This window comes from Meleagris gallopavo, chromosome 11 (genome assembly GCF_000146605.3).
Source record: "Meleagris gallopavo isolate NT-WF06-2002-E0010 breed Aviagen turkey brand Nicholas breeding stock chromosome 11, Turkey_5.1, whole genome shotgun sequence".
NCBI lineage: Eukaryota > Metazoa > Chordata > Aves > Galliformes > Phasianidae > Meleagris > Meleagris gallopavo.
In genome coordinates, this window is record NC_015021.2 from 6895808 (window position 1) to 6967896 (window position 72089).

The 72089-nt window shown below is 36.5% G+C and overlaps 1 long non-coding RNA gene across 1 annotated transcript; it reads left to right on the forward strand.

The window, feature by feature from the left end:
* The first annotated feature begins 16786 nt into the window (after nt 1–16786).
* LOC104912578 lies at nt 16787–27363 on the forward strand. The gene is made up of 3 exons (XR_002118522.1): nt 16787–16848; nt 17781–17861; nt 26365–27363. It is a non-coding gene; the product is annotated as an uncharacterized LOC104912578 (long non-coding RNA).
* The last annotated feature ends 44726 nt before the right edge of the window (nt 27364–72089 follow it).

Genomic DNA, 72089 nt, shown 5'->3' on the forward strand with positions numbered 1-72089 from the left:
TAGTGAATTAAATTTAGGAAATTTAGTAAACCAGAAATCTGTGCATGGCTAAAGACACAGTGAACTGACACTGGTAACCTGCCTGCCTTTCAAACACTACATGCAACTGCATATTTTGAAGGGAAGTTTGGCCAAATGACATTAAATAAGGTAAAATGGTGCTTTCTAATGCCTCAGAATTTCTATTTCTTCATAATCTTAAGTGAAAAGCCATGAATAGGAAACATGGATAAAAGCACGATATACTTGAATATTTTCTTACAAACACTGCAGTTAGTGAACTTGACCCATTTTAAGCTATATATTTAAACTATTGCAATTTTTCAGCAATAATACTGAATCCTAAGCTATTTGATCCCTCGATTTCAGGTCTTCAGGAGAATCATGGGACCTTATTTCCTAATGCCTATGACAGTGTTTGGTCATTCCTACCTTAATTCCAAAGAAATTGTTGCCCTCAACCATTTCTCTCACAGAGATTTGGTGACGATGTAAAAGATCATCATTATTAAACTTCTTAGAATAAAAGTAGCAGTGATACAAAACTATTAAGGAAATCATTGAGAAATTTTAAACAATCAGGAAGAGAAAAGATAAAAACATCGGCAATTGCATATAATAGACCAATATTTTCCTGAATTTTAGGTCAAGGTACAGAATGTTGGAATGTCAATTAGGTATTCTGTATGCTTTCACTTAAAGTTAATACACCTTGGTAAATAAGGATTTGATTGAGAACTTCCTTGACATGACCTTTGTGATATACCCACACTAATAAATCTCTGTTGTTTAGTGCTGTGTGTTTCCCTTTCAAAGCTTTTATTCTCTCTCTCATCCTCAGCATATTAAAGTTACATCTTTACTTAGCGTAGATTAGCTGGGGAAGGGGCAGAGCCAGAGGTTTGTTGTTTTTTTTTTTAAACCAGTCACCAAAGGCTACTTACTGCATAGCTGGCACATGCTGCACGTTTTCCTGTGTTGGCAATTAAATAATTAGTTATCAGTGACTGAGTCAAACAGTACAATATATTTCATAAATAATGGGTTATGCATTTCCAAAGAAAAGAAATAGATGAGATTTTTCTGATATCACAGCTAGAAAAATATTCCGTGTATTTCACCTAATTTAATCAACTTGATTTCTGAGAAACCATATGACTTTCTTAATGGGAATTTAAAAAAGAAAGGATGGTTCAGTAGCCAACATACTAATACGTCAGTTGGGAATAGGAATTACTTTATTGTACAATATTCCATCTAGATTTGCTGTGGGTTAAAGCAGTTCTTTAAAGACTTTGAGGTAGGGATACTATAAAACGCGTGTCTCTGTGATAGAAAAAGTTATTCCTAGAAATGTGTTGAGATCCTCTTGTGTTGCTGGCAATGGTAACTTTGAAACATTTCAGGGATCTGCAGAGATTTTCCAAGGCAGTGGGTAATGAGGCTACAGTAGGTGGTCCTGCAGGAGCTGGAAGTAAGTTGTCCTTCAGCTCAGGGAAGAAGGAGCCTATGGGTAGGCAGAGAAGATGGTTTCTTGAAACACAGAAGAGCAGTGGAAGAAAACTGTAATCATTTTATATAAATTCCAGCGGACAGAATCTATGGAATACCATGGATGCTGGTGGAAAAGAGGTTCCTAGGAAGAGGGAGGTCCACTGCTATGTGTAAGAAAATGATTTCTGCAAGAGTGTTCCAGGCCACAGGAGGGCATTACTGGAAGAAAAAGGCCTGATGAAGAGCTTCATACATGAGGAAGATAAACAGAATTTATCTCTCAAGTTTCTTCTTTGTGAGATCAAGGTAGCAATCTTTTCTTATTCATTATATCAAGCAATCATTTTTTCTAGAGATTTTGATTCTATGACTTTTTGTTCTGCAAGTGACCTTGCCATTTTGGATGCTATTTCCAAAGCTTGATATTAATGAAGATAGAACAGGGAAAAGAGGCTTATTGGAGCATACAAGATCCCGCTGTTTGTCACAGCATTCAGAGGTTTGATAGAGTCTGTGAGATGTTCTGCGTTTAAGAATAGGGGGTAAAGATAAATGAAAAACTGGGCTATACAGCTTAAATCTTCTGAAGACGTTGTGTTGCTTATTATTGTTCCTGAAGAAACTCACAATTTTCTGTATTTCATGGTCTTAAATTTTTGGCTGCTTCCTAAGCCATTGTATAGCTGCACAGCTCATTAAAAATGTTCCCAAGAACTGCTTAGTACTGAAGAGACTCTGAGATAAGCACATAGATGGCCTCTTATGGGCTTTACAGGAGCAGTCAAGCTACATCTGGTCAGCAATTAGTATCTCAAGAGACGAAGACCTGGTACATGATTTTAACTGAAGCTTTTACCATCCTGTGTAGAAAGATATCCTATCGGTTACTTTGTGCAGCTTAGTACGTAAATTGTCCGTATTTTCTCCAGGCTCTTGTTCCTGAAACCAGCTCACCAGGGTCTCATCCTTCTTAAACATTCATTTTGAGTCATTTTGAGAGAACATGAGTGTAAAATACTTAGGAAATCCCAGGGCCTTATCTTCGTAGAACTATTTTATTTTTTTTTTTGCTTTTTGCCTATGCTTACAGAGAGTCTGTTATTGACTTCTTCAACAAGCCTTATAAAGAGCTATCTACAGGGAGCTGAATGTTTGGCTTCTGGAGTGGCCCTTAGTAGCAGAATACACACCTTCAGCACTGATGCCAAGGTGACACTAGTCACTCGTAGCTGGGAGAACTATGAGAGCTAAAGGGGTCTTCTTAGAGGTATTCAGGAGCTGTAGTGACCTAAGCCTGTCATGAAAATGGTCTGGAATAAACAGGCCATTTTGGCTACTAGCTGCAGTCAACTTCTTAACATATGCCACAGAACAAGCTAATGTGATTGCTGAAGTGGGATCATAGCATTTTTAACTTCTTTTACAAATGCTATGTATGGCTCACCTATTAATTCTAATGGCACTTCTTAGCTCAGTTAAATGCAATGGGTCCTAGCAGAATGAACCAAGTAACTGTTTCATTAACAGAATAGCATGTAGCTGGGCTCTCGATAGCAGAATTATATTCATGTTGTTTAATATTGGTCTACGTAGCATTTATTGTTTTGGACTAAACTGTAGATTTCACGTGGTGTTTGTACAATTATTCCATCACTAACTTAGTTATCACTATAACTGATATTATATCTAACAATTATATTGTCTGCTCAGGTAAATATGAATACAGGGATAAGAAATGTCTTTGACTATAGTGTCCAACAGCCCATCTATTATTTCTATGGGGAACATCAATAAAAATAATTTGCCACTCCAAATGTCTTGAAAATGAGCATATGCTAACACACTCTGATCTCTTTGGAGACTTTGTAAACAATCATGATTTGTTTTCTGTCTCCAATTTCACCAATGCAAGTTGTATTTATGTTCTGTTTTCTATTTTGAGTCAATTGAATTAAAACTCACTTTATTTCATAATTACAAACATTCATTTTGACTAACTGACAAATCTTGCTGGAATTTTATTCCCAGAGCTATCACTCTGAAATGATATTGATGCTGCCTAGTTTCTTTGAATTTTCTTCTTTGGAATTGCATAACAAATATGAATTTACATTCACTTGTCTCCCTGTGTTCTTGTGTGATTTGCTTATTGATTATTTTTATAATTCTTTTCTACTGGAGCACACTGGGAAGCTAGAGAAACATCTTTTGCTTATTACTAAATATACAGAAGCCTTCTCTCATGTAAAATGACCTTCATTGTAGATGGCAGGAGTCTTTTCAGGTTTCTACTAAACCTCACCCTAGAATAAGAGTTGTGTGATAAGGGACAGAATCTCATACCCTCTGGAGTGGAATTAATTTCAAGTGATGTAGATAGAAACAAGATAATTTTCACAATAAGTAGCTACATAGCATTTTCACAATAAGTAGCTACATAGCCAAGCTGTCACAGGCTGGGTCACGGTCTCTAATTTGGTTCCACTGACTAGTTAAGTGTGAGCAAGGAGATCAAAGGTATTATGTAAAAAGATTCTCACTCTCAGACTGTGAGGAAAATAATAATGAAGAGAAAATGGTTCTTTGTACCAGCAGTTGGAGGTGATCATATTTCTGCCCTTTCTAACATGCTGAACAGCTACGTACCATGTGGTAAAAGCTAATGCTCCATTTCTAAGACAGCAGCTCCTGAATGTCCTCCATCCCTTGCTTCTTCATTTCTATCAAGAATGACATCAGCTTGAATGGACATTGTCAGGTGCTGCTGTTTACAGGCTTGCCTCTCCTTTTTGTCCTGATAGGTGCTTCAAATTTCACGAACTCTTCTGATCTCTTTGAAAAGCTCAAGAGAAAAAGAGTATATTTTAATCAGGAAGAGTACAATAGAAACAGCACGAACAGAGGATGTTTGAAAGGAAATGTGTTTAGCTAACATTTTGAAGTATTGTTTTAATATTCTTACTTTTGTATACAGAGTACGGATCTGAAATATGCAAGCCTGGCATTTAGGATGCAAAAACAGAGGAATTAGAAGAATGTAGAAAAAACTCAGATTTTAAAGTAAGGACAAATAAAAACAACATGTAGAAAGTCAAGTGAAGAGAAAGAATGCTGTAGGGACCTATAAGCCAACTCTGTAGCATCTGTTATAATATGCATATTCATTCATTGTCTTTTTAGCTCTTGTGCGTAGCAGTGGAGTCTAAAACAGTTGTATGTCAAAGCAATTCTTATTTATTATGACCTAGGAACCATCTCAAATGGACTTTCTTGAATGAAAGATTCAAAAGCCTTTGGAATGGAGAATTAAGTTCAAGACATAGATGAACTTGATCATGATGTAAATCTTAAACAGTCCTGATGGTTTAGAACAGCACAGGCCATGCTGTTCCCTTGTGTGAATGAATTAAGAATTGATCCTTTTCTGAAACTGGGCAAATAAAATTCTTGGAAGATGAAGAGCTATATATTCTTAGGATACATTAACTTGGTGGGGAATATTTTTCTTTAATTAATCAACTTTCCTTCTCTTTTTTCAAGTTTGGTGAGGCAGGTTACTGTTTTTTCTTTGTCTCTTTTGCACAAAGGATATAAATGACAATCTACAAGCTAACATTATTAAAAGAATACCTTCAGAAATGTTTACTTACTGGAATGTCATTTCAGCTGCAGAATCTGAAGAGCTCTGGCAAAAGCTATATTCTTGAGAGGTCTTGTAAGACAGATAGAAATATGTGCTTATCATATTCAACTACTGAAAAGTATACAAAAGAAAAAACTCCACATTTAACCAACAAAGCAGATCTGTGTTTCCAAATACTAACTTCTGAGGCTTTCCTTAGCTTCAGTATTTCCTCTTCTCTCAACATAGTGGCTACCTACTCTGTTTTTCTTGTTGGTTTGCTCTACTTGCTTGTGAATGTTCAATATTGATTAGCTCTGCCCTTCACTCTGGGATGTCTGCCAAACACCATGCTAGCTATTACTGGATTAAATATATTTTGTCTATCTGGAAGAAGATTTTTCAGTTTCTGCTGTTCTCTGGCATCCAGCTTACAAGGGTTGCTTTAAAATTCCTTGCCTGGGGCCAAATCACTCCTGCTAACAACAAAACCTACAAGAAGGCCACCAGCAGGGCAGGAATTTTCATGTGGCTTAGAGGTCTGAATGTTTTAAACATCATCTTCTCAAGAAACAGACAGTAGAACTGTAGGCTGCTAGCCTTACAGTGCCATGGAATAGACAGCATCCTGTTAAAACTCACTCTAGTTACACTGCTGCCACACCATTTACCTTTCTTGTGCTATGCTGAAAAATGCAACAATTGCTCAGCTTTTCAGTTACATTCCTGTATTTTTCCTGGAAAGATGGTACATAAAGATATGTCATGGTTTTTGCTAGGATAGTTTACTTTCTTCATGGCTCTCATATGATGTTGTGTTTTGGATTTGGGATGAAAATAATGATGATAATACACTAATGTTTTAGTTGTGGCAGAGCAGTGTACACAGAACCAGCGGATTTTCAGCTTCTTGTGCTGCACTACCAGTTAGGGGCTCAGGTTCACAAGGAGCTGGGAGGGGACACAGCCAGCACAAGTGACCTAGATTTGCCAAAGGGATACCCATGCTGTGTGGCATCATGCTCAGCAATAATACTATGCCAACACTGTGTTTGAACTAGTAAGAAGTCTAGCAAAGAAGGCAGGAGATCTGCATGGATGAGCAAGAAGATCATGAGAAAAATTGGACAGAAGAAAGAAATGTACAGAATGTGAAAAAGGAGACTGGCCACTTGGGAGACATATAGAAATGTTGTCAAACTATACAGGGATGCAGAAAGAAAGGTTAAGGCCTATTTAGAATTTTATCTAGTAAAGGGTATAACACACAAGAACAGCTTCTTCAAATGTATCAGGAGCAAAAGGAAGACTAGCAAAAATCTGAACCCGCTACTGAATGGAGTAGGGGCCCTGCTGACAAAAGATTCAGAAAAGGCAGAGTCGGAAGCCTTCTTTGCTTAAGTATTCACTTGAGATTGGCTCTCTGGCACTCCAGACGCAGAACACCAGGGAGGAAGTCCAGAAAAAGAAAGACCTTCTCTGGGTGGAAGAGGCTTGCATTAGAAATCATCTGGACAAAGTTAACTCCCACAAGTCCTTGGGCATTGATGGAATGCAGAGGTTAAACCACAGCAAGATACTATACTACCATTAGCTCAGCTATCCTGCTGTTTCTCAGCGATGCCTCAAATAGTACTAAAGCCAGGGCATATTATGTCTGCTTCAAACCCCTATAGAGGGCCTCTGATCTGAACTATTCTGGTCTTTTTTGGTCTCTTCATGCTGGCTGAAGAAGCATGGCAAGCATATTATTCTATTTCTTCAGTCTGATAAGAGTTTTATATAAAATTCCATTTTCACTGGAGAGTAGCCACGTAACTAGTCTATTGGAGTTAGATCTGGATCTTCCAGTTTAGGTCAATAGGTGGAATTACACTGCATTACTGCTGTCTGCCATAAGAGCACTGGCTCTCAGCCAGTGTCTAGAAGACAGCACTGCAGACTAGCTTATGCACTTAGCTGCTGCTTTGGTCCATAAATGTTGAGGTATTTAAAGCATGGACAGTTCTCATTACAATTAAAGGCCTTAATTGTGACAATTGTCTGCTATACAGGGTATCTTGTGTCCTAAATGCAATAAGCTCTATTTATGTATGCTGGAAAAGAGCAGTCAGAAATACTACTTTTATTTATAGCCAGAAGATCATGTGCAGTGGCTTAAAGGCGTCTTTCTATCTTGTAAGTGGCTCATTGAGCACAAGGATTAAAATCCAGACATCAGAGTATTTTTAAATATTGAGCTGAGCAAATATCTTCAAAGCCTTCCTTTACTTAAGGAATTAATGTAATAGCAGCTGCCACTGAAACCATGTTGGAGATTTGGTTGCCACTCCCCCTTGCAGCCAGATAGACCTTAAGGGGTACATGATGTTCCACTCAAATTCTTGTACTGAAGAGCTGCTTAGAAACAAAAAGCAACACCGAAAGTACTGCTTACATTGTAAATGTTGCATACTTTTATTAAAAGAGCTAGTAGTGATGGAAGAGCCTGGCTTCAGTACTGAAATTGTTTAGCTTTTTAGCTACTTTTGCTTCTGCTTCCCTCTTCTATGGTCCCTGTAATAGCAATATGGAGCTCAGCATAAGCAAATCAGCTGAAAACAGGTAGATAGTTCTGCCACAGCTTTGCTGTTCTCAGCTACCATATTACCAAAGAAGACCAGCAACCATATTTGGTTGAGAAGAATGGTGTGCACAGTCACAAAGAGCTGAATATATATGTCCCGACTCCCTTTTTTTCTCCACTCCTGATCTCTTAGCTGCAATGTCACATCAGTATCCAAATATTTGTGCAACCTTTTATCAGTAAATATTCACTCATTTATTTAATAACTATGAGTGATTAGTCATTCCAATTCTTCTCTGATAAGCACATCTTTAATTTACTGGGTGTAAGGAATGCAGCACAATGTTTTGATCAGTGCTACAAAAAGTTATTTATAGAGATAAGAATTAAATCCAGACTATATGCAGATTCTAGCATATGAATAACTTTCCAGGGGATAAGATAGTGTGTGAACTTTGTCTTGACTGCATTAACTATTCAGTGCATATTCCTGTGTACATATTCCTCTGTTTCAGTACGCTATTGTAAATATTAGGGGGTTTATACTTTTTCATTTCTTTCATCATTGGCAGTTACTAAGGAATAGCAGGAATATTAGAAAGTCACTCAATAGTTTACCTCAAGGTACCAGACGTACGTATATTTAAACATGCCTTCAAATTAGCTCCACAGTGATTTCATCTTCAGAAAAGAAAGACTTCCAAAAATCTCACTTATTTAAACTCTGTTAGTAGTGAGGTCTGCAACTTACATGAGCCTTTGTGCTCTGCGCTAGTACTGAAAATGAACATTCAGAGATATTACTTCCATCTTACTAATTTATGAAATATATATATATATACTATGTATACCCTAATCTACATACTCTTCTGTATCTGTAATAAAAAGGATATGATAAGAGAATCAGGACAAAAAAATCTCCCTGTTGACAAAGGTCTGCTAAAAGTGGTTGTTGAATTCAGCTGTCTGTAGTGGTAAATGATGAAAGTGTACACTGGCAGCTATCTACATTAATGGCTTTTGCTGGGTGCCACTTGGTAACTGAGAATGTGCTTTCTATGAGAGGCTATTGTTCTTCTTAAAAACTCCTGTAGTGCCAGAAAATAAGAGAATATCAACTGTTGATGTGTAGAAAATTTGACTTTGGCTCTTATCTGCATCATTATCTTTACTGGGTACTAGTAGATACAACCTAGAATGAATTTCCTCACATTAGGTTAAAAAAAAAAACTAGAAATGCCGTGAGATTATTTTGCACTAAAACAAGCTTAAATGCTATGAAGTCTTGTGAAGCTGACACGTAAGATGGAAGGTTAAGCATTTATGAAGTTTATCTTCTTGCGTACATGCTAGACATGATGATACAAAGAGTATGGTAAATACACTCATCTCACATATATGGCAATTATAGAATTTCTAATTGTTGTAGCTCAACAATTTATTTTTCATCTTAAATTATTAAGAGAATACATTTTGTTTTAGCTTTTTTTTTTTACATACCTTAGTCTATGACAGTTATAGTCCATGTATGTATTATTAAGCAATATAGCCCAATGTGAGTGAATCTGTTGAGCAAAATAGTTTGTGCTGAGGAATGGCATCCATATTATTCAAATGTTTTTGCTTCAGTCCAATTCTAATTGTTTGAATGCCTGTTTGGAATTGAAGCACAGTAGAGGAACTTTGAGTGCCACCCAAACAGAGTCTAGTTTGTGCTCCTGAAGCCGTGACGAAATAAGAAGCAAAGTGCAGTATGCGAGTCTGGCTTCAAAACCAAAATCCTGATCCAAACTAAAAAGATAATGTAGACTTCTAGAGGTTTCCTGTCCTTTTTGACTAGTGGAGACCTAAATAAGATCTGACTCAAATGGCAGAAAGATGCAGCATGAGCTTGTCAGAGGATCACTTATTGAACCTGCTCAGCTTTCAGAGACAAGCTCCGTTTAGGGCAGCCCAAGCACCTTACACTGCACCTGGGAAAGTGGTCTGGATGGTGGTATTTGCTGTCTGCACAGAGGCTCATGGGCAGCCTGCAGGCCACATGGCTAAGCCTGCTGCGTGCTATGTACCCAAAGTAGGCATATAGACACCCAAGGGAGTACTTGGGTGCAAGGGGTTCTGATGAGCAGTCCAACATCTAAATCTGCTGTCTGCATGTTGGAACACCAGTGAGTGCCCCAAGCACACTCCGAATACACCCAAAAGCAATTTGTCTAAGTTTGTTTAAGACTTGAATCTAAAGAATACCTAGAGGTACAGTATGATATATGCACATGGCTTTCTCAATTATGTGATTATGTATTCAAAGGCAATATAATCCTAGAAATTGTAGAGAAGGCTAGCGTTTTTTGACAGATGTAGAAAGTAAAGTCATCTTACCTCTGTCAGACTTGCTTTACCCACAGGCTGGCCACTTCTCTTGCCTAAGCATACGAGCTGAAATTGAGCATTTAATAAAACACTAATTAGAGTAAATACTGTAAAAGCATTAACCTCCATAAGGTGTTTAAATTGAATTCCTGGGTACTTTGGCTCAGTTCCAGTTTTCAATAAGTTCTGATCTAACAGTATCAGATCACCGACTCAAAGGCTCTGATTTTAGTTTATGGAATATTCCCGTTAATAATGATACCTTAGACATCCATTAAGTCTGGAACATTAATTTTATGGAAAACTTCCAATACAACTCCATTAGATTTTTTTTTTAGCTAAATTAGCAGCATAGGCTTTTAACAAATGTCATAAATAGCTATATTTAAAAGGAAAGATTGTCCAAATTAAAGCCAGACCAGAATAGAAAATATAGCTCGCTCTGTTTAAGTTGTGACCTTCAGAATCTGTTTAAAAGTTACAAACTAAATGAATCCCTAAGTGCTTCAAATACTTTGTTGTTTGATTGTTGTGCGGACTAAGAAAATAGAGGAGGACTTATGAACCACTGATGTTTGTGGGTGTTTTTTCTTGTTTTCTTCTGGTAGGTGAAATCCCATCGTTTACACAGGGTGATACAATACTTTTGAATGTTTAGTTTTCATATAAGTGCAGTGTATTACACTATACATTTAAAATACCATAAGAAGCACACAAAAATCCTATAGGGTATTCAGAAGCTTTATTTTCCATCTCCAGTTTTCATATTTGATCCTGTATGACATGTATGAGCTTGCCTGCTTTCTCCACCAACTTCTTAGCTGCAAGTTACCTTCAGCTAGCTGCAGCAGAGTAGGAGAAGGATAATCACACCTTCACATTCTATGAAAATCAGCTACTGGGGAAAAGGATTCAGATCAGTGCTCATAAAGGAAAGCACAAGGGAAGCTTAGACATCATATGCTCTGCCTGGTGAAAGTTTGCTCACCTAGCAGCTGGCAGATAACCATCAGTCAGCTGGCTGCACAGCTTCAGGCTGCATGAGTTCCTGTTCACTTTCAGTACTATGGGAAGTGGAGGACAGAGTTAACACAGTGCTGGAGTTACAAAAGAACATAAATCTGAAGGGAATCAAGTTCCAATTACTTCTTTGCTCTCATGTTCACTTATCCCATCTGAGCCAGCTGCCATTTTTTCTGTTAAAGGCTCATCCAGAATGAAGGCATTCAAAACAAACTGAAATATGTTAATATTGTCAGGGTCAGCCAGCGTTAAGTTTCCACCAGCTAACGTCAAACATAGACAGAACTAATGTTATTAAGTCAAATTCCTTCAAACTGGACTTCTTTATTAGATCTCGGCGAGACTGAAACTTTAAGCCAAAAATAGAGTACATTGCATTCATTTTGTATGCATGTGTGTCAGACTGTGAGACATTCTAGTTAGAATCTTCCATATAACCTGAATAAATCAAGAAATGTAAAATTACTAAAATCATATGACATATTTTAATGTATAAAGTAGGTGAGACAAAATTAACATTGATCTTTTGGCTGTAACTCTGCATTTACTAGCTTCCAAGAACTAGTTTTTAGCAATGATATGTTCTCAGCTGTTACATGTTCATGTTAAATCATAAACTAATAATAATGTTAATCACATATATAATTTTTCTTTTTGCATAACAAAATGTTTTTGTGTATGTCACATCATGTTTTTGTTCTTTTATTATTATTTCCTTCTCTCTCTCTTCTGATAAAACCCAATCTCATTACCCCAGTCACTGTCCCTTTCCTGTTGTCAGTACTTTGATGTGCAGAGTGGCTGAAGCCCCTGCATTTCTGTACTTCTGGAGATATTCTCCCATTCTTCGTATAACGAGGAGCAACTAGAGACACTAATGGTGAGTCCCAAAGGAAATATATCAGTAATATTCACTGGATTACAGTTCTTGCTTATGCTAGTGACAAAGCCCCGTGGGTATTTTTGTGTTGAATCTTAATAGTCTTTTATTAGTTTAACTATATACATACTGGCATCAATAACACTACGTAACAAAAAATTATCAGTAGAAATAAATCCTGCTTACTTTGAAATAAAGAATTGTTTTGTTTTCTCTGAAGTATGGATTCCTTAAAGTGGCATTTGCTTCCACCTTGTAAAGATTTTTATTAATGTAAGCCATTGAAACGATCTGCTTAAAATTATAAGCCACACACTCTGAAGATAGGCAATCAAAGCTAGTGAAAATTATGAGTAAGAAATTGTTTTGTTCTGTCTAGAAATCCACAATCATAGCTATACTTTGTGCTCTGCATTACTGGACAATCAAGATAGCCAACTTCAGCAACAAGCTCTGTCAAGAACTTACAGTATCTAGAGCTTTTTCTCCCCTTCTATATAATAAATATAATATACTTTCATATATAATATATTTTTGCCATAATACAGGTCATTTCCTCCACTCAGATGATAAACAGAAATTAATTCTTACACTCTATCATTCCTGAGATTACAAAAGTGTTGAGGATGCTGCTTCTCCCTCATTCGAGTGCACACTGAGCAGAAAGCTCTTTACAGAATTTGAGTTATTGAATGTGGTCACTCAGGTTTTTGCAGGAAATGTGAGTTAACATTAAATACCATATATAACAATTTGAAATCCTTAAGCAAGATTTGTAAACATGCAGTGAGTGTATTATTTATGTTACTATAAAAAGCTGCAAGGGATAAATGTTAATTTGGAAAATTGGTGTAGAAAAATTACATTCCTACAAAGTAGTGATACAATAGTGTGACTCTGCTCCCATGTACAGTAGCTTAAGTTAAGCCTTCCATACTTCAAACGAACAGTTTAGTAATGTAGCAGTACAGTCTATACCTATGAAATTCACTAGAATAGTAAAGAGATTTCTCATAGACAAGTTAGAATAGTCACTTTACAGATGTAGTCCTAAGAGGTTATCCCATGTTATCAGAGTAGGTGAATCTTCCTAATCTGCCCAGGACTATCAAATGCTCTCTATATATGTTATTGCATACATGAAGTCACAGATTTAATTTGCATTTAAAAATAGTTATAAAATGTCTTATTGCAGTTAACCAAGATTCCAGTGTCTTTTTGGATGCACAACAAGGTTTTCTTGTTGATAAAGAAAACAACCTGGAGACACCAATTCTTTGATATTAGAATGTCCTTTTTTATGTCAGCAATCCTAGTGTTGCCTGAAATTTTTCTAACCTACAGTTTTCAATTTTGCTTCAACAAGAGGCTTGATCCAGGTCTCAGTGAAATCAATAGGAGTATTTCTGTTAACTTAAACAGGAGCAGAGTCAGGGCCAAGGTCAACAATATTAATTTGCTATAGCTTCAGGCAGACATCCTCCTTTTTTTTTTTAAAGCAAATCTTCACTTCACCTTGCATGTAATTTAATAACTGTGTATAAAGCTTGAAAAGTTTCAGTTTCTCCTAAGGATCTGAGAGGATCTAGTTCGGGTGAAGTGCACATCCTGTCTTCAGAGAGCATACAAGATTAGCTTGGATAGCCTTTTATTTCTCTCTAGGTGGGATTGGTCATTTCTTTGAGCTAGGACTTGCAGTGTTTTTTCACTGTCTTTTCCTTTAAGGATTAAAGTTTTTAATCCTGTCTACACAGACCTTCAGTAGTTGGTTGGCATTTTTCTTAATGCAATTGCCTAGATAATCCATAGTCCTGAAGAGAAATTAGAAAATCATTTTCTGTTTAAGCTTCCAAGGTTCTGTCTGTCTGTCTGCCTCAAACTCTTTTTATTTTTTTCCTCCAGCTTTCCTTCAAAGACTGTCTGTCTTTTGGCAGACTCAGGGATTCATAAAATGTTACCTTCAGCACATCAATACAAAAGTGTTGGCAAGCTGGTGACAGCTATTATTTCCCAGTGCCTCAAATTTCAAAGTTCTGATTTGCTACAGTGTCCTTCTTTTTTCTTGTACTTCATGTGTCTCCTGGGTCCCTACTAAAGAAAATTAGCAGTAGTTTAGCTTTTTGATGTTTAGCAGAACTCCTAGGAATAAAATAAGGCGGGACTTACCAGTCTAAGATACATGTAATCACGTTATATAAATGGGAATGAAAGCAAAAATTATTCAGTAAGTTCGATAAAGAGAAGGAACATATTATAAAGCTGTGGAAGGTTCCCAAAGATAATAGGCTACAAAACAGTAGAGAGAACTCTTCTCAGTTTCAGAAGTAGTAAGTGGTTTATCTTGTTATGATGACATATTTTATGTCAAATGTAAGCACCATCACTTCTTTTCACTTTCGTTGTGTTTTAAAGCTAAACTTTTATCAATTGAAATACAAGTGTGCCTTGATTTTGCATTTGTGTAGAGTGTACCCATAATGTGGTATGCATTATTTTATAAATATAATTACATGGGTCTGATCCAGTAAAAACAGTCAAATGCTCACTATTTGATGGAGGAAAGATAAGACCTTACATCAGTGCCTTGCTAAAAGTGCAGGGTGCTCTTTTCCTACAAATTCCTCAAAGGTGCTGAATGCCCTTGATCTGAAAAACTGAAAGTTCCCTGTACTCTCAGCATTTATGTCTTTATTTATATCGGTCTTATTTTATTAATTATAACTATTAAATTTTTTAAGCCAGACCTTCTGACCGAGAACGCATAACTGTCAACTGGTTACCTCTAGTGCAACATTATGGAAAAGATTGAGGATTCCTGTTGGAAATGTGGACATTATTCTACTCTTTTTGCCACAACATACGTGCAAACTGTGGCAAGAATGCTCAATCTGATTTAATCTGCAGAGTAATAGGTATAGAGAACTGTACCCACTTTGCATATAAATATAAAATGGTGATGTGTATCATTCAGATCTGTCTTTATGAAAAGTAAATCCGAATAAGTCTCTTTTTGAATACTTATACTGAAGTCTCTACTAAAAGAAGACTATATGCAATACAAATAAAGAAGGAAGTTCTTACATTTTACAGGAAGTGATTGAGGAAGTGTAGGGGGAAAAGATTTAAAACCTAGATTTTTAGTTTCATTGCCTCTGCATAAGCGTAATGATACCTGAAGTAGTTACGAAAAAAAAAAGGCCAAGAAGTCAGAAGGGGAAAAAAAAATACAAGAAGACCAATAGGGAGAAAAATTTAGATATTGAACAAAATGTCTGGCTGCACGCCCAGGCAAAATTTTCCAGACTTTTCAAGGTCAGGCATCACAAGATTTTCCAAGGATAAAAACTGTATACGAAATACTAGATATCTAAACAAGGCACAGCAGACACTTGCTCTCTCTTTTCTGAGAGAGCAAAAGTGAGTGCTAATTAGAACATTTGAACACTGACTGAAGCAACATGTGCCAATTAGGCAGTTGTGGACAGTAAGTAACACTAGGATCATCAAGCCTGAGTTGCAGTTGGCAGACTCACAGCATCTTGGATGATAGCAAGAGGACCCAGAACCATGAGAAGAAAAAGGGGTCCCATGACGAGAAAGTTGTTACCCTGCTGGGTAGGTTGGTCCTGGGCAAAAGCCGAATAAAAGCAAAAATAAAATTTTCATGGGGTAGGGAAATCAGATCAGCTACCTTTTGCTTTCTCCTAGATGTCTTGGCTTATACACTATTTTATTTAAAGTATTGTATACAGAGTATACTTTTCTCCTTTAGCTCATTGACGCTGTTTTGTGTTTAGGTCCACCTCTCTACCCTTTCCTCTTTTTCTCCATTCCCCCTCTCCTAGGACATAGGTCTAAGGGTCCCTGCACCCCATTTAGTCACAGAACTGGGCCGAACAGCCCATAAACCATTGACATTCATACATTTACTGATTTATGTTAAATGCAATTGTCAGTTTAAAACTTACAGAGGTGGCAGAAAAGGTGAGAAATTGAAGAGGATTTTATGAATTGGCTGTTTTTTATGAGTCATGTCCCTTTTTCATTGGTCTTGCCTGTGTTTAAAAATTTATTCTTTCTTTTTTTTTTTTTACTTGGAGTAAAAATCTAAGAGTTGATAAACTCTGTAGTATCCCTGCCTTTAAGAATTCTATTCCTTGAAAAATAGTAGGAAATTAGCCTGTGGATACATACCAGTTCATTCCACTTCATCTCCAAACTCATGGTAATACTGAGAATTTAAAACTCCTTAAAAATAGTTCTATAAAGAGTCATTTCAAATTTTGGAATCAATATAGGAATTAGAGATGGGAGAACTTGCGTGAATAAAATAGGGAACAAAACAAATCATAGCTTGTGGTGTCTGCCAGGGAGGACTAGAAAGTATTGAAGTGATAGTAAGAGTGGTTCATCTTAACAACTAGCAGCCTAGCAACTGGTTGATAGAGACCTGATTTGATTACAGTTTAGCTAAAGTAAGCAGTCATTATTGAATTAAAATACAAACTGCACTCCACTATGATCTCCTTCATTATTCCCTTGAATCCTCTATAAGTTCCCTCTGAAGTTCTCCAGCATGCTTCGCTTTTTTTATTCCTGCCCTTTTCAAGCAAAATTTAGTTCATTGGTTCAGTTCTGTTAGTAAATTGGTTCAGTTCTGACTCTCTGTATGGTAACTGGTGAGTCGTAGCCTGAAACACTGATTGAGCACCTGGGGAAAGGACCTGTCAGCCCTGGGAGCACAGGTGAAGGCAATTTAGCTGTGTGACCAGAAGGGGTGGAGCCTGGCTGCACCTTTCTTAGACCTCACTTAAGGGCTGACTGCCAGTGGGATTGGAGATCCCTCCCCTGGGGAGTTCTCCCCTCCCTGTGAGCTTAAGTCTTCAGAGGTGGGTGAGTGCTTTCTCTTTTTCTTTATAACACCTTTTCTATCGTGCTAGTCCCTTTGTCGTTACATCTCATGTAACGTCATTCCATTGTGTTGATCTGATTGTTACATTCTTTAAGCCTAAATGGTTGGAAAAATTTCTGACAGTTTAAATACTTATTTAAGTCTCCTAAAATTTTAAAGGTATCTCAGAACATTGTAGTACGATCTTTCTTGAAGATCTCAGAAGCCTGCTTGACTTCAATGATAAAATATATATGAATAAAGGCAGTCTCCCAAAGTGTTTCTCCACCTGTGATTAACTTCCCTTTTTCAAGCACAAATATAATTTGAGCATATGTTGCTAACAGCTAGGTAATAAAAGGCATGCATTGCTACATAAGGTAAGCTTTGCATAAGGCCATTGTTTCTTCTTTATCTAATAAAGAAATCAGAATTTAGATATGCTTTAACTTAGCGTATTTCTCATGAACTCTGTGAAGTGAAATGGAAGCTGAGGATTCCAGAAGTTTCTTGTTAAAATCTATTAAGGTGATGTGTTACTTCTTGCACTGCTGAGGAACTGAAGGCAAATAAAATTGATGTGAACTCTAATGGTGGCAAAGACAGAATTACTGAGTTGTGCAAATGGTCAGAGGTGGTGAAAATCTGCCTGCCCCCAGTTATTACTGGATCTGACTTTTTCCAAATAGCAGTTATCAATTTGCTGTATGCTGCTGTTTTGATAAACGCAATACTTAAAGCTTGAAGTCTTCAGTCCTTGAAGTTTCCTAAAATGTAGGAATTGACGCAGGGACATCACAAGTACTACTACAGGACCAGTCTTTTCTTTGGCTTATAAAGAGACTGATGAATAAATTGATCTATAAATTGCAATACTCGTTAGGATATTGCCCTTATTTTTCTAAACATTTTTTTTACTTCTTACTTTTTCCAGTAATGAAGGTGTTAACCCAAATTACAATTGGAGAGTGGTAGAAAATTGGCTCAGCTGTAGAAGATGAGGAATCAGGAACAGGTGAGTCAAACTTTATAGAAACATCATTGGAAAGAACTACTCTGATCTGGTTTCAGGAAAAAATAGAGAAATTTGTGGTAGCTGGAGAATGGTCATAGGCTCCAGATAAGATGGATTTTTAAGAATAAATAGTTTTCTGCTTCAGGGTAATAGTATGCGTAGTGTGGCCTTTGAGAATTTTGGCAACCGACTTGCTGGTTTGTAGCGGTTTGAGCAAGTGTTCCTTTCCAGCACAGTGTTCTACAATATTGCTCTGGTAGACTTCTAAAGTGGTGTGTATGGACTCTGTAATTATAGAGTAGTTAATTGCATGCAGAATTGAATGTTTTTCAGCATAGCAATGTTATTGGTGTGGAAGTAGAGTGTTGCTGTTATCTAAGCATGTCTGGATATTCAAAATGTGAAATAGGTAATTCAACCTATGGTATCAGTAGTCATTTGTTGTGCCAAGCATCAGGAATGAAGAGTGGGTGCTTTAGAAATGCTTAAAATCTGTAAGAGGATCCTTAATGGATTAGAAACAAAGTAAGAAATTTGAAGTGTACTGCTCTTTGCTTCCTAGATAGCCTTCTTCAAGAAGACTTAATTTTTTTGTGTGTGTGTAATTTTTAGACACTATTAACTTGCTATTGTTGTGTTTTCTAACAGTCATCCTCAGGCACTGCCCTGGTAGCACTTCTGTGGACCTATGAGCTCTTGGTTCCCCCTCCAATAATGGCTGGCTTGTAGCCTGTCCTCTGCTTTGGTGATACTTGTTTTAAAAGCTAAACGTTTGTATAAAATGCTGAAGTACAAATGGCTTTGCAGTCAAAAGCTTTCCAAGAAGCTCTGAGTGCAGCTTGCTTTCATTTTCTACACACAACGGTATTTTTGCTGTAACTCACAGCACTGATAGAATCTTTGTTACAAATGACTGAATTGTTTAAGGCTTAAATTTTCCTTTTTGAAAGTGTGCAATGGTGCAGGTTGCTCTTGTGATCATGAGTTTCATCCTTGCATATAGAGTAGCAAGTTTGTAGGATCCTGGCTCAGTAGAGATGCCAGGTGCACCTTATATCTTTCTAACTGAAGAATTGTCAGAAGCAGCTGTGTTGGCATTGTAGTGTTCTACCTTTGCTACTTAGCTGTGGATGTTTCTCTCAAGTAATAGGCTGACTAGCTTGGGTAAACTTGTGTGGTGCTGCATGGCTTCTATTATGCAGATTTTAAAACTATCTGTCCTGAATTCAACTAAATTTTCAATAAGCCTCATGACAATGGAAAGGTGTAGTAATTTATTTGAACAGCTTCTCAGTTTTCAGTGAGGTAGAAGACTAGTTATGATTTTCTACAGTGAGTAGGTTCAAAATGAAATTTCTGTCATTAATGTTGTTTGATGTAGAAGCCCTAAGGATGAGGCATTTGCATTGTTCAGAAATGCTAAATAACTGTAGCTTGTAAGAAAATCATGGAAGAGACCTCTAAGATTGTTTAGTCAAGTTGTGTACCTACCTTCAATATTGCCCACTATCCCATTTCCCTAAGTATTACATCTACCCTTTCTTTAAACACTCCCAGGGATGGTGACTTCACCAGTTCTCCGGTCAACTTGTTATCAAAACCTTATTGAACTTTCTCCTTTAAAGCTTAAAATCTAAATTCTTCTGCAGAGTATGTTTCTTTAGTACATGTTTCTTGTGTTTGTATAAAATAGAAAGGGAACAAGGAGGAGGCATAGCAGCATTATAAAGGGAACATAAATCATGGAGAAGTTCTAAGGTAAATCCAGTACCTTCAGAACCAGCTCTACATGGTTTTTATCCTCCCCGAACATCCTGTGTCTCAGATGGTAACAAAGAAACAGTCTGCATTATCACATGGGTAGGGAGATCCTGTTTCCGCAGGTATAGAGATAACTTCTTCAGGAAGTTACTTCTTACAGAGTAGCAGAGGTGCAGAGTACAAGTTCCTGTGTGTTCCTATATGTTGGCAATCATGCATACCAGTTTAAAAAAAAAAAAAAAAGTTAGGCTAGAATTGCATTTATCTCTTCTTCATCAGATTGCCATGTATGGTTCTTTACAATGGCAAAAAGGATACTCAGGAATAAAAGGATTTTATTCAAAATGTCTGGAAACTTCACAGTATTGTTTCTGCTGGCTCTTGTTCTTACAAAATTTACAGAGTACTGAGAATTTCAGTAGAAAGAGAGCTGTGATATCTGTATGAGGGCTCATCTGAAAATAATGCTTCCCATTTAGTTATGTTGTCCTATGATGTCAGGGGTAGATGTTTGGTGGTATGGCAGTACAGGTTGAACCTTTCCACCAAAATTCCATTATATTTTGCTGCTGTGCAACAGATAGCAGAAGAGGGGCAATCTGACAAAATAGCATCTGGCTTGGAAATATGTGTGAACCAAAGGTGTGTCATTGAATTCTTCCATGCAGAAAAAAATTGTACACGCTGACATTCATGGGTGCTTGCTGAGACCAAACAGTGAGCATAGTGAGGCTGTGGATGGTGTGTTTCAGCACTGATGACAGTAGCTTGAAAGACAAATTCATTTTGGATGCCATGCACAGCTGTCACCTCACAAAATCAAGTGTTTTTATTAGCTCATCCATGCAGATTAGCTAATGAAAAAATAGTATTTTGTAGCTGAGAATTTGCTCTATCAGATAGTGTTATTGTGTTCTTTGTATCTCTGTGTAGTTTCCATGGAAATAAATAGGAGGCATTACTTTCGGAGTGACCTATGTAATAATAATGTTTTATCAAAACCCTATCAGATTATACCAGCTAAGCAGCAATACCTGCATTAGTTAAAACAAAGCTTGACTTTCCACATCTAAATGCCTCAATCACTCTGATTTTTGAAGGCTGATGGAATGGAGTAGTTTTGCTTTTCACTCTTTCAGAACATGTCATAGGAAGGCATGACTGGATGTTGTGGGCTTGAAAAGCCTTACATTCCAAAAGGCCTTGCTCCAGTAATTTTACTCTTCTTGCTTTGTCTGCCTTGGAATTTAATGGAACCAATTTAAAAATCTGAATCTTTGTGCACCTTGAAAATCAAGGTGAAGCCTTCTTTCACACCGATATTTCTGGTGAGAAATACTGTCTGTTATTCCCATGTTAGCTTAGTGTATAACTCTGTGTGATAGTTTCTCAGCAGAAGTGCAGATGATGACTTCTGGCAGACAGTGTTATTGAAAGACATTATGCTGCATGTGTACATGTTGTTAAGCACAGTTTTTATGCAGCATTGACTGTTGAGACTCTAAAAGTCAGAAAACTACCAATTGCAAGTCAGAGGTCAGCTGGTTCATTAGACGGCTCAAAAATCCCAGTCTCTTAGTAGTGGTGCCATATGTTCCTCACTGCTTGTTTCCTTGAAATCATAGTAGTGAAAATCAAGACAGTTGTCTGCTGTAATCAGCTTGCAGTGAAATATAGATGCACAGCCAGTGAGGGAATTAGATATACAGGATGTAAAGCAGCATGGGAACAGTCCAGATCTTCCTTAATCAATACTGGTAAAGTCAAAGGAGCTTTTTAACCATGCATGATCTATCTTGTACCAAAAAAAAAAAGGGAATTTGATGTGTCTGTTCATAGTCCATAACTGAAAAGGATCACAGTCAGTGATGAGGTGTTCCAGAGGAGTACTGCTGTGGCTGGCGTTAAATCCATTTTTATGATTAAAAAAGACAAAGTAACCAGCATATTGATGACGCTTTCAGTTCAAGAAATAGCCAATAGCCCTTTGGACAGAGCGATCTTGCATGAAAGAATGCAGTAAAAACAAGCAAATAGCAAAATGGAACTTGTGAGAAAGAGGAATGTGGCCTCTATTTCAGAAAAAAAAAAATCTTTCATGTCGATATTGCATTGGGAGAAGGAAACTGGCTACAATTGAGGCCAAATGCTAGGGCTGCTAGTGAGTAAGTGTATGATATGTGAAATTTTGTCAGTAGCGAATACCATTGAAAATGTGAGCAATATTTCCCTGTATTTTATTTTGCAACATGGCTGAGTTCACAAAATGTGGAAGAATGTGGCATCACTGAGATTCTCCTCTTAGAGAGGAAGAATGAAGGTGGTGAATGCCATTCCTTATCCTCCTAATATCCTGGCAAACAGGAATGCTTGTCTCTTGTTCTGCTTAGACTAGGATGAAGAGTGGTGTCATAGAACACGTGATCTCCATTTGAATAGATTTGAATCAACTGGAGACAGTCACTTCTAATTATGATGATAAAGAAATTAGAACAGATTAGTTAAACCTTTTTTAAAATGTTACTTATGCTTTAGATACACGAGTGTGTGAGGTCTTTATACAGCAGCTTTTAGGGTATAAGTCTTAAAGAAGCACAGAAGGACAGAAGTCAAAGTTTATAGGAGGTCTGAAATGGATGCCAGAAGGCTAATGTGCTAAGGATTTGGATTAGCTTCAGAAACAGGAAGAACAAAAGATTTTTGAAATGAAATAACATTGACACAGAAAAGAATCTATGTAATGAGTTTGTGATGAAGGCAATAAATGGATTATAAAGCTGTGCAACTGATGATATTTAACCTCTATGGCACATGTAGTGAACTGTTATCCTGATTAAATTAATTTCAAGGTCTAATTTCAATATTTCTGACTTCACTGTAAAGATGAGGAACTATTACCTGATTATGAAAGCAGGTACTTGTCATGCAATGCAAAATTATGGATATTTTTGTTCCTCTTACTGATATATTAATTAACATGAGGTTAGAATTCAGCCATGGGTTCTTCCATCCACATATCTTTATTTGCTATATGGAAAAAAGGAAAAGATGTTTCTTTCCTGAGAGTGTATCGAATCAGCAAATTCACATATTGCTGGTGCTTTTTTAATAGACTTATGCCAAGTCTAGATGTAGAGAAAGCTAGTAGATCAAATACCTGAATGCTTGTAATTATTAATGTGATAAGATGACTGCTACTTGAAACAAGAATTAGTTACCAGTAGAGGGTGGTGTTTTTGGAAGTGATGAGTGAAAAAATCCTATATTTAGGGGATATTCTGAAGCTAATGGATAAACAAGCCTGCACTCATCTGAGGTCATGTGACAGATTAGAGTAAGACTTAGGGCTTCCAGAGTTTCCATTAAGCTTATCACTTTAGCCTTTTGAGTATGAATATGGAGAACTATTTTCTTTTTCTGAGAAAGATTTGTATTTGAAGATTTTTCTCCCCCAGTCCTTCCTGTTCTTAAATTGAATGTCTTATCGTTTCTTCTTGGTCACATCTTCTGAACCAGTGACAACTTGTGTTGCCATCTTTTGCACAACGATGCTGTTGAGCCATATCTCCCTTGACAGACAATATTCTAGCTGAGGTCTTATCAGTGCTGCAGGAAGCTAAAAGGCACCATGCATCTGGCAGTCTACACTCATGTTTATGTATCCCACTATGATGATTGCCCTTTTGGAACAGTATGACATTTTCTTATGTTCTCTGATGCAGCTATACAAATAGGCACTAAGGAAATATTTGAGTCACAGATAACACAGAAGAACAGGATTAACTGCACTCAATTTACAGTGTCCACAGACAAGGAACCTTTAGTTTTTCAGAGTTTTTTTTATGTAGTAGTTCTTTAAGTAACTTCAGGCCTTATCATTCCATCCTGCTTTTAATTCCCCCTTAATGAGCAAGTATTTTTGTTTCTCAAATGCTGTCTCTGATTTATATATTGGAAACTGATTTAAAGCTATACTAGCCTACATCATGATGCCAAATTGATACTATTCAAGGTGCATATTTTAACCACAGTAATCCAAACAGAGATCCGACATAATAGAGTAGAGGAACGAAGAGGGATAGTCCTATAATAAACTCAGGTCATTTTCTGGATGAAGGGTACATATGTTCTGTTAGGATAATGTTGCACAGCCTGGTAATTCCCTCAATGCTTCTCACTTTCATGAATGGTAGAGACTAAAAAAAAAAAGGTGACATTTTGTTATTACTGTAAAATTACTGAAAAATCCTATACTACTTTTCCTAATCTAATAGTCTGAAGCTAGTGCTCTGCTGGTAGCTGCATCTGTGGTATAATGTGGTAATAAACTAACAATTTGTCCATGGTGTGTAATGTTTATCTGAGTAGCTCAAGCATTAGTTGGTACATAGTAAAGGCTCAGTGCACTACCTATTTCTCTCCTTGTATGATTTTTTTTTTTCACTTCTTCCCCCCAGTATCTCTTATTACCTTCATCTCTCCTCCCTTCTTTTCTCCAGTATTTTGTTAATGTTAGCTTATGTTTGGATGGAATGGGAATTGAAAATTTTTGATTGGTTGTTGTAGTTGGAATTATTATTAAGCCAACTGGAAATGTGTTATCTGAATAAATGACTTCCATCTTACATTAATTCTTCTAAGTAGAAAGTTATCACTTGAAGAAAATGTGCATAATATCTGGAGGTAAATGAGGTAAACTCTATTTCTGCTGTATAGTCAAAGTACAGAAGTGAATACAGCCTGACCTTTTTCCTTGTCAGTTACTAATCTAGTTTACTCATAAGAGACCTGCTCAGCACTCAGTTTTTATATTTTTCTTTCTCCTTTGACCTTGTAATGTAATCAGATGGCAGACTGAGATTTTTAAATGGTCAAGTGATGAGCTCTTGCAGTGGAACTGAGTGCAGACTGAATTTGGTGCCTTTTTTCCTCCATAGTGTTACAGACCAGCTTCATTGAAACGTGATCAAATAAGAGTTAATAGCTTTTTCCCCACCCATTGGACAGAGAACAACCTCTGGTGCATTTAAAATATTCATTATGCAACTATTGAAGCATTCCCTGTGTCCTAAATGCTTAGAAAATTGGTTGGAAACAACCTATTTAACAAAGCTGACTCTCATTCACTATACTTCATGTAACTAAAAAAAAAAGAATAAAAAAAAAGAATAAAAATAACCCAAACCATTGCTTTTATAAACCATTTAATACAGTTTATGATAGCAATAATCCTCTTGAAATTGGTTATATTACTGTAGTTTGTTATAGTGTTAACTGCCCTTGTCTTCAGCTTGGTCCATTAACTGAAAATCCAGCCATTATCTTATAATGGGATGATTCCTCCAGGATTATTACCTTACTCTTAGTTTGTTGAGGATTAATATTCTTGTAGGATAGTGAACCCGTTATGTGTAAAATATGTAAAAAAATAAATAAAAATCCCGTTTTTACTTTTATATAAGTGATATATTTATGCAAGTTATCTCTGAGGCTTACACATGGTTTATTTCCTTGTCTGTGACACTAAAGATGAAAAGTAGCAGGGTTTTTTAATGAAAAAGAACATTTGTTGCCCCAAATAATTAGTGGCAAATGATGAGAGACAAGGAAGATAGTGTTAAATGTGACAGTCTTAATAATGAGGAATTAAAGTTTGATTCCCACTGTTCTGCTCAATGGGAATTTTGCCAGTGACTTCACTGGAAAAAGATTCAAGGCCAAGAAGACAAGGAGAGAATTATGCTGTATCTTTTCTAAAGCACTGAATTGAGGTGAGAGAAAAGAAGTCGTAAGCAAAAGACTGTTTGAGCTAGTGCCGCCTATATTTTTATAAGGAACAAAAGCTATTCAGTGAATTCACAGAACTGTTCACTTCGACTGATGGAAATCCTAAAAGGGCTCCCTGAATTATTTGTCTTTACCATACTTTCATGACCTATATTTTAAGTCCCCAAAGTCATCTTTTTTCTTTGAGTAATACAGTGCCAAATCTGAAAGAGATTAATTATTAGCTATGCAACATTTTTAATTAATCCTGCAATTCACTCTATCAATATATGCTGTCATTCATAAAATTCTGGTGTAAGCTCTACCACAGCTTCCTCCAGCTTTATCAGACTTGTTCTCATACTCTTCTTAAATGTTGTCAGCTCATCTGCTAGGAGTTGTCAACCAAAATGCAAGGAAGTTATAAAGCAGTTTAAGTACAACCTCTAAAATGTACTCATGACAGCTTTTACTAGTGATTATTTGAGACTTGCTTTGTCTGCAATGTGTTTCCTAGTGCGGGGAAGTCTCTGGAAATCCTTTTCCTGCTTTGTACAAGGTATCTTTTGATTACCTCTTCTCTGAGACTGAAGAGGGAAGCTTGACAACACAAATTTACTTGTATTTGTGCCTGGTGTGTTATCAGTCTTTTTCACAAATGATGGTACCTACATGTGACAGTACAGAATATATATTTGTACCTTCAAGAGAAAAACATTAATTTCCTTAAGGATATACCTTCAGTTTCATCAATAAATCAGCATGTCTCCTAGGAGAACTATCTACTTGTATTTCCTTTTTTACATGATAGCAACCTTTAAAAAAAAAAACCACCTGGGGGGAAAAAAACCCTTTACTACTGTTTTCTAACTTTTTGTGCTCTAAAATAAGCAAACTCTAAAGGGCATGTACTTCTTTGAATATAAAGTGATATAAATACTCGCTAAATTTGTGTTAATTGATATTTCATTTTGAGGTGTTTGGCTGCAGTCAAGGATCAGTCAGAAGGCAATGCACTTCTTAAAGTTTTTGCAGGCCACTAACTCTACAGAGTTTTTCTGTGCATCTTTACTGATGAAGCGCGTAACTGAGTTTCTTCTGAAATATTCTATTTCATCAGTAGTTGTTTCACTGACCTGACCTCAGGATCCAGTTTTGAAACTTCAACAAATGCTCAGATGAGCTATGCATATGCAATGAAGTAGATACTTGCTAGATGATTAAAGTTCTGTGACCCTAGGGGCATGGCACCAAACCTCCTGATAGTGTCCACACTAAGTGACCTAATTTAAGCCTTAGCTGAAATATCGTTTTCTGGGTGCTTGTAACTACTAATTAAACTAGTAATTCCACATAATCAAGAAATCATATTTGGAAGGCCTGTGATCTCCTGATAAACAACAGATTAAATAATGAGCACTAATAATGTTTTTGTTTTTTTTTTTATGCATACCTGCTAAGGAAAGCTGCATTATAGACTGAAGCGCTTCTATTCTTCTGGATACAGGCTTAAGGTCAAAGATAATATGATACTATTTTTGACTGGATAATGCTAAGTACTGGAAGAATGCACATATAAAACAGATTTTCAATTGTATTATAACTGAAAATTACTGCACTGTGCACTTTTTCTTTATTGATTATGTTTGTGTTATATGTGAGAGAAGACTAAGTCATGCTTTTGGAAAACATATGTTTGTCTATGCTTGCTGTGTTTTTCTCTGTATTCTGTTCTGCAACTAAAATCTAGCAGAACTCAAGTCTGAGAGAACGTGCTATTTCTTTAAACCTGCTGTATTCAAGAAGCTGTGCTTCATGTGTCACCAAATAAGAATCTCAAAGTGCATTTTCTACCTGAATTATAGTTGGTATGTTTGTGTCATCATCATGTGTTGGTTAGGAGAATCTTCCGGAGCTATATTTGTCTAATTGTCTGGAAGTAGAAGTGGAGATAGGATAACATGACTTGCTGTGGCGTATTATGCTTAGCCAGGCTAACTGAACAGGCTGCTAGGTTCAGAGATGTTTATTCAAAAATTTTCCCATTGTGTTATTTTCCTTCTTCAAAGCAATATTTGTAAATAGTTAAATTAACAAACTTTAGAACACTCTTTGTTTCTTTTCACAGAAGAGAACATCTCGATTGAGTTCTTATTTGAATTCTCATCTGTATTCAGGTGTAGCCCCTATATAATGGAAATGCAGAGCAGTATCAGGGTTAAGAGACTTAATAGGCAGTATGTATAGCGTGCTACCCCAGTTACTCATAAGGACATAACTGAAAATTTTCTAAAGTTCTACCTGACATCATCATCCAGATTGGCTGAGCATTCTCCTACTAGAATGAATCAGCCATGAACCAATATATCCACTCTCACTGTGGTGTAAGCACTTCAATCAAATTGTTATTAGGTAACAGCTCATACTAGGTTCAGTAAGCGGTTTGCAGTGGTTTATTTGATCAACTGTAGTTAGTGATGAAGATTTTCTTGTCATATGGTGTCTAGCAGTGTGATCTGCCTTGCTAACTGATACAGATGGCTTTTGTCTGTTACAAGGCACGGTAATGAAGCTGCTGTGGATCTTGCTAAAGGTCCATTAGATGTGTAGATCAAAACTCCTATCTATTAGGGGAATCAGGAAGGTTGGAAGCTATACTTTATTTGATGCTTTCAAAATATTTGACACTATGTATTTTGGGGACTGGTAAGTCCCCGTATTCATGTAGCTCAATACTACAATTTACATAACATTTTCCTTCTTATGACAGACTCCAAGATAATACATACAGGGGAAAGAACGGCACCACTTATTCTGGAGTTGAAAGTATTTATCTAATTTTATAAATAAGGTGAGCAATTAATCTTCTAAAGAACAGTGGCAATGCAGAACAGTTGCATCCAGTTCCACTTCTGTGTTGCTGTCAAGGAGGGTGCATTTGAGATGGTCATAACTGTGTATGTGCAATGTGCTAGGGAAATAAGTAAAAATACTACTTCACAATTTTCTAAAACATCTGTGATGAATAAGATGCTTGCAGAAGGACAAAACAAGTTTAAATTGAAGGGCTCCATTTGTCACTGAACAGATATGAATGGCTATGGATTTGTATCAAAGTGATCCAGAAGATTTTAATTACCTTCTGCAATTTTCAACAAAATGCACATTTCTAGTACAGATCTGTTGTATTGAATCTTAGTATGCCAGACACAGTATGTCTTCTATATAGTTCATTGACCATAATTCTATCTAGCAAAAACAAACAAAAAAAAACCCTGAAGTTGGTTATAGTTACCACCCCTGACTTTTCCACTCTTCTAATGATCGTACACTCTAAAATTAAAAATGCTGCTTATTCAACAAGATAATTGAGATTAGCATATCTGAGCATTCTGTTATATTTAGGTTAAATACTGTGTTCATAGCTTCTATGAAAACAGTTTTTTTTGCCAGAGACTGAGCTGAGCTCTGTTGGGAGTCTGTGTGTCTTCATGGTCTCTTATTAGACCATAACGACTGTGGTCAGAATTATCAAAAGTTAACTCGAGGAGATGTTCTTTAAAAGATTAATGGCATGTGCCTGGCAGAAATCAAGACAGTTGTCACTGATCATCAACAGTCTGTCAAGTTGTTTGAATGAGACATCTCATTATTTCTCTCATATATAGTAGGACTGAACGATCACACTTGACTCACAGGTGTACAGAAAGTTGTAGTGTTAAATGTCCCAGGGATAGCAAAAACATATGGATATTAAAACAAAGTTGTATTGAAGCTATTAACGACAGCAACCCCTAGTGATGTTCTGTTGCAGGCAGAAGTGGGGAGAGAAATTGGAGGAGACTTCCAGCTTTTTCACCTCCTTAGACCATCACTTAAACTACTTGGCAAAATATTTATCCTAATTTCTGATTGTTGTTACTTAACCTATACTGATACTAATCCATGAAATGTGGACATAAAATAAATAAGGGCTTAATGTGGAAAAATAACTCAGTTGGTTCATCAGCTTGTACAAAACCAGTGAGAAATAAAGATAATAAACTTTGTTTAAACAAAGATGAAATGAACTTTCTGCAAGATGAAATGAACTTTCTGCAAGATTTCTTTTTGCGTATAGGTGATGTGAATTCCAACAGAAAGCGAATATCATGACTACTTTATTTACAGTATCTCATAAATTTTTATGTAAGAAGTATGTCCTGGAATATAAAAGCTTGTCTAATGCTTTGACAAGAAGGCATTATTTTACTGATTTTAAAAAATATTCAAAAACTAATATGATATACAATTGAACAACTGTATAGAAATAACTAATTATTTTGCAGGCTCCTTTCTGTTCTTTGAGTCTAATTTGGCCTGTAGTTGTAAAATGAAATGTTTGAAAGTAATAGACTTAATAACAGATAAAAATTAATCCTGTTTTCTGTATTTTTAATGGAGACACTATAATATTTACTACATTATAGCTGCATCCTTCCTTTAGTATTGCACTTCTCCTGCAGGAAATCAGAAGTTTCCTGAATGAACACAGTAATTTGAACAAACTGATTTTTGAAATAATGTAAGGATAAATGTGCCTGTTATATTTTCGTACATTGACACCAATGGGTAATCTGAAATATATGAATATCAGAAAGGCAATGGTGTTGAGCAGTTACTTCACCCATCATACTTTCATCTTTCTGTTTCTACTATGCAAATCTACACAGAAGTCAAGATAGCAGAATTTTATTAATCTACTTCAAAATAGTTGACCGCCACAGAGTAGAAACTGTGTGCAGACAACCTGTGTATTTATATCTCATGCTGTGATGCATATACATAATGATTTTAACATTAACAGAACTAGTAATTAATATTCATGTTTATCAGTCGTGCTCTAATTAAAATTACTTAAGTATTGATGTGCAATAGGCCAAACTAGCTGCTTTTGAGCTGTTAAAAGAAATTTTTCTAATGTTCCATGTATTAAATGGGTGTCTCATGCTAAAGGTAATAACAATGATAGCACCGAAGTAAATTAATGTAATTATGTCCCAAAAGAAAAAGACTCTGTTAGAGCATTGTATGATGACGACAAGTGGTCTTCTCACAGATATGTTGTAAGAATAAATGTTTTCATGTCTGTATCACAGAGTCACTAACACAGGGGAATTAAGATCCAGATTTCAGTAATTATTTGGCTGCCAAACACTACAGTACAGTGTAGTTTCTACATACATGAAGGTATTGGATTGAATTTTTATGATGGAGAACCTTTTTGCTGTGTAGATGTTAATGAACTTTGAACTAAACTTTGAATTAATTAAAGTTGTTAAATCCTAAAGATGATAAATGCACAGCCAGTGCATGATTAGCAGAATCATCTGAAGTCAGTTTTAGCACAGATGCTGGGGATGAAGGTGCCTTAAATACCAGCCCCAGAGTACTGGAATTGCACTCCATCCACCTGCATCCCATTTATAAATATGTTACAAACAAGCTGTGTCACAGAGCAGAGAACAAGGTAGCCTGGGTTGATGCTTTCTTTATCTTAGTTTCACAGAATCACAGAATTGTAGGGGTTGGAAGGGACCTCTAGAGATCATCGAGACCAACCCCCCTGCCAAAGCAGGTTCCCTACACCAGGTCGCACAGGTAGGCGTCCAGGCGAGACTTGAATATCTCCAGAGAAGGAGACTCCACAACCTCCCTGGGCAGCCTGTTCCAGTGCTCCGTCACCCTCACCGTGAAGAAGTTCTTACGCACATTCGTGTGAAACTTCCTGTGCTGCAGCTTATGTCCGTTTCCCCTCGTCCTGTCTCCACGTACCACTGAAAAGAGACTGGCCTCACCGCTATGGCCGCCACACCTCAGATATTTATAAACCTGGATCAGGTCCCCTCTCAGTCTTCTTTTCTCAAGGCTAAACAGACCCAGTTTACTTAGCCTTTCTTCATAGGGGAGATGCTCCAGGCCCTTCACCATCTTTGTGGCCCTCCGCTGGACTCTTTCCAAGAGATCCCTGTCTTTTTTGTACTGGGGAGCCCAGAACTGGACACAGTACTCCAGATGAGGCCTTACCAGGGCAGAGTAGAGGGGGAGGATCACCTCCCTTGACCTGCTGGGCACACTCTTCTTAATGCACCCCAGAGTGCCATTGGCCTTTTTGGCCACGAGGGCACACTGCTGGCTCATGGCCAACCTGTCGTCCACCAGGATGCCCAGGTCCCTCTCTGCAGAGCTCCTCTCCAGCAGCTCATCCCCCAGCCTGTATTGGTGCATGCAATTATTCCTCCCTAGGTGTAAGACCCTACACTTGCTTGTTTCTGTCCCTCTGAGGACATGATGATCATAGTATGGAAAACACTGTAAAGTTGTCACTTTCAGCCTTAAGGACTTCTCCTAATGTTTGCGTGGTTATGGGGAACTTTGAGGGCTGTTAAGCTATTCTTCCACTTCTAGCCATCCTTTTCAACGCTATGCTTGCTAATTTGGTCTCATTTGTACCACTGAAGCATTGTACTGCTTTACTTTTGCTTATGACGTTTCCATTTTTTTCCTCTTCCAGATGAAGTGTACTTATTCTGCCAGAAGTTCAGCCTTGTCTGGGTCTTTGTCAATGTAGAGTATCTTAAAATTTCCTCTAATCATCGTTAATAGCATCTCTGCCTCTCATCCAGTTTGAAGTATAGAACTTTTATTGTTTTTCTTTTTTAATGGAAGATTGTTGTTTTTAATGTTTTAGGCATTTTCCTAAGATTCTGATTTAACTTAATATAAGCTCCAGAGCTCCTTGAGAAATAGACCATTCTCTGATTATTCTTAATAATACAGGGAGAAGAGTAGAATGACTGCTTTTCATTTTTTTCATATAGTAACTTATATAACCCTCTTCTTAAATGACAAAAAAAGTACTCAATGTGTATTTTTTCCACCAGGTTTTATATTGTTGCTTTACTGACTTGTTTCAAAATCATGGGGAATAATTAATTCAAACTAGTGTAAGTGATAGTGAAAATTATGTACCTTTTCAGAAAATACCTTTACAAGCTGATGAGCAAGAAAAAGTTACGAAGCTCTGAAACTCCTGCATAGAGACTCTCAGTTTAAGTAAGCCTAAATCATCTGCAGCCTGAAAATAGTTGTTAGTGTACCTTGACCAGGTCAGTGTAGAAGATGCTTTATTTTTCCATGGCTTGTTTAAATGGATAATAATTTCAGTTGATGTAGCTGAATCTGTGATGCATTTCTTCAAATATCTTTGATATCAAATATCAATATCTTCAACCTAGCAGAAATTATCAGAAATTCCTTTCATAATTTCTTCCTATTCTGTGCAGTAACGTTTTAGTACTACCACACTAGAAAATTTCTTCTTGTCTCACTAGAGATATGTTCTCACTGTCAGTGACAGGATACTATGTGCAAGTGAAAACTGCTATTGCAATTTTAAGATACTCACTTTCTAATGAGTCTTGTTGCTGTTTCACAACTAGAAATTACTATGTCAGTGTCTGAACTAGTGTAGCTAATGAGTGCTCTTTTATCTACCACACTGCAAAACTAGTTGTGAAGTATAAGCTTCAGCCTTCATTTGCTTTTTGAGCCTTAAAAATAGATTTGGCATATTGCCTGTCTTGTGGATTACATTGTTAACAAACTTATATTTTTATTACTGTAGTATTCTGTCATTGTGAGCGTGGGAATTTCTACTCAATTTTGATTAGTTTTTGAACGTTTAGTCTACCTGATAGACAAACTTCAGTACTTAGAATCTGTCTCTATGGTTTCAAGTATACATAGGCATTCTGTTAAACAGTCTCAAACATTTCCCTTCCTCCATTTTAAGATGTAAGTTTAGCATCCAGATACATTAAGAAATATGCATCCAAACCTAGAAGTTTTAGTTTTACCAGCAAAACATTCCTTAATCTAGTGAAAAATGAATTAATCTGTACTAAAGAGTAGATAGATCTACTTGCACTTATTTATATCGCTGAATCGGCTCAGATTATTGCTGAGTTTAGTTGCTACTATTTTTTATGATATTGTAGAAAGTCTTGGTTTGGAAGGGACCTTAAAAATAATTTCATTCCAACCCTCCTGCCTTGGGCAGGTATACCCCAGGGCTCCATCCAGCCTGATTTTTGAACGTTGCCAGAGAAGGGACATCTGCATCTTCTCTGGACAGTGCCTCACCACCATCTGAGTAAGTGAAGATCTTATTCTGCTACCTAAGTTAGAAACTGCCAGTGTAAATGTTAGTGAGTCATGTCTAAGGAAATACCACAATGAAGACATATGATTGAATGGGTGGGAATCTCTGAAAACCTGCTTCCCTAACATTGAGACACACTGACAAGAGTAAGGGGGAAAATATCCATTGCTTTCACTGTTGCTATGCAGCTCACATGGCTGAATCACAGAACTCGGTTTCTGGTGTTATTATTTCTGAACTGCTAGAAATAAAGATTACCACAATTATGAATTTACACATGGGAAATATTTTGTTATGCTTGAGTGCAGATAGATAGCTTTTTCAACCCTGACTTTATTCCACTGATTATAAAGCACATCTTTGCAGGCAGCATGAATAGAAATGATTTTACTTTCCCAAGGTCTTTCTAAAGGTGATTTTTTTTTTCCTTTTCAACATCTGTTTGATTGGAATGTGACCTCATCCTTCCAGTACCTCACACTCTCTACTAGTGTGTTTTGGTTGCATTAAGCAAAAACGATCGTGGGAGGTGTATTTCTCAGTGATGAGGTGTAGAACAGTTTCTCAGAGAAGAGTGAAAGAGCAGAAGCAGCCAATTCCTTCTGACCCTGTGACCCTTCAAGTATTCACATACGCTGGCCCCAGTCCCAGCCCTTTTGCAGCTGGAGTGCAACAGTACACAATAGGACTGGAACACCCCTGGAGAATTCCATGGAAGCATAAAGGGGTAGGAAAACAAAAAATGAAATTAATGTAAACTATGTGCTGGGGTATTGAATGAATCCTCTGAAAGGGGAACGCTGCCAGTAACAATGTTGTTCAATCAGCTTGTACAGTCTTTGTAAAGAGAGTGGTTCTTAGTTTTATGTATATTTATATCTGAGGAAATCAGGACTAGTCATAAGGTATGCATTTGTTTGACATAAGATGTGAATAGGCCAGTTTTCACATAAATATTCAGTCTCTGAGCTGGTAGGAACAGCGAAGTTATAATAAATCCCATATCTTCTGTAGGTGTTCATTTAGTAGCTTGATCAAAATGTCACTTTTTTCTGCCATTTCTTTGCTATTCTCATAAGAAATATTCAAATTAATGTTTCAAGTTCCAGTTCCAGACTGGATGTGATTTTAAAAAAAAAAGTTCCTGCTCTGTTTTCAGGAATGTATATAGTCTAGTCTCCTTAATTTTTCTTGCTGTTATCTGTTTCTCCAGTTCTGCAGACAGCTGGTTGCTTTGCTGTCAAGGTAACCTGGTCTTCAGCAAGTGAAAAGGTTGGTGCTGGCACACCCTGTCACCTCACTAGTTTAGGTAGTTGGTTTTGGATGGCAGTACACTTAAAGCAAAGTGTGCGAGGACTCCTATTCTGAGGAAATGTAGATTTGTTTCTTTTTTTTTTTTTTATGTAGAAGAATGTGGAATAATATAGAAAGTTCACCCTAGAACTTAGGTAGCCTGGAACTGAATAAATATATCCAAATATTCAGTATTTGAAAACAGTCATAGAATTGAAGTCTGCAGATGTGAATATCTTCCTTCAGTGTTGTGCGTGTCATTCATTATACGGAATAAATCTGAAAATACATCTTACTGAGGAACATAGACATAGGGTTCATATATGAGTTCTGTAATAAATTATTTGTGGAAAATATCAATGAACTGGCTTTAGAAAAAATGCTTTGTGAAACTTTACTCAGTGTAAGATGTTTGCAAGGGTTACAGTTAGCTCATTCTTTCTTTCTACTGAGTGTGAGTTTAGCTGTGCGTGGTATATACGTGTATTCCAAGAAGACATGCTCCCTGTATATGGTGTTTGTTGTTTTTTTTTTTTGTTGGATGTTCTTCTGTTCTAGCTGACCTTTGAATAGACCAGCAACTCCAGCAGTAATGTTCTCTCTCACACTATTTGGATTATCTAATTGCTCTGTTTTTCTGCTTGCTCTTCTGTTCGTAAGTATTTACATAGACTTTTGGAGGTTATGATACGTAGGAACCTGTATATGCCAGATGCTTCTGGAACTGCTCACCAGAAGCTATTGAGCTGGACAGAAATAAATTTCTCTGTTCTGTTTGATATCAAAGAAATAAAGGATTGGGATGCTCTTGGTAACTGTGCTCTTTCAGGATCTTACAAATCACTTCAGAGATGAAGTACATGAGAGACTGTTGTAGTAGAATGATGTGTCCTTGGAGTAAGCTATGTGAGAGTACTTGTTTTCTTGAAGCAGCTAATTCTTGCAGAAGAACCATCAAAGAGCTTAGCAGTCAAATTTGAGATCAGTTTGTACTCCAAGATTAAGAGGGGGTTTTTCCTTGTTTTCTTCCCATCTTTCATCTGCTGGTTTTAGGGCTGATTTAAAAAAAAAAAAAAAAAGTTCTTTAGAAGGCTGTTTATTTAGGTCCTGGTGTCTTTCAACTGGGATGGAATTGTTTTCTTCAGTGTCTGGTATAATGCTATTTTTTTGTTCTAGGAGAAAAACAATGTTGATAATGCACTGATGTTTACAGTGTGTATTGTACGGAGCCAAGACCATTCTCAGTAAAGGGAACAGAATTAGAACAGCTGACTTAAACTGGAATACCCATCCAAACCATATGACATCATGTGGAAGGAGTTTTGAAGGGAGTGAGAGTTAATCTCACTCTCTCCTGCAGTTCAAGAGACTACCTGGGCATCAGTCAGGGGGTGGTAAGCAATTGCATCACTTCATCTTGCATCTATGTTCATATGAATATGAACATATATATGTATATGTGTGTGTATATAATATATTATAACCCACCCGCTGGGTTAAACCACAACCAGACTAAAATGCTTTTGTGTGGGCCATGGTTTTTCTGCTCTGTTCCAAGAAATTGCTATTCCTTGCTTGTCATTCAGAAATTAATTATGAGCATTTCTTGAATAATCAATTGATGCAACAATATCATTTTAAAGATTTGTGGACTTGTATACTTTTAATCAAGAACCATCTGGACTTACCTGGTCCTTATTTTGCTGCCTTTTTGTACCATGTTCAAGGGCATGAATTTCTGTACATGCGATTCCTTTTGACTTGCTTTGCTTTGGATGCTTCAAACATTGAGATTCGCATAGGCATGTATCAGGGATTATAGACTGAAGATGCCTTTCTTAAGAATCATGCAAGTCATGGGGCAGCAGCACTTCAGGGAACCCACTGGTTTCCAGATGACTTCAGACCTTCCAAGCTGCTGTAGAATTTGCACTGAATAGATAAGTGGGAGATACATTGTTATTTAAATATAACTGAAATTAGGAAATAATTTGGAACTGCTGAATTAGTGTTGGACAGCAGGGGCTGGTGAAATGCACAGGATAACATTTCCTATTATAAAATAGTAATGTTGAAGGGCTATTATGGGGTCAATTCTGTTCATGCAGATTTGACATACTATTCAATTTGTTCAATGACTTCAATGTATTGCAACTTATTTTCCCACATGTAAAGTGATAAAAACTGTTTTAATCTGAGATTTTTTTTTAAAGGGCCGTGGGGAGATTCAAATCTGTTACACTTTTCCTAACAAAGTATAGCACATAGATACATATTTAGAGAACAAAATTTTAGTTAAGGGTTTGTCCAGTTTTCATAGAATCGTAGAATCACTAAGGTGAGAAAAGATCTCCAAGATCATCAGGTTAAACTTTCTACCTACCTCCAATATTTCCTCATTAAACCTTGGTCTTTACTACAATTTCTACGTATTTCTTGAACACCTTCAAGGATGGTGATTCAGTTACCTCCTGGGCAGCCCATTCCAGCACCTGACCACTCTTTTGGAGGAGAAATTTTTCCTAATATCCAACCTGAACCTCTCTTGACACAATTTGGGGGCATTCCCTCTTGTCCTATTACTGGTTTGATGGGAGAAGAGGCCAGCCTCAACCTCATCACAACATCCTTTCAGGTTGTTGTAGAGGGCAATAAGGTCTCCCTTGAGCTACCTCTTTTCCAGATTGAACAATCCCAGTTCTCTCAATTGCTCCTCATAAGGCTTGTGCTCCAGACCCCTCACCAGCATCATTCCCTGTATGTGCTCCAACAACCTCTACAGTTTCTTGTAGACTATACTTAAGGTGTGGCCTCACCAAAGCTGCATTTTGGGGAATGATTACCTCCCTGGTCTTGCTAGCTGCACTATTTCTTATATAAGTCAAGGTGCTGTTGGCCTTCTTGGCTATCAGGGCACACTGCTAGTTCAGGTTCATCCCCAGGTCCATTCCCTCCACGAGACTTTCAGCCACTTTGCCCTAAGCCTGTGGTGTTGCCTGTAGTTGTTGTGGCTGAAGTGCAGGACCCAGCACTTGGTCTTGTTGAACTTCATCCCATTGACCTCAGCCCAGTGATTCAGTCAAAAAAAAAATAATTTCTATATAGGTACTACAGATCATGACTTTGAAATGTGTTTTTGTTTACACCTATGTTTGTGAAACTTGTTTCAGAGTTTTTGGGAAAATTCTAGTAGAAACAGTGGGTCTGAGGAAAAAACATTAGCGGGAAGAAAATAATAAGTAGAATGAACAGTTTTAGGGATATGTTATAAGCATCTGGAAAAGTAAAACCTATTTGACCTGTTGGCATGGTGACTGTCCTAAATTTGATTCAAATTACTAGCATGTGCCACTCAAAACACTGCGCAGTTAATATCTTCTGATTATATCAACATTAAGAACTTGTGGTTATAGAAGATTAATTTTTTTCTTATATTTAGAATGTATTTTCTGCAAAGACCTAGGATGTTGTGGAAAGACCTTTGCATGAGAAATTTAATGCAACTGAGAGGGCTGTTCTAGAAGGCAGACTTTATAAACTGAATGGCTCCTCTCCTAAAGAAGATTACAGTGAAGAGTGAGATGGTGGATCTGTAGTCTTTCATTTGGAGTTTTAATGATTTAAGAGATCCTCTATAAAACTCATGGCTTTATTTTGTGATCTTGTGGATAAAGGTAACGTAGTTCTAATTAACAAGTCATTTAAGCCACAGTTTGAATTTCTCTAGTCTCCAAAAATTCAGCTTAAATTTCACAGAATCAGAAAATGACTGGAATAGATGACTGAATTTACGGTTTAGGATTTTTATTCTCTTAATTAGCTTACAGTATCCACACTTATTATATCCTAGAAATTCATGTTATTTTGTTATGTCTTCTCAAATGTACTTTGCAAGGTAGGAATGAATGGATTTCACAAACAGTAGCTGCTGAATACCTCAGGAAGGTATGTTTGCTTTTTATTGTTTTCATCACACCATCCCTTTGCTCTCTACAAATATTTGTTAAATTTTGTTTGCAGGAAAATTAGAGAAGGAGAGTAATGAATATTAACAGAGCCTGTATTTGTAGGAAAGCTCTGAGGGAAATATATACCCTCAGCAATTTATACAGTTTTTCTCAAAGGCATCTTGAAGTTTTTATGCTTCTACGATACACTCTAGCAGTGAAGATAGTAGTACAGAGATAAATCTTTTAGTAGCATTTTGTATCCTGACTCGTATGTACTTTTCTTTCGTGAAGTAACTTGTTTTTCTGCTATTAGTTATGAACTTTGCCACTTCCTCCTGCTGTGAGCTTATAACAGTGTGTCATGACTACTTTGATAGAATGGCAGAGCACAATACAGTTGGTTGTTGGTGAGACCCCACTTTACTTAACTCCCAGTGCCATCACGCCAGTTTCTGAAGCTCAGAACATGGTGTACTCTCAGAACATCAAGTGTATTTGATTGTATTGTTTCTGTTGAATAACCTGGCCAATCCATAGCCTGTTTCATAGTAGACATGAGCAAGTTTTTGATCATCTTCAAGATTTTGGTAATTTTCTTCTGCCTGTATTCTGCTAGTTTTTCTAGCCTGTGGCTGTGTACAAAACTTACTTTGTTCTACTACAGCTGTCTGTGGGAATAAATAAATTGATGCTTGCAGTTAAGCCAGCAACGATTAGAGGATTAACATTCTAAGACTGCTGTTGCAATTACTAGCATTTCCTTGGATTGTTCATTGTTGTCTCTGTCGGTATTGTTCATTTATTATTCCTCAGCACAGGGTACTAGGTTTCTTTTGTACTGTTATTTTGAAGCAATTGAAGCCTATCATTGATTGACACTGTTTCTGGTCTGGAGCCCTTGTGCAGTAATGTATTGTCAAATAGAAAATGTCATTGAACAAATTAATCTTCAGAATGAAATTGAAGTCTCACCTCTAACTAGAGCGTAGCTCAATAATGAATTTGAATATATACAGCATAGCTGTTTGCATATATAAACAAATAATCAGTGTCAAAAACCTTAAACTTTTTTGCTAGGAGTCAATTAAGTAATCCCTGAAAAGGTCAAAAATATCCTCACTCATCTTATACTCAGCAAAGATTGTTTAATTTCGATGACTACTGCAAGGAGGGAAAGTAATTCAACATGACTCATCTTGACTTCTGAACAGTGTTAGTATTTTTGAATGCTGCTGACCACGAAAATGAGTTATTTTCATTTTTTTTTCTTCCTCAATCCATTGGATGGTGTCCATTGGTTCCACTGTTGATGTGCTTGGTAATGAAGGCAAATTGAGCAGATCTTTCTGTTCATTACCTGCAATGGTATTCTATAACAATGATACCATTAGAAAGCGAAATTTAAATGAATGAAGTCAAAGTAGATTTGATCTTGCATATTAATGTTACAAGATACGCAGCAGTTCTCTTTTGAAATTAACACAGATTTTCCTATCCTACTTCCAGGATCTAAAAATTCCACGTAAAATGAATCTTTAAACAAGCATTCCCTAGAGATGCTTATAACCCAAACACTGTGTGAGAACCAGAAAATGAAACTCATCTTGAAGTCTAAACAAACATAAATGGCTAGTTTATTTTTGCTTCTTCAGTAAATGGGAAGAGTAAGCAAGCATGGTAATTGGTCATATGGAAGGTCAATTTAAAACATTCTTGTGAGTTCAATAATCAAATATACATCATAGGAGCAAAGATTTCTTTTTATTTTTTCTTAGTCAGATTTTTAAAGCTAGGATTTTTCCTTGAACATGAAACTGTGCATATCCCAAACCTGGAAATGCTACCTGTGTATTTAAAAAAAACAAAAAACAAAACAAAACAAAACAAAAACAAAAAAAAACCCCAAAACTGCACAATAGGAGAGCTAGATATCTTCTGCCTCAATTACCTACACTAATTGTTCCTTGTATTTAGTGCTTTAGAATAGAATGCTACTAGCCTAGAATACTGATTTAATTCTAGGCCCAAACTTTGTGAAGTCTGCCTAAGCTGTTATTTTTGTTTCTTCATCTTCTACAGACCCAATCAGAACCATGTGCAATTACAGTAACTATTTTTTATCCAGTTCTGTTTTACATGTTATTTTGTGCTTGGGTAGCAGTGACTGCTTAAAAGAAGTGTCTAAATCATTCACTATGATGAAACAAAGTAGAATACATTTCATCCAAATAAGCAGAAGCCTCTTCCCTTTAATGGCAGTTGTGTTTTTTTTTTTCCCTTAAGTTAGGACAACTTTTAAGTTTAAGCTAGAACTTTTTTGTTCTTCCTTAGTTGCACTGTCAAGAAAAAAGTAAGTCTTTAAATTCTGCTGATGTATTTGCCACATAGGTATGCAATCCTAGGCACAAAGCACATGGATCCTTTCTTAATCTGGCCATAAATGAAAAGTGATCATGAAACAGACTGATTTGCCTCTTAGTTTACATATGCTGGAAGGGATGGATTGTTCAGGAACCAAGTTGTTGAAGTAGACAGGCTTAAAGTAGCAAACAAGACTATTAGCTTTACCACCAAAGATAGAGGATAAATATTGGCAGCAATTGATATTCCAGGATAAAGAGCAGATTGTTTCCTGATGCAGAACTAAAGTAATCAGGCTTTGTGTCTGACAATGAATTTCAGGTAGCATAAACTGAAATGATGCAGCTGACTCCAGGGTGAGCTGAATCAGAACTGCGTTCTCAGCGGTAAGTCCAAGTATCCAACTGTCAGAGTAGCAGGGAAGCTGCTACCTCCTGCTACCTGCTCAAGAGCTGCAGCTAGAGAGATGGAGTAAGGGGAATTGAGTCTCATATGTTATTAATCTTAAAGTAATCTTAAAGCAGTCACACACTTATTTCTCTTTCAGTACTGAATTAGGCTATTGTCACTACACTTTTTGTGGCTTTCCTGAGACTATCTCCTGTCCTAGATGGAGCTATCAAATGTCTCATCCTGTGAAGGATGCTGTTTACGCATTTGATCAATTTGGACACCTCCATTTCAGTAGCCTATTAAAATAGTATATTGATCTTAAAATCACTTATTTGGAACCTCAAAATCTTTATTTTCCTAATCTTCTTTCAAATTCCATGGAATTGCAGGTTTGAAATTCTAAACTACTTTTTCTTGACTAGTTTCTCTGCAGCCAGAAGGAATGTTTTGTCTTAGTTACTCTTGACTTCCTTTTTTAATGCATATCAACTCACTCTGTGGTGGAAAAAAATAAAATTGCATCGAGAGAATTGATAATGAATCATTTTCCACTGAGTGCTTTCATATGGGACTTCCCTTGTTTTTATGGTGCATAAGGATTAATTTATGCCAGCTTTATTGAATGTATATCTCTGAATGTACAAATTTGAAATAGTGATTAGTGAAGGATTGCCTTGTAGGAGCTCAGAGCATTTGCAAAGTAAAAGAATAAGAAGGCCACTTAAGTATTTGCCTTTGCTGGGATGAAGCTACTTGAGACATAAAGGTGTTGAGAAGCTTTGCTGCCTATTGTTCTAATAAGGTGAATGTCAGTGATGTCAACACTGTACTGAGGAAATGTCACACATGTCTGCAATTGGCTACCTCTGGCTAGCTGAGCACAGCTGGAAACCTGGAAAACAGATGTTGCTTTCAATCAAGTAAGGGTCAAAGCAATCTGGAGAGTTAAAATGTCTGTATTTCTCTATCTTTGGGTCATTTCTGTGGAACAGTGCTTATTTTAGCAGTCTCTCTGAAATGTGCGAAATTATGCCTATAGACCAGAGCAACTAAAAATAGTGGGCATACATCCAGGCAACACAGGAAAATTACTGAGAAGGGTATGAACTAAATAACTTCTTTGGCTAAGTTGTGAATCACACCTGGTAACCCTGTAATGCTTAGCAGTATTAATCAGAGTCTCCTACTGACTGAAACATAAAAATTTGAAGCCACCTGGCTAAAGCCTGCATTGTCAGCCTGAGAATAGCAGTTGGTTTATGACTTTTTATCCTAAGAGGTTTCTCTGTTCTTTATATTTGCTCCTTTGTCTACCATCTTCAAAAGATTGAATAGTACTGACTTGTGACTGGCACATAAAGAGGAGAACTTGCAAACAATGTACTGTATGGGCTCCAGCATGGACTGCTCAGAAGCTTTGAAAGTAAAATAAGACTTTGGTTTCTTAGCTGCAGATGTGTACTGTAAACCTTGACTCGGTTCACAGAAATCAGTGTTAGATTTCTTTTCCTGTTATGAAAAAGGAACAGCATGTGGAGGCTAAAATCTGGGAGTGGAGTAATGCCAAAAAAGGCAGAAGCCTTCTGAGCAATCTAGTAGCAAAGTTCTTGGTAGGCAAAAAATTCAGCATTACCTCTGCAGCTGAGAGTAACAGAGAATGAAAAACCTTGTGTTTGGTTGTCTTTAAGATGTTGGAGAAGAGGGAAACAACCCTCCTGTGGATATGAGAAACAGCAGACCAGAATTTTTGCCATAGAACCTTTTTGTTGTAAATAGACTAAATAGTCACAATTTCTTTTTCTTTAGCTTAGAAACAGTTTTCCACATTTCGTCTTTCTTTTATTCTTCTGTGGTTTTCTTATTCTGAAGTCAATGAGTAAGTGGCAACTCTTCAGTTCAGTTAGACAGCCAGCTAGTTAACCTTTGTGAACTCTGCTCTTGCTGCCTCTGCCAACAGTATAGCAGTTCTAGTTCAAAGATATTCTTTATCATCTTTTCTAGAATTTATTTTGCTTCTAGTGAAGGTATTTGTTCTTGTTGGAGGTTACTTCTGTATCTTCTCCTATGCATTATATCTCACTTCCCTCTTCATTTGTGATTTATTTATACGCTTTTCTTTACAGGTTTCCTTTCACTGATCTTTATTTAGATCATTCAAATCTTTTTTGCCCTCTTTTCACTCTTCTTTGTTGTGACCTATTTAAATATTTGATCCCCCTCCACTGTCACTTTTTTATTTTTGTATTATTCTATTACTTATTTGTGCCTTCAGGTGATACTAAAGCCATTAATGTCTGGGTGCAGGGGCCCATTTCAGAAGAACGCTTAAGTGTTTTAATCCATTCTATTAATGCTAACATCTCCTCATTCATCCTTAGCTGCCTCCTTGAATTGATGCTTCTGTGCTCTAATTAAATCAGAACAATCATAGCAATAGCTCATTGAAGGAAAGATGACAGAAGTACTATTTATAAGAGACCTTTGGAGAGATCATCTAGTCCAGACTCCTGTTCAAAGTAAGCTCCAGTTGTAGCCTTGCCTATGTGTGTTTGGAAGACTTCCAATGACAAATTCCCTGGCCTGTATAAGTAACTCATTGCAGTGCTGCACTAGCATTCTAGAGAAAACAGTTTTTCTGAAGATATTCTCTAGTTTTTCACAACTTCGTTGCTCTTTGATCAAGTTTGACTATTTACCAAAATATCAATTTGCTGAACCAGTATAGTCTGGCCTAATGTTATGTATTTAGGTGTTAAGAAGTCTCTAGTTGGAAACAAATGAATTTATCCAGCTTCTACAGTGCAATGTTAATTATGAATGCCATAAGAAACAGTGATTGTGGTGTGCTCAAATAGTCAATGGAATTTTCAGTGTAATAAATGACAGGATGAAACCCCATTTCAGATGACCGACTTCATACTCCTGCATGAGTTCGTGTTGTCTTCATTATAATATACCAACACAGAAACTTGTGACATATAAAGAGATTTTGTACAGAACTTTCCATATTAAAAGCATTTTGTTTTTTAGGCAAGTAACTGAAAATGTACTAGGGAAACAATAGACTGGATATTTTTCATCAAACATCCACTTATTTATGGTTTTGTATCTTCTAGAGATTTTGATGCCTTTACAATTTCTTCAGAGATTTGTACCATAAACTGTTTCTGAAAAGATGCCAAAACTGGCGAATTAGACTGGATCTTTGATGTTCAAAATGGTGTTATTCCCATATTTTGATTTAATGTGCTCTGATGAAGCTAGGCTACTTAGGCACTATCTGTTCAGTTTTCACAATTACTCACTCCTGTTACCAGAAGAATGCAATAAGGCTCGTATGTTTCTGAAATGAATGTTTGTCTTCTAGAAGCTGGCCAGATTACATACTCATTTCACATATATTACAGCGCTAAGTGGAAGTGACTTGCATTTACTATTGACCCACTTGGGATTCTAGCCAATATCAAGCAACAAAAAGCTCTACATCCCTCACCAATTTTTGAATCTGCTTCTCTCTAGAGGTGAAATATTTTTAAACGCTCGTTCAAGAAATAATTTAATTGATCTTTCAACTTCTGTTATTCCCTCTCCTCAGGAGTCAGTGACTGAATCCGATTCTATTCCCACTTCAGCCACCTTGATTTTTATTTTGCATGCGTAGCAACTTGTCAACCATTGGGTTAATTCAGTGAAAGTCTGTTTGGGGTTAAATTAGCCCACCGCTGTCAGAAGTGAAGATAAATCTTAACAGACTTGAGTCTGACTAGCCATAGAAGCAAATAACATAAAGAGGTAATTTCAAAAATGTGAGTGGTTAGCTTGAAAGTATTGCTGTTGACCAAACTGATTTTTGATTATATACACTTCAAATCCAGGGCGGAGAAATTAGTTTGACTTTGATTTTATTAATTTATTTATTGTTGAAGCTTTAACTTTTTTTCCCTTCCTTTCTGATTGCATCATTTTTTGATAAATCTGTGTGCTGGGAAAAATTCTTTACCATGAGGGTGACCAAACACTGGAATGGGGCTTCCTCATGTGGTGGTTGATGCCCCCCTTCTGTAATTGAGGGATTCCCAAAACACCCCTTATATAATATAACATTTGGTTAGTCTTGAAATAGTTAGGCAGTTCAACTTTGGTTTTCGAAAAGTTCTTTCTAACTGAACTATTTTAAATATGGATTACAGTCAGAAATCTCAGGTAATGTAAACCTTGATGTTGATTTTGCTTCAGCAGACTGCTTGGAGCTACTAATTCTATTAGTTTACTTACAGGTTTTATTCATGCCTATACTGCTTTGGACTCATAATAAAGAGGGAACTCTTGCTGTACTTCAGAGACTGCTCTGGCTTCTCTTTAATTTTTCATATTTATTCAAAAAGTTGTCTTTGACTTCTCTAAATCCCAAAGGAGGCAGTAGTTCAATTTGTGTATCAGAATGCAGGTATCAAAGTGGTTTTGCAGAAGACTGCACTTTTAGGATCTTTTTGTTTGTTTTGTTTTTGTTTCAGAAGCTTTTTTTTAAACATGTTGATTCTTTTACCCTGCTTCAAGAATGGCAATCCCCAAGATTTTAATTTAGAAAAAATTTTCTACCTGAAATTTCAGGGTACTTTTATAGCTTTATCATTCATATTGCAATTTGGCCTACGTGCTAGAGTTAGTATCTTTGCTAAAGAGTATTACAATAATTCTGAGCCTCAGCGTTTTGTGAGATTTGAGATTTTATATTTTTGCATAGACGAAAAATGACAGTTCAGGCCTTCAATTCCAATAATTTAATTTCAAATCCCAAACGACAACAATATGCCAAGATGCTTTGGGTTGGAAAGGTCCTTGAAAGACCATCTAGCCCCTGCCTCACAGTGAGCAGGCAAGAACCCTGACAATTCTGTTTTTGTCTACTATATAACGAGCCTTTGCACAATGATGGTTGCAATTCATGTGCAGTCCTCACTGATTAATGTCAGTGCTCCGTATGAGTTTCCCAAATTGATATAGCTGCCTTCAGCTTATATTTGCAAGAGCAGTGGAGAATGGAATTACTTGTCTGTTCAATCAAGGTGCCCAAGTCACTTGAACAGTGGTTGAATACCAGCTAACATTTAGTCACTGTCTTTCAATGATAAAGAATAGGGAATATCTGATTCCTTTATACCAATGTGATTAACTTACCTAGATAATGCTGCTTTATTAATTTAATGTATTGTCCTGACAATTTTTGTTGGAACACTCCTTATTTGGTACTCATCACAGTGCTTTTTGACACATGAGCCTGCTTGCATTTTTCCTTCAGATGTCTGAGCACTGCTTCCACAGCAAGAAGCATTGTCTTCTCATCTGGAAAGGCAAATTGGTAGTGCCAGCTGCCAATATTGCTTCAATTCCAATTATAAATGTTGTATGGGTTTTCTATGTATCTGTGCTACATATATTGCGCTGTTTCTCCAAAAAGGCACGATAATGTAGCAAGTAGCAAAGAGTTCTTGTAGTATGTTTAGTAACTATGGCAACCACAGAGTGAGTTTTAAAACATAAGATTGACTCCTTTGCAGATTAATTGCTATGCCCTTTAATCATACACTGTAGAGTTAATAATCTGGATTTATCTATGCACAAAATACTCTCACAAATGTCCCCAACCTCCCCTCCCCCCAAATTATTTGAACAACAATTAATAAAAACTTGTGCTGCAGGAATTCCTTGGGCACTGCACCTCATTGATGTCCCTATTGAGCTTGCTCAGCTGGTAAATAAACTCTAACTGCCATTCATTATCTCTGAGCTCTGCCCATCAAGCTACATACCTTGGTTTTATACATAATTAATGTTTTATATGTTATTGAAAGATATAATACAACAGTATATGGTGTAGAGCTGCAGTATTTTTAAGAGGGCTTTTGCCCTTTCTGAGGGGTGAATGAGCAGTGAGTGTCTTGTGGCTACTTCACTGAATTCAATCATTCAATGGGTGGCAAAGCTGAGCATTAGAACAAGCATTTCAGCTCATCTCAGGTTCCTTATTCTGAAGTGACCTTGTTCAAAGGCCATCAGAAGATATAATTGAAATGACAAATTAAAACTATTAAAATACTGAATTTGAAATGTGCAATTAACTAAATAAGTTGTCTATATATAGTACAATCAGAAGCAGCTGGTTTTAAACAGGCAGATGCTACCTATGTCTCATCTATCTAATCAAGGCATTTTGTTATGCCTGATATTGGTCTTTGAGTTTCTTGAATATATTTAATGTAAGCCAGAAGATCTTGGTGATTGTGTGTTTTGCAAAAGCTTCTGTTTGCATAGTTGGTGGTACCCATTCAAAAGATACAAAAAAATTATTCATACTTTTCATACAACAGTTAGAGTAATTCATTTTAAAGTTGTCTTAAAATCATTATTTTACAAAACATTATGATCTACCAATAAAATCTTTGTTTCAGAATAAGTCAAACAGATTAAACAATATAGTCCTATCAGCATACTGGAAGAATGAACAGATTTTGAGTCACAATCTCATAAAATACTTCACATTCATAATGTTGCTCTTGCTTCTGTTCTATGATCTTAGCAAGCCACTGTTCTACCATGTTGGTTGACTGAGTGAGATCTCAGTAGACTTCTTTTCTTCGTTGTTTGTGTAGATTGGACTCGATGATCTTTAAGGTCTTTTCCAACCTGAGTGATTCTATTATCTATAATTAAAATGTGAAGGGCCTCCCATTTGTACCTATTAAGATCACAGATGCTGTTGAGTAATGATGGATTATGAGCAGAAAGGAGCTCATTTGGAGGAATGACAGCTTATTTTTTCCCCAAAGAATAAGGTCCTCAATCAGAACATTCAAAGTTGGAGAGACAGGATTTGAAGAGATTAGCTCCTTAGTAAGATACTGATAATGGGCTCTGCCTGCAAACAGCTGCAGAGGAAGAAGTTGTTTCATTATTACGTTTTACTAACGTGCCAAGGGATTACATGTTTATACTATTGGAGAGGAAAAAAAAAAGAAATGCACACAACTCCCCACAGGTGTTTAAGATGTCTCTTATATTGAGGCTTTGGGTGTCCTTGACCAAAACCAAAAATCAAAGCATCGCTATCCAGAAGGCAGCTCTCCCCAGTGACTTCTTTTGGTATAAAAATTATCAGATGCCTGTTTGTATATTGTTCATGTGCCACAAAATGCCTTGCTCCAAGGAATCCAGCTCCTGCTCAGACCCCATTGGTTTTCTTATGAAAGGTGGTTGTAGTGCCTTCTTTAAATTAAAGAGGAGGTAGTAGTCTTCCCTTAAGCGCCATCTGATTGCTGAAGTTGCTTGACCAAGACACTAAACAATATGGTTCATCATTCTCCTCAGGCTGAGGACAATTAAATTCACACTGTTCTCTCCTATGGAAGAGCCCCACTGTTAACAGATATTTGGGTTCAAGTAGGGCAATCTTTTAAGGCACTGTTAGTATCCAAAACTATTCTGCTACTCTCTTGTTAAATCTAGCTCACTATGCAACAAGCAATGCAATATTTAAAGGGAGAATCACCAGCAGGGATCAACCTTGAGTTCAAAGTATCCAAGTAAGTGAAAGAAGTCCTGCCAGCAAGACTGATTCCTACCTTTTGGTAATTTTTAGACAGTACTTGGAGAAAGATGAGAAATAATTCTGAAGTCAAAAGGTGCCTGTGTGCTCACCATTTCCTATAGGCTAATTCTGACCAGCATGAGTGTTGGAGAGGTTTAGATTCTAGCTTCCTAGAATGTGTAGAAAGCCCAGAAGCCCCTTATGGTTTTGGATTTCACTTTGGGGCCAACTTCCTGAAGTATGGGCTTTACAGTGCCTAAATTGTAGGCAATGAAGTCCTTTATTGGAGCTGGTCCCATGCCTCTTTATGAGATGGTCATGCATTTATTCCCAGCAGAAACCAGGTGTGCTTACATCTGTGTATTAAATTTAGAGTCAAAGAGGTTATGGGAGAATATATTCCCCATGTATTTTATTTCCTTTTCAAAAACCACCACTATTTACTCAATCATCCTTCAGAATAGTGGATGAGGAAACATATTGACAGAATACTATTTTGCACAGCTATTTACTGGTGAGGTCATTAAAAACTGCCCGAATAACTATCACAGCAGTGATTACTAAGTTTATTTAAAATGAGATTTTTATCCAAAGTAAGAAATGTATCCTGCAGTTCTGAAAGATGTTGGGCTGGAGTCTATGGGCAAAATTCTGGTCCTGTGTGACTGAGTTTTAAAAAATTTCATCTCCGTATACTTGTAAAACTTGTAAAGTTACAAAGAGCAAGGACGTGCAATACTAATTTTTTTTGAGAGAGCTGAAGGATATTGATTGGGAAGAAATGCTTCTCGTTTGCAAAACAACTACTTTTCTATCGACAGACTTTAGTTTTATGTTGTCATTAATTCTGATGAACTGATTAAAAGCCATCAACACGTTAGAATGAGACTCTGCTTGTATTATAACTGTGGCTCTACTTTTTCACCCAGCTGAGGAGCTCGTTTGTGTGCTTCGTTTCTTATTATTGAGCCATAACATTTTGAATGCTACTTCACTGTTTCCATGTTACCACACAGTAACAGCTGCATCATGCCAGACTGAGCACCAATCCATCCCTCTCTCTTGGCTTCATAGGTGCCTGAGCAACATCATATGTTGATGTTTTCTCCTGGTAGCTGACAAATCACAGTTTGCAGTTCAAGGATTTTTTGGTCATGGATTGTTTTGTTTTCGTAGGGGTTTTTTGTTTGTTTGTTTTGCTATGTTGTTTCTAAAATTTTGTTTCCACTTTTCTGTCCCTAGATAATCCGTACTGAAATCACTAAATGCTTTCCCACTATGAGTATAAGCCCCCTTGGTCTTAGCCCTGTGCCCAAATGAACCCTATACTGAGGCCTAACCTAAAGAGTCTGTGTACAATGCCAAACTGGGGCATGGGAAGCACTAGCTGATATGTAGGACAGCTTAACATGAAACTGAGGCAGAATTTAGACTGCCTGATTATAGCTGTACTGCTTTGAGACCTCCTTGATGCAGTGAGTGATACCCCTGTTTCAGAGAACAATTTAGGCATGGAAGTAAATCAAGTGCTATTATCTCAGTGGCAGTCCATGTGACTTCTGCTTGTTTCTTGAAAGCTCCTATGGAGAAGCGTTACTGAAATGCCAGAGGTTAAAGTACAATGTTCCTAAGCACTTGAAAGAGACAGTAGGAGATCAGAGAGAGTTTAGCAACATGAATCCTTGTTCTCACTTCAGGGTTGCAAACCTTTTGATTCTGAAACCTTTTGACTGGCTCAGAATCCAGTCAAGTTTGCCTTTTTAGGAAGCTGAAATATATGCAATTTGCATATCATATACTTTCCCTTGAGTTTTTCCCCCTTCTTTTCTCAAACATAACAGCTAAAGTTCAGGGGCTGTGGCCAAGAAGGAAAGACTCATTCTGTTTTCCTTTTCCTTTGGAGAATGTACAAATGGGGACTCTGTAATCAACATGAAACCTCCACTGAGCATTAAGAAGCTGGAGTCATAATTCATACCTTTAGCAAAAGAAACTATAATTGCTAAAAGCCTGAGTGACTCATGCTTTATGCTGCTTATTCTTTGTGCAGTGTGGTTGTCCTAACTTTATTATGCTTTTCTACTAATAATTTCCTCAGCTTCTAGGAAAGAGATACTTAATATTAACACAGATATAAGATATGCCCATGATGGTGTTAGTCTTTCTGTTTCTATTGCCTTTTCAATATGTTATCAGGATTGGTATCTGCCACGAACACTTCACTTAACCATATTATGAGTAGTTTCAATATAGTCAGGAGGCATATTGTGAGCTGCTAAATTAGGAGTTTAAATATAACTAGCCTCAGGATCAGGACTTGACTCTTCTGAGCTTTGAACTGATAGAGTAACTTGCAAAAAACAGCCCTTTCTTTTCTTTCTGCTCAGAGATTTTGGAATTTTACGTGCTCATCTAGGGTAAGACTGGAGGCAGTAGGGGCTGTAGTAACCATGCCCTGGTCAAGTTCACGATCTCGAGGAATATGGGCCTGGTAAAGAACAGTCGAGCAGAGTGGTGCAAGCATTTGTGTCAGTGCATGTGGTTGACCTTTTGTGTCAAGTGACAGAACAATAACCAAAGATGTGAAAACTGAGAATTGATTTGGAATTATTTGCTTTTTCTGAAGAGGCTCTTGTTTCATAATCCGATGCTGGATTTTAGATCATCTGTCAAAGCTAAAATGATAGTATTTGTGCTGATGAAAAGAGATTTATAATGGTGAAGTGTTTCTCTCTATTTTTTTTTTCTATGGAAAGGCAGGTATGCCTCTGGACCAGCAGGACTTAAAATTTTCAGTTTAAGCATTGTGGGAGAGAAAAATCTGAAATCTCTAATTCATTTTTTCTTTTAGGTACTTTATTATCAAAGCAAATATAACCCAAACACAATGGTATAATTGTTTTAAGCATTCCCCACTTCTGTGTATTCCTTTGATGTGCTTTGTATCTACTTTTGAGTCTCTTCTCATGTATGTGAAATAATAGCCAATGTGTTCTAATAGTTAAATTGCATCTAGGTGCAGCATATTAATCAATGTATATGTACTTTTAACAAGCCAGTCCTCTTTTATTTGGCTAGATCCTTGCTGCTGCTTTTTAACTCTCTCCCTTGAGTTCTGATTTGTCCTAAGATAGCTTGGAAATTTCAGGTGGTTTCCCTGTTTCACCCTGCTTTCTCTTGACAGAGCAGAGAGCAAAAACTCTGCGTAAGGATAGTGGGAATCACAATAAAAGAATGTACTAAGGCATATATAGATTCTGTAAAACAGTTAATATGTTGACTTTTGTGACACAAGGATCCCTTGAGTAATGGTGGGAAATGGTAAGGTCAAGCAAAAAAAATGAAATAGATACTGCAGTTTCTATTTTCTTCATGACTCCAGAGGCACTGCAGCCAGCTGTTGCAGATTCAAGCTGACTTATAATTTGCTTTTGAGTCCAGTAAGGATTACTTAGGGGCAGTAATCAGTCTCCTGTGAGGTACTCACTCTGAAAAACTAGAATAGATATAATATGAAGGCTATGTTCTCAAATGTTCAACAAATGTATGAAATTGATGAAATGGATGGTCATATACCTTTATGTTGAGGTCCAGTCTGTGTGCTTTTATTTATTAAAAAAACAAAGAGTATATGTGATATTGAAGAAAAGCTCACTATTCCAGATCTTATGAAGGATGATCACAGAGCCTGATGCAAACAATTTCCTGAGTGAGTTCTAAACATGCTGAGAGTGGCTCATAAAAGGGCCTGCTGGGAGTCTGTGGTGTTTTCACTAGTGATACCCAAGCTGATGCTTTTTGGACAAGATAATATTTCTGCGCACCCTGATGTTCTGGAGCTTGGTGCTTGTTTCATATCCCCAAATTACTTATTTGAGCTGCTTGGGGAAAGAGCTTTAGCAGAGTGTAGTTCTAAATCAGAGGAGAATGACTGGATCTTCTTATTTCTGAGAGCTGTGTTGAAACAGGGCTGTCTAAACTCTCCACTGATATACAGCAGTACAACTTGAGAAGTTCTGGAGAGCTGAGAGTCATTTCTTCATTATAAGTAGAAGTGATAAATTACAGTAACACGTATGAACTTGATTGCTTTGGGTTTAACTTTCAATAGTCCAAATAATATACTGTACAGGTAATATATGAAAGATTATATATAGTGCTTTAAACATGATGTCAATATATATAAATATGGCATTTTTTTTCTGCAATAACTATTTCCTGCAAAATGCATTTAAAAAAAAAAACGACAAAACAAGTATTTAAATAGACATATAGATGCTACCTTCAGCTTTGTTGATTCTGATAGCTCCTTATATTTAAGCACCCATTCATCGCTACTGTTTGGAGCAGATTCTAGCATAGCTATTTTTTTCTGCTTGTGAGGCCCATTCAGTACATAGTATATTAGGAACAGGCATGCTGAAAATCTACTGGATGCAACCACATAAACAGTTGGCGTTATCAGTGACAGTTACCACTTCAAACCCCTTGAAAAATCATCCTTCCCAGGAGTTTGAAAAGTAAAAGTTCACAGTTATTCTAATGTGCTTTGAATTTAGCTGTAAGAAATTCATATGCTTTCAGGAATTTATTCAGTATTTCAATAGTAGTTTAAGAAAAAGGCACTAGGTTTTTCCTCCAAGGATAGGAAGAGAGAAACAGTTAGTAATATGCACAAGTTTTCATCTCTTTTTATTTGATGAAGCCTCAGAAACACTGAATTTTTGCTATCATTCTTCAAATTAGCTGTATTCCATATGATTTAATAGCATATTTCAAGGAGACTATCATCACTGGAAATTAAACATCAAAATGAGTAACATTTTTGTCTGAATGATTTAACACCATGAGTGCTCGTACCTTATCATCTTCATATGAGCTGTCTTCCTAGCAGCCATCTGGTCAAGTGTGGGCAAGGGAAGGGACAGAAACTGTAGCTTACCTTTGACAGCTTTGTTTCCTCAATATTTTTCCTTTTTTTCCTTAGAGTAGATCTGAAGTAGTTACAGACCAGGGCTGTATCATTTTCTCAAGGCTTGTTTCAGAACAAGAAACTTTTCATGTAAATCCTCCACTGAATAAGCGAAAGGACTCTGCTCAATATCTTATGGGAACAGAGCTTCAACGTATTTGGAGTAAATATGTCAGTATAACAATATGTAAAATCGGTGCATGGAGAGCATGAGTATTTTCTGACCAAAGATGCCTAACAGTTTAAAAATATATTTTTATAGTCTAACTTATTGTCTGGGTAGATTGCTATTCAGCTCTTTGCTACTGTAGTTGCTCGTTAACTAATACGTCCAAACTGAAGTGTTTTGTAGAAAATAAGTGCCTGGTGTAAATACTCAGTTTATTGATCTCCTCCCATACTCAGAAAACAACCTTTAACCTTTTTACACCAATTGAAGACAGAATTGTTGTCTAATTCAAACAATTTGACATGAACTGATTTTTTTTTAACGAGTATCAAATAAATCGGTTATTTAAAGGGAATATCCTTTCTTCTGCAATGAATATTTAGCCTGCTGTAAAATCAAAGCTAATCCTTACTCTGTTTTCCCGTCTTATCGCAGAACAGATAAATGTTTCCTGCAGCTATTGTGCTATACCAGAGCATCTGCCTCTGTATGAACACACTGCCAAAGAGCCTTAGTGAGCAGTCAATTCGTGCATATGACAGGTTTATTACTTTATCAGTTATTTGCTCAAGGACTATTTTGTTATATGCAAATTATTGACATAAATTGGAGCAGAATTGATTTATTAAGGAGTCTAAATGCATCTTATACCATTTGGTATGTGCATTTTTATTATGCAATGTGTTTACCTCTAGAATATTGGCTTGTCTGAGAGCTGTTCTTGTAACTATAGTATTTGTTAGTGTAAGGATAATGCTGATTTGTGTGCTTTTAAGTTGGACAGCTTTCTAGCTGGTCTGAGCACAGAGCGTATGAGGTGAATAGAGAGTTCTGACTTGAGATTCAGGAGTTAAAATTTCTACTCCATCTCTTTCTGCTCACAGTTAGCTGGTAGAACATTCATTCGTGTTAGAAGAAGGTGCTGACAAGATAGTCCCTTCTTTTCATATGAAATTACCAGATTTTCTGATTTTTCCTATGTATTAGAAGGTAGTGATTTGCTTGAACCAAGACAAGTACTTCAGATGCATAATGTAATGCGAAGCAAAGGACAGAAATTCTACAAGTCTCTAAAATTTTATATTCAGAGAAAGGTAGGGAAGAAAATGAAAAATAAATTTCAGAAAATTAATGTCAGAAAAGTTTTGCTATATTCTTTTTCGTGCATAGGTTGTACCAAAACACTTGCATTTTTAAGAGGATAAATTTTTGCTACAGTTTCTAAATTATACAGAATATGGCTTAACACTTCTTAAAATTTCTTAAACATATCAGTTGCATCTGATCAAAGTTTTGTCTCAAAGTTTACTAGTATTTTAAATTTGATTCAAGCCCAGACAAATTGACCCAGGTTTTTCATATGTTCTAGAGCTGGCAAAATAATGTTCTAAGGAGTCTTTAAAGATCTCAATGGATCTTCCACTGATGCATAATTCTGTAAATTACAGATACAGGACGTATCATACTGTTTTCTCAGTAATCCCTCATGATTATTTTTTTAATGAATTATAAGTGATCTACCCAAACTGCACATATATGGACAAAATTATTATTAGGGTTATTTCCTAGCTTGAAATCTGATGTAGTTATGTGTCATACTTGATATATTTTTATTATATTTTCTTTTTTATCCAAAAATAAAAAGGAGTGTATGCACTATACTGAAGTATGTCCAGAACTTTTTCAAACCTGAAAGATTGAATGATGTAGTTAGTTCCTCCTGCAGTGGGTACAGACTGACAATCTGCTATTGCTAGCTAAAGGACTTGATAACATCCTTCCTGCTAGGATGCTTATGCTGCCATTCTGCTAAATAATTATCATTATTGTCATCAATTCATACTTTATTTAATAGAAATAAAAGCATTTAATGGAAATCAATAAATACACGCTAACATTCAATGATATACATCGTCCAGATTTGGTATGCTATCCAAGAATGGAATTTGATAAATTAAAGAAAAGCAAAAGACATTTTATCGAGAACATCATATTCCTTGTTGCTGATAATCTCATAGTCCTTTTTAATTTGGAAATACAGACTGTGTGGAGGAACAAACTATAAATGTCCTCTCTTAAATGTCACCTTAAAAACAGGGAGTACATATTAGCTGTGCGATATTAGGGAGCTAGATTAATTCTTGGGCAAGACAAGAGCTTTTCTCTCTAACTCTTGTGAAGTTGGTCTTACAGTAACTCCTCCTGGGTTTTCAGTGGTTTTTCTTTGTGCTTGTGCTGTTGAGAGCACTATTGACTACATCAATAATTGTGGGAAGCATACAGTTCAGGCAGTTTCATGCACTGGTTTTCTCCTCTTTCTCTGCTGACAGTACTTTCTCAGCTACAAAATGCTTAATTCTTGAGTTCTCCTGTTTTATCCAGGAATTAAATAATTTAATTAATATTCATTATGTGCAACCAACATTGTGTTTTTGCCAACCTAAAGGATAAAGTGTGTATGTAATTCATGAGTTGATGTTGGTGAATAAGTATGAAATAAAGTTTGAGGGCTCTATCAGTAAACTCTCCTTTCCATTTCATCTGCATATAAATTCCAAATAAATGTTCAAGTGTGCAATTGTCGGGTGTCAGTTGGATCCTTCTAAAGTGCAAGTATCTGATATACTTGTGTTTTTTTGAAAGGTTTAGTTTAATAAGGTGATACATTGAAAGAAGTCCTGTATGAACTATACTGACAGCTGATATAAATCAGTCATCAGAATAATGCTTTAAATATGCAAATGACTTTTGATTGGGTGGCCAGGGCCCATATTACCAATTCAATTTTTTTTTAATTAACTCTTTTTTAAGTCTTCACTGGTACTACCTTTAAAATAATGCACATTTACTAACTTCAGAAAAGCGAAATGAATTTTGCTTAAAATACTGCAGTTGTAGCTCCATTTTTAGCTTGACATCTTTGAGCTGCATATTGAGCAGTTTCAAGCTGCAAAATCTATCTTTCTTTTCTTAACATTAAAACAAATGAAACTCTAGCTGAATTTAGAAGTAAGTTGTCTTCAAATATGTTGTGGACTCCGGACTTCCATCTTGTTTTTGGGGAATTCTCCCTATCGTGAATGATACTTTAAAGAATTAGAAGTTTGGAGAAAAAATGTGGGAGTTTCTGGCAGGCTGGAACAAGAACACGGTTTTTTTTAGTACAAGTGGTGTGCAGTGCCATACTGTACCTAGTGGCTTCACAGTAAGCAGGGATTTCCATGCTTCGCTATGCAGTCTTGTAAGTGCATCTCTGATGTAAGTCACTGGCAATTCCATGCTGGGCTGTCTGCAAGACAAGTTCCTTCTACATTTGTAACTTCACTTTGAAAAGAAACGGTCCTAAATTTTGTGAAAATAATTGCTGAAGCTGACAGATAACTTGTGTAGAGTTTGGTTGGGAGGTGGCGAGGAGCTGCAGGAATTAAAAGAGAAAGGTTTTGTCTTTGTAGCATTGATCTAGTAAATAGAACAGGAAAACTACTTCAGTATTGCTAGTCAAAAATTTCAGCAGATAATAGTGAAAATACTAGGAATGGAGTTTGGTGGCAGATTCAGCATTCAGGCAGTCACTGGCAGGTGAAGGGAATGCTGTTGTTCATCTGTGTAAGCAAAATGGCATCAAGCAGACAGAATAAGGGTAAATCATGCTCTGTGCTGCTAAGAAGTGGTGCTGCCTACTTTAAACTCTATGCTTTCCTTCTCTTCTCTTTGGAAAGTTAACACATCTGTTTTGCTCGTGTCTCTTACCTTTATATCAGCACTATTTCTGTAGACCGATATGATAAACCTGAGTCAGGGCATTAATTTAAATACTTTTTCAGTATCTTCAAATATCACATATTGTTTTCCCAGTACATATGTACTTGTATTTATGCTGCATAAAAGTTTTTCACCTTCTTTGTCTGAAACTGATTTTATATTATGTAGTATATAAAATAAGTACTACTCATGGATATAAAAATGCATATATGTACATAACTTACCTGCAGTGTTATACAAAAATTGTAGTGGTAAGTATCATTATATATGCTTTCCTAACACTTACATAATTAAATGAAAAATCTCCTGTGTTTTTGAAGGAGAAAGATCATTTCTCCTTCCTTTTTCCCAAAATTCACAATTCCCAGCTCAATGCAATCATTCAGTGATATGAAAACTTCAGTGTTTGATTGCTTCCATCTATGGGTGCCTTTGAACCACATCTGTGATGATCTTCCTGCTTCCCATATTAATTCTGTGTCTTGATTAAGAGATTTCAGTTCTTTAAAATAAACCCTTCAACATATGTCTGTGTGAATGCTTCCTGCTGGTGGTTTATGGCAGAGCAGCACTACGTTCTCAGAACATTCCTCCTGATAATATGCTACTTTCTTTAATGACACAAGGAAGCTATCTATCAGAATTAAGTTATCTGCATTTACTTCAACATTAATAAATAAATCCTATTTTTATTAAAGAAGTAGATTAAAATAGGAAAAACAGATGGCAAGTTGTTGGAGCTGCCCTGTTTAAAGTCTCTCAGAAATATTATTTTTTATTCATACTGTGAAAAGGGAGATTGCAGTCCACTTTCATTCCCAGCCCAGAATCCATTAAATTACAGAACTGAAGTAGACTCAGCTTTCATCTTATCCAGTATCCTGTTTCCAGTATTGCCTATAGCAGATTCTTCAAGGATGAGTTGGAAAATAAAAAAAAAAATTAAAAAAAACACTCCTTAAAAATACATATATCATTTTCTTTTTGTGTGTGTGTGTTCAGTACACTTTATGTGAACAATTTGTGTTGAAGTTGAAGCAACGCATAGACTTCATGCCTTAAACACTTCTGGATAGGCTTTGAGAGGGAATTCTTACAAGCGCAGCCAAGTGATGCAAGCGTGGTCTTAGGAGCAGCAGGAAAGTAAAGGTGAGAAATTGTAACTCTAGCTTTAGTACTGGGTTGGAAGGAACAATCAGTTAACCCATACAAGTTAAGCAGTAGTGAAGATATTTTGAGGAAATCAAGTTCAAAGCTGCTTGACTTATTTCCAGTACTAAGTACTTCTAGTTGGTTCAGTGGCACAAAATAAATGTGAAATAAATTGTGTTTTATATCATAGACAGTTTAATTTCAGCAGTTTCTCTGAATAAGCAAGGAAAAGTAATCTGGTAAACCACTTCCTCTTATTTCTTGTATTCTGCATGTCACAGTGATATAGTCAGATAGAAAATATAGCATTCTGTTTAATCTAGTTTTTAAAGTATTATAAACTGTCTAGTTACTCTATGGACTGTACGACATTGTATCATGACTTAAACTCTGCTGTCTTGTGAAAATAATTCTCTGATCAGTCAAAATCTAACAATTAAGGACCAGCACATGGGTTTGCCTGCTTTCTTCTTCAGAGAGCACAAAACATATAAACGAGTAAAATGTTGTCAAGATAAATTTTATACAATAAAGCGAAGTCAATTTTTGAAATTGTAGCAAACAGCAATCTTCCTTTTCTGCCTTTGATTCCTCTTGGTGAACTAAGGAAATAAAAAGAGAGATATACATCTAATAGAGTAGAACAACTTGTCATCTAGTAAGGTAAATAGAGTAACATCCAATGGCAATGACTTATTCAGAGACTCTTTCCAACTAGGACTCTTCTGAAGCCGTTTCCCTGCAGACTTTATGCTAAACCTTTTCTTTAGAAACTCTTTCAAAAGATTAATAAAGTAGAAGTTTCCATAAAGTCTGCATCAATTTGCTGTGACCCAGGTGCAAGGTTTTGCTCCTTGTTGTTGTGCCCTCCTATGGGAGCAGTCTGAGAGTTGGGGCAGTCCAGCCTACAAAAGAGATGGATCCAGGGAAGACCTGAGAGTCGCTTTTCAGTTTCTAAAAGGGGTTTGTATGAAGGAAGGGGACAGACTCTTTAGCAGGGTCTGTGGTGATAGAACAAGAGGAAATAGTTTCTAACTATAAGAGAGGACGTTTAGACTGGATGTAAGGAAAAATTTTGCTACAAACAGGGTGGTGAGGCACTGGCACAGGTTACCCAGAGAGATGGTGGATATCCTGTCTCTTGGGACATTCAAGGTCAGGCTGCACCAGGCTCTGAGATCCTGATGGAGCTGCAGATGTCACTGTTTGTTGCAGAGGAGTTGGACCAGATGGCTTTTAAAGATCCCTTCCACCTCAAACAATTCTGTGATTCTATGATAATTTGTACTGGTTGCTTTGTTGTTAAGAGACTGCTTTACAACAGTAGCACAGAATGCTCTGGCACGTTGTAGTTTTTAATTTACACCCATAATTCACACTATTTACTTTTGTCCTATGTTTATGTGAAGTATTAAACTATTTTTTAAAGCAGAACCCTACTAGAAAGAAAGTTGAACCCTCTCTGAGGAAAACAAATCTGTGACATATCCTGAGGTTAGGAAGGCCATAAAAGAAGTATGACCTTGAGTCTTAACAGCATTTTATATTTAGTCTCACTATTGAGCTGCTGTTGATCAGAGCAATTATAAAGCCTGTATTTATTTTATGGGGTGCAGAAGAGATACTGTATGTCTATTTAAGGCCTTATGAGTCAAACCTAGAGCCATAAAATCAAGCTCAAATGAGTAAGACAAAAAGGACAGTAAATTGCTGAATTAGTGCCAAAATGAAAGAAAATTTCACTTTGGAAGCCATTATGTTTTGACTATTTGCAATTTTTGCATTGATTTTTAAGGTGATTGTGATTTATACAGATCTAATCAATGTGTATCCCTCATAATATTACAGATAGTATGTTTTGATGCCCTTTTTTTCTAGCACTATGCTTCAGTTTACACCTCTCAACCCACTCTTATATGGGTGCTTCCAGTTGTCCAAAATAAGGTTCCAGCCCTGAGTTGTTAATCACGTGGACTTAAGTGGTGTACATATGCACAACCGTTTTGAAGTTACAATCTGCATTGAATGCATTAGCTGTATTAGCAATGCTTTCACACACTAGTTTTCATATTTTCTGTTGATTATTTGATTGTTGTTGTTGCAAGCAGATAAATGCATGTTTTCAATGCTTAAATAGCACTTTATATTTTATACAGTATAAACTTCCAGTTTATAACAGTAAGTGGAAGTAAAGGCAAGGTATTAGAACTAACTCAGAAGAGCTAAATGAACTGTGGCTATTTAGTGGCTAATCTTGCTTAAGTGGTAACTTTTATGGAAGCGAATGATGCGTGATGACTGACACAAGTGTTCATGCACTTTGTATTGTTGTGTCTTTGGAACGCTTCCTTTGAAAAATATCCATGTCTTGATAATAAAGAGACTTAAAGAGGACCACAGATATGATTACAGTTGAACTGTAAGCCTAATTCGGATCTGACTTTTTCAGAATAACTTTCAAATAATCTTTAGCAAAGTGATTTCAGATCTGTTGTTGATAAAAGTATCTTCTTGTCCCTCAGGCAGGTAAATAAATTCCTTTCAAATGAGAACAGAAAACAAGTACAATTTGTTAAGAATACTCAAAATACTGTCTTCTATCTGTATTATATGGAAAGACTGTGAATAATATAATTTCTTATGAGAGTTCATAATCAAGGCTAACAATTTATGATATATTGATCAAATATTTATTATCTTAATAGTACTTTTTCTAGCCCCCTCACCTCCTTAGAATTTAACTCAATTATACACATGGTCAATATTTCTCCTGTTCAGAAGATTAGCCTGTTAATCACTTGGAAATAAGCAGGAGTTGGATAAAGCTGGTCTTGCACATGCAATGCATTTGGCATACTAAAAAACTTTGAACTGGTCATGATTTTATAACAGAGCATTTGCCCTTTGCATAAACTAAGCACTGTTACAGTTGTTCAGCATATTGAAAAATAACAATGTCAGTAATTAACAAACTGTTTTTCTTAATTATGTTTGTATGCATAATTCATAAATCCAATTTGTGGACAAGAGAGAAACAAGGCTAAGACAAAAAAAAATACCATAATTCTTCACAAAACATAATATAATTAGGCAAGGTATTCAATATGGTTATTGCTGAAGTGATTATTTTTTTTTGTTCATAGAGCTAAATAAGATCTCTCTTAAATAATTAGAAAGTCTCAATCTGTATTAGCTGATGTGGTAAATCAGTTTGTTCTTCTATTAAACTATTCCTTTCTAAGTATGCAAGAACACAGTTGAAGATCCATCCAACAAACAGTGGGCTAGAAATGCTCTTGTCATATTCACGTGAGCTGCTGAGGCCATGTTATGAAGGGATGAGTGGCTGCTTTTCATCTCCCAGCTTGGCCTCCTTGGGATGGTGACTCAGTCATTCAGCTCCTCAGAACATATCATGGGACAGCCTGTGTTTTCTGGAGACAGCAAACTATGTGCTGCGTAAGCTTAACATTTTTTAATCAAATTAGCTTTTATGTTATGTGTCTGCAGAATGTGACTGAAGGCCTGCTAAAGAGTCTGTAGTTGCAGAGCATTTAGGAAAAATTTTCAATCTGAAATCCCCAAAGCTACTCTATCTTGGAGCAAAAGAGTAGAGAAGTTAGAAAGTGCTATAAATACGTGAGCAGATGATTCAGTGTGTTGGCTTATTTATGGATGTTATCTTGACTTGCACAGGAATGCTGTTTTGTGATCCCAGTGGGTTTGCCATCCTAAAAGAATGGTCTGTACTCATAATAATGAAATATCTCAATAGAATTGTCATTATTTTGATATATTTGGGAGGAAGGGATTTGTCTTTATGTAATTGGTTTTGTTATTTTGTTTTTAACTGTTTGGATCAACCAAACTTAGTTGAATATTTTATCTTTGAGAGCATGCAGAATATAATTTGTACATGGGAAGGTTAGGGAGAAGATTTTACTACACCAGCCAGCTTAACTTCAGATTCTGTATAAGTACTGAAGGTATCAGTCTTTTCAAACTTCAAAAAAGTAAGGATGAGTAACAGTCAGCATAGGTTTATAAGGAGCAAGTCACATACAACTAATTACATTTTTCTGATAATGTAACAAATTCCCTAAATGAATTATCAGCAGAAATTTATTTTCATACTGACCCTCTGTAAGTGTACCTTGGAGTGAAGAGTCTAACTTTCATGTTGGTGAAGTGTTTACTTATTTGTTTTAATTTTCGGTTTTATCGGTTGGTTTTTTGGTGTTCTTTTTTTTCCCCCCAATTCATCCACTGCGGCTCTAAAAGTCTTTGAATGAATTTTATGGGCTATTCAATATTTTTATGAATGCTTATTAAAGTTGCGGGTGACAGCAGTGTGAAATGAGCCAAGAATATGCTGAAGAACAGTAAAAGATTCAAAATGACTAATTCAAGATATTGGTTAAAAATGTATTGCATTAGTCTTCATTGAAAATCAGTTTATATTTTGATTAAAAATAATCTACTTATTCACAGAATGAGATAAAATTGGAAATCCTTCAGAAGAAGAATATAGGCAAATATAGGATATAACATATAAATCATAATTAAAACAAATATTGCATTACCGTAAGAGAGTATGTTTGTAATATATCACAACGAAGATGTATATTTATGGTATGTACATACAGTACTCAGACTCATGATACGTTTTGCAGCCTGTGGAGTTCAAGGACTCATTCGGTGCTGTACTTAGCATTGGGAAGGGCTAGCCATGAAATATAAATTGACTGCACAGCTCAAAGGAAAATCAGCAGGAAGAGCAAGAATGAAGGAAATAGGGATGTGAAAATGTGAAAACGTTTTCTAGTGTTCAAGGGTAAGGGAACTCATTATCCCTCAGTAGGATGGGTAAAATAGGCAAAAATGATCTTAAAATACAGCAAGGAGGATTTAAATTAGACAAAGAGAGACTTCCTAGTGATAAAAATCATGAAGCAGTTGACTAAATCATCTGGAGGATTACCTCTCAAAGCTCTGTTTATGCCTACAGTCTGTATTTCTGTTCCGTGAATGAAGTTGTTAAGCAATGACATGTTCGTAGTTTCATGGGTATTTCAAATCCAAACCAAGCCCCCAACTTTTCTTACTAAATATAAATACTGTAAATTCAAGTTGTCAAAGATCTCAAACCATATTTTTGTATGCTTATTTGTCTTGTTTTGCTCCTTTTAAAATGACTGAGCAGGAACTATTCCCAGTCCAAAATTTGAGTGTAAACGCTCTGGAAATTTCTGGAGAGGATTTCAACCCTGTATTCAGGTTTGAATTATGCATCTTAAATCCCTATCTGATTTGGAGCTATTTTGTGCAAGAAAGCATTTGGAATTAATTATTTTTTTTTTTTGCAGGTTTTAATTAGAAAAAGAATCTCACTGATTACATTCTCCTCTTCAATTAGCTAAAATAATTTTGCTTCTGGGCTTATACCTTGCATGCCAAATTGCAACTAAGCATGCATAGTTAAGCCTGATGGTAATATCCCTGAAAATGGAGGCTCAAAATGGGAACGCTCTGAGATTTTAAGCCACACAAGAATGAACAATAATGCTGTAATGTTTCAGGACAATCTGTAAGATTTTTTTTTTCCTCTTTCCTTTGTTCCCAGAAGAACAGTTAGTTTTATATAATGCATGAATACTAAGATTTGTGATGGGAATACTTTGCATCTACAAATGGTTGTCCCACTGGGATTTGTAGCACTGTTTTAGATTTCTGTTTCCTGCTTCAGATTTCTAGTTCAGTTTCCTGAAGTTTCACCATCACACCAAATGCCGTTTCAGAAGAGTTCTGTTTTAGCACTTTTCTGCATTACACATAGTTCTCCTTATATACCTGGATTGGATTACACTGAATCACACTGACAAATTAATTAAAAAACTTGGTCTTGTCATATGAAAAACATATGTTTAAATAAAAAAAAAAGTAGCAAGTCTACTAAATGTATGTTATTGTTATCAGACAATTTGTTATTTGTTTGTATTAAATCTTAGATCTTTCTTGTAAGAGACAATTTTGGGAGAGAGAGTTTTGCATTCATAAATGAATGAAACTCAAAATACTGATTAATGAACACACCAATGAAAATCGAGCCAGCACTGTCAAAATCAAGACAGAACCTGATGTCTAACTAAAATGTTTTAAGATCCTATACCCTATTTCAGTTTCTTCATTAATATCTTATTTTCCAGACTGATTCAGTTTAAAGCAGGATTCCTCGTCTATTTAAAAACAAACAAACAAAACAAACACAGCAACCAGAAGCAGAAGACAAAACAACAGCTATTGTCATCTTCACACATCTCTGCAGATCCTTGCTTCCCGCATATCTTGAGTGTGCTCTGTCATTCTGCCCTAAAACTCTTAACTTCCTACGTTTTCTGTCTCTTTTCAAAGCTTAACTTGCTGCCTGGATTCAGCAGGTTGCATCTGGGCTACTGCATTTTCCATTTCTCTTGCCTGGGGAAATGTAATCTTGCTTCCTACCCATCCACAAGGAACATCACAGACAATCGTTTTGGAAGTTAAGATTCATTTTTGTTTTGAGCTTGTAGAGCACTTGAACTGTGTCTGGAGTACAAGGATAATACAAAACATAGTAATTGTGTCTGATAATTACAACTATCATGTGACAGAAAATATTAATGAAATATGTATTTCTGTAAAGTGGCATGTTTTTTTTTTTTTTTTCTCTTTCAAAGACTGTAAACTGTCAGTTTTGGTATGGCAGTGGAATATTATGATAGCAGGATAGCATCTCTATACCCTGATTGAGCCTGGCTTAAAAAAGACAACTTGATTGTAGCATCAAACTGCTATTCCTTCTAAGTTCAGCAAATAAATGGTTTTAATTTTTAATAAGAAATAGACAAATAAAAGCTCTATTTAAGAACATGCAAAAACTGAATTCGAATCTGTGCTCCACAGTGAGAAGCACCTTTTGCTAGAAATAGAGCAAAAGCAGCAGAGCATAAGGGAGCATAATATAGATTGATGCTGGAAGATATTGTCACCTCTATTTTTTGTTAAGCATTTGTTAAGTATGACTAAAAGTGGGGGTTGGGGACATAAACAAATATGAATAGAAGTAAGAGGGTGGCCTTTCAGTATTACAGCTTGAATTGCTCAAGACCAAGACTTTCAAAAATAATTATACTGTACTGAAAACACAAGGCTAGGTTTAGGCTAGTGTACTTTTTTCTTGGTTTTATCATTTATTTGAGGGCTGCTCTGAATGCAATGTCTCCTATTTTATTACGTTGGCCCACAGTGTCAGAGGTGGGTGTTGGTGGCAAAAGCACATAGCTAATGGTAGTGACTATGTTGAAAAATACTGCTTTGTAGCTCAGAAGTTGCTGTATCAAATAGAGTGCTCTTTGTATCTATTTTAGTGTCCATGGAAATAAACAGGAGCTGTTACTTTCACAGCAACCTATATATATATATATAGGTTGCATATATATATGGTATGCATTTTAAGATGCATCTTTTAGATCACAGTTGTTGTATAAATAATATTTAAACCTCTGAGGAGATGACAAATAAACTTCTAAAGACTGCCCTTAACTGAATTTGGAAACAAATCCTGATTTACTTAAGAGTTAGTTAGGAACACAGAGATTTCATCCTGGAAAAAAAGGATATCCTCTTTCTAGAACTAGCCAAAACCAGATTCTTCAGAAAGGCCCATAGCTGACAGATATACCATGGTACATCTTTCTATACATCTAGTCCTTATTTTGAACATCTAGAGAATGTGTTCCCAGGTTTAGGTTAACTTGTAATCTTCCTTTGAAAGTATATGTTATTATTAATTACGCTAATTCTGCTATTCATTGATACATTCATAATGGTTTAAAATCTCATTTTATCTGTAGAAACTTCCTGTAGGAAACTTCGCAGTTAAAGCTCATTTGTTTTCAGTATCTCATTTTGTTCAGAGGGTCCCTTTGTTGTCATAAGCACAGAAAATACCAGTTAGACTTTCCTTTGAACATCTAGGATGATAAGATGTTTTTTTGATTTTGCTGTTAAGTAAGAAGGATCAAATCCAGAATGTATCCAATAAAATGAAGGGGCAGGGGGATAAACTTTTAAATGTTTCTTTTAAGGACTGCGGAGATGACATGAGGCACGTGCTTTCTGAGTTTATACAGATAATTGTTTAAGACTCCTCCCCCTCTCATTCCTAACAAGTGTTCACTGTAGACAAGTCTGTCATCATTTAGTTGTAGAAACTCTTTTGGCATTTTCTGTGGCAAACAGCATAAGTGTGTACGCATGTGCTTGAGTAGACCTCTGTAAATAATTCTGTGTTCATGTCTTTGCAAGTTATTTTCTTCCTTCTTTTTTGCTCTGCATTCAGCAAGCTGATATTCCTCAGCTTGTTAATGTCATTGTGTTAATTAACTTTGTAAACACTGCCTTTGCTTTGCTGTATGAAGTACCCCAACTAACATATAAAAATAGAGAAAGAAAGAAAAAATTGTTTTTTTTTTTCCCCACAAATGCTGATATTTAATAAAGAATGGCGAAGAAGGCCAGCTATAAATCTGGAAAAATAAAATAACTTAGATAACGTGGGGGTCATTCACAGAGTGTCTTTTTCATAGGCAACAGAATAGATGCTTGCTCTCACATGACTCTCTGAGATCTACATTGGGTTGGTAAGAGTCTAAAATAGCACACTAATTGTTTTAGACAGAAATTAATTCCTCACTGATACTTAGGGGAAGTTCTAGTTAGTAATCATTGGGACAGTTGCTCCTAAAAGTAACCAATCAAATAGCTGAATGCTTTGAATCATAAAGTCAAAAGAGATCTCATTTGCAGTAGAGATAGCTCTTGCTCAAGTAGTATTAGAATTCTGTTATCAGATCTGTGTTTACCAGTTTTGGAAGGAGGGAACCATGCAAGGAGCAGCTCGACAGTATTTGTTCTAATATGAGCTGATTCAACAATTTGCTGCTGCTGAAAGGGTTAATTTGACTCATTTCTGATTTTAAAATTGACCCACTCAGGATCAACTCTGTCACTCATATGGCCTCACAGCCAATTACTTCTACCCACTAAACCCACAATAAAAACATTATTAACTCTACTAAAGAGTCTGGTTCTTCCAGCAGCAACAGTCTGTTTCCATTTCCTTTGAAAGAAGATTAAAAAGCTCTTCTGTGATGTGATGAGCTCTTTTTCAGCTGCTAATTTTTCACCCTTTCCAGGGTGAGCCAGTTAATTCCTTTTGGCCTTTCTCTATTCAGTAATATTTCCTCCTCCCTTTTCATTGCACATACTTCCTGCAGCAGTTATAACTGGTATTTTTGTTTATTTATGTTGCAAATGCAGAGCTCACATTTATTTGAGAAGCATCCTAAAACACTACTAGCAACTATGATTCTGCCCTGACTCAGAGTCAGCCTTCACTGAACAAATGTTTTGAGGTACTTTGAGAAAGCTACATAAAACTTTTAGTTAAAAATTCTGGTTAGAGCACAATGTGGCCTGTTATTTCTCTTTTTCTTCATGACTAATGCGTTACAACCACTGTAAGAGAAAACTAATTCTCTGTGTAGGCTGTGGTGCAGCTTAAATGTCCAGCAAACTGGAAGAGGAATGATTCAGCTGATATCAGGCAGAAATTTTCCTTTTCATAAGTAGTACCACTTGTAGGGGTTAACTAATTAACTGTCTCAGTGGATATGAATGTATACCCTATCTGAAATGCTTGCCACTAGACTGCTTTCATCTCTAATTTTCTGAGTATCTTTCTTTAGATCTCATTTGTGCTGGCTTTGCTGTTTGAGATGCTTCTTAGCAATTCTACGTTATACATTCTATTTCAGTCATATCTGTTTACCTTGAAGATGGTTCAAGTGCCAAAGAACAAATACAGACATTGGTCCAAGCTTCAAGTAGTCCATAAACTAATCATAACTGTAAATATCATATCACACATTTGGTGCAGAGAAGTACAAATGAGTAATGACGTTTCAGCCCCTGCTGCAGGCGGTCTTGTAATGAATGTTTTGTAATGTACCAAAGTACGTTGCTACTTCCATCTGTTTTTTGCTTTCTTACCTTATTTTTATTTATTGCAAGTCGTTAATTTACAATCCTGTGATTCTTTTCTCTCATTCTAAAATGGTGTATCTCATGATCTTGTACCTTCCTCTCCCATGATTTCATCACTATTGCCATCGGTTGTTGCTTTCTGCCTTGTTCTACTTCCCTTTCCATGCTGCTTCCTTTCCACCTACACTGTTAGTAGCCTGGCAGGTTCCTCAGAACTCTGGAAAATTTCTCATCTTTGTATTAAGAGATGTTCCCTTTGTAGAAATGCAGATGCAGTGGCCAGCCTGAAATCATTGGAAACGTAGACTCAGCAAGGACAGAGCTATCTGGCCACCAAGTTTTAGGAACTTGCTGGAGTTGGGTGGAAGAGGCCAATGGAGAATGAGAGCTCTGAAGCTGCAAATAAAGAGTACCTTGAGTGGAAGATAGTCTCCACTGTACTTGGAGCAAAGTTGAGGGGAATGTAAATTCTCACAAATAGGAGAGATGTATACTGTTGCACACCTCTGGTGAAATCAATTGTAGTTAAGCTTGTCTAGAGTGAGCAATTATAAACCAAGTGAAACATTTTCCTTTAAGCTGTCTTTCAATCAGGAATTTTTTATATGTGAGAGAACCCGTGATGGTGTCTTCTGAATAGATTGGTGAGTTTTTTTAGTCAGCAGCTGCTGAAGTGTATTGTGCATTTTGATGTAGAGGGGAGAGATGGCTAGGCTGTATTTTCTTGAGGATCGAAGCCAAATAATTGAATTTAGAGCAGTGTGAAGGATGTTCTTACTGGTACTACAACCATTAGATGATTTTCACAGTAGATGTATGTCTGTATGTGAAATAAATATCTGTGAAATACTTTCTATTTTTTTCCCAGCTATCACAGGTTGCCACTCACTTAGCACCTTTGCACCTGTTTTTGTTAAACTCTTAGGATGCAAAGGCTGCATAATCATTGCGGTTTTGGAGACTCCGTGTTCATAATTATTTAAATGCCATGGCAAAGTATCACTCAAGAGTCCTCAAAGGGAACTGCAAGACTATTCAAATAAGTTGTAACTTGCAGTAAGAAAACTGAAGATGCCCGTTTAGCTAGTTAAAGCTATATGCCACAGTTGGAGAATTAAAGTATAAAACCTTATCAGGGTATCTGTCTCTCATCATTCCTTTCTTCTGACTTGGTTGGCAAATCCTGTAGTTTGCTTCCTAGTGAAGATGTTTCCATTGGATACAGTGGCAACATTGAAAGATAAATGTAAAGGGACTATATTTATGCTATAAATATATCCGTTCGGCTCTTTCTTCTAGGTTTTGAGCCATTAGGAGTACTCTGCTTGTGATTTGTAAAGAACTATAAACTCCCTGTTTTCCTTGCTCAGAAACTGAGAAGCTTAGTTAACTTCCAGCACTTCAAGATGTTAGGGATGTTAAATGAACACTAAACGTAGGCAGTACTGTGTGATATTTGTTTATTGAAAGTTTCCATTCCATTTTTTGGTCTTTGTTATACTTCTTCAGTGACTTTGTCTGTGCCTCAAGTTAGCATCCAGGCAGAGTTTGTATTTTAAACCTTAATGATGTGGTTCCCCCTACCATAAAAAGAGCTAGGTAGATCTTGAGTGATGATAGAAGGGATTAACATGATACTGATCCAAGCTAGTGTTTAGCACCATAATAGCTTGGATTCCAAAGCAGTTTCAGCGAAGCCCTCTAGGGGAATTTGATGAGTCTCCCTGCAGAGCGCTTTGCTGTACTGTGTAGATGTGGTCCATGTCATATGTGGAAACATAGAATATCCCTAGTTGGAAGAGACCTACAAGGATCACCGAGTCCAGCTTTCCTTTAGCTCATTTTCTGAATCTATTTACATGCTTATCTCCAGTACATTTTACAGTATAGTAGGAAAAAGTGTGAGGATAGATCAAAGTGATGGTTAGGAGTAATACTGGTGGGGCAAAGGCATCCTTGCAGACAACTTCTCCACTGACACTTCTTACACTGCACAGTAATATTCTCAGGTGGAGTAGTTTTCTTCTCTTCACTGTTCTCTTCATGCAAGGGGAGAAGTCCTTCTCTGCATGAGGAGTCAGGAGTTACCCAAGCAGCTCCTGAAGACTGTCAGTGACAGATGTCATTCAGGACCCCCCTGGCGGCAGAGGGAATTAGGGCTCACGCTGGGAGCCTGGAGAAGTTGGAGGCATTTTACAAGCCATAATAAGGGCTGCCAGCCTGCAGCCAGGATCTCCCTTAGCAAACAGGAAAATAATAACTTCTGGCCAAACAGGCCATCAGTTTATACACATCGCAGTCTGACCTCAGCAGATCTTTCATTTCCCCGTATTGTCTAAGTAAATGGCTCAGAATCAAGTGCTCATATATACCGTGTTTGCTGAGATAGACTTAACTGACAATCCAACTGGAGAAAACAGCTCTTCCGGGCCTTTTAAAACTGGTCAGTGATCAGCCCTAGCAAGCATGTTTATGTTCATTTAGCTCACCAGTGCATACTGATTGCAAGGGAGACATTAAGCTGAGACAGAAATGTGAAATCTGATTGAATGGTACTTACGAAAAATTATGTTGTGTTCAGAACATGATCACTGAACCACAATCTCTGTACAAAGGCTGAGAACCTAATAGCGTGTGTACTTCTTTTTATTGTTTTCTGTCCTGCATCTCAATGAAGAACAAAATATCCCCAGATTCTTTCTAACATGCTGCAAAATGGTTAATAAATAAATAAATAAATAAATGATTAGCTTTCATCCTGTTCAGCTGGAGCTG